Raw genomic sequence first — 72,089 nt, 5'->3', positions numbered from 1 at the left:
TGATTAACCGCCAAATTAGCAGAAGAAAACAGGGCAGCCAAATGAAAGAAAAAATGGAAACAAATAGAAAATGGTAGTATATCATAATTGCATTAAAGGTGCATGGACTAAGCAGTCCAAGCACAAGATAAATATGAAGAAAAAAAGGCAGAAACCAACTATATGCTGCCAAATTGAGCAGTGCTTTAAATACATAGACATATATAGACAAGATGGGGTTGAAAGTAAAAGAAATGAAAGAGCTGTATGTTTTACACGTAGTAGGTTGTCAATAAATGTTTTTTTGAAGAAGAAAAAAAATGAAAGAAAAAAGACTAAGAAAAAATATATACAGTAAATTATAAGGAGCTGGTCCTGAAATTATGTGTAGAGTATAAAGCATGTATCTATCAAAAATAAAATTAGAAGCAAAGAGAACTGTGAAAGGAAACTTGAAAGCGGGAATATACATATAAGTAGCAGTAATGATAGAGGAAAATAAATGTGGAGTGAGGATGACCATGTCCCAGGTCTCTGTTGAGTCCCTGGGATGTGCCCTGCCCAGTGTGGGTCCTTGACTCCGCACGGGAAAGAATTCAAGAGTGAATCACAGTTGAGTAAAGGTAGATTTATTTAGAGAGAGACATACTCAATAGAGTGTAGGCTGTTTCAGAAGGCAAGAGAAAGGCCATAACGTGTGAGGGTTGGGTGCTCAGTAGATATGCGCTCCATAGACAGAGTGCAGTCTGTCTCCCTCAGAAGGGAGAATGCCATAAGGTTTGTTAGTTCTTATGGACTCAGTAGCTTCTTATGCTAACAAGTGGGAGGATTATTCCAATTACTTTTGGGGAAGGGGCTGGGATTCCAGGAACTGGGCCACTGCTCACTTTTAGACCTTCAATGGTTAGCCTTAGAACTGTCATGGTGCCTGTAGGCATATCATTTAGCATGCTAATATATTACAATGAGCGAATAATGAAGCTCAAGGTCTACTAGAAGTCAAATCTCTCGCCATCTTGAGCCTCAAGGCACTGGGAGTTGAATCTTCCACCATTTTGGTGTTAATTGCAGAGTCATTCCTTGAATGGCTGTGCCCTGCCCCCTTCCTTCCTGTCTCAGTATGGGACTGGAGATGTTAGACTCATGCTTGAAGTGTTCTCCCCATGAAATGCACAGAAGAGGGTTGAAACTGAGAAATGTTAAATTACTAAATGTTGCAATGAGAAAGAGGAGTTTTTAGTTAGAAAAAAGTTTTATTGATAATAGTTGTTCTTAATTCTTGTTTACAGGGTTTATTAATAAGATGAGTGAGTCTATTCAGGGATTCACATAGTGTCTGAGAAAATCATAATTTGAATAAAGTAATCTTAGTTTCTATAATACAGAATTGCCTTTGTGTTCACAAATTTTAACCAACAAATGTCTGCCTCTTAAAATTATTACCCCTTAAAGGTAAGTAAACAAGTAAAACATGGCCAGATGATGTTAACACAGCATGATTTGCTGTAAGTTCTATTCAGAGGAATTATAGAAAATAAAATAACACAAGTAAGAAATCAATTGATAAAGAATATGAACAGTTTCCTGCAGGTAATATTGAACCATTAAGAGTGCTTGTTCTTCTAGGACATCCATGTCTTCTGACAGTATTTAACAAATGGAGAGTGCATGAAATTGTATTCTGTGGAGAGCCTGCAGGGAAGTCTGGCCTACCATGAAAGATTTGTTTGCAGAGACACCAAATTAATTGCAAACAAGAGCGTTTAACTAGCAATTTAGATGTAAAGAGGGAAAAGGGGCATTCCCTGGGGGAGGAAGGGACTATTTCCTCTGTAAGGAGCCTTGCTCTTTAAAAGCAAGTTACGTTCTTGTTTAAACATCTATGGATTGTAAACAATGTAACATTTTAAAATATAGACATTTATCAATGAGAAGGAAGCAACTTCAGCAAAACTGAAAAAGGTAAATATGTTGATATGCTATTTTAATTCAAGATAATGTTACCAATTTCATGATCAAGAGTCAATAAATAATATCAAACAACTAAAATCATGAGTGTATGTGGGTAGAAATGATATTTATTATTTAGGATAGCATTATGTAAGGTAGGCTTCTGACTTTCTGAAGTTATAAGTTAAATTATGTGCGTGAAGCATTTGAAGTATACAAATTTCTAATTTGTCTCTTAACTATATAATATTGTAAAATCTATTCATTTTAAGAAATAATCTATTAAGAAAACTATAGTCAAAAAGTGATAATTTCATTCAAATTAATTAAACATATTTTGCTATACTGTTAATAAACTAAATGTTGCCATTATAGGTAAAATAATTTCTATGACAAGGAATCACCTTGTTAGAGCAGGTAGATAGCTAGATATGAGCAGAGAAAGGGGATGCAGACCAAATTTCAGGAATTAGGCAAAAAGGGCGTGGGCCAAATACAAGAAACCATACATCATGTAAACAACAGGGGTGCCTGGGCAGACAAAGAAAAGCGGGAACCTCTGGGTTAATAAGCAGTCACACATTTTGGGGTGACACGTGTCCTGGAGGCTGACAAAGAAAGGTGGGAAAAGGCAGGAATCTCCAGTGTCCCCATGTAACCTTTTGCTCATTATGTCCTCGTTTCAATAAAATTAGCCTTGCAGTTTAGAAGTAGCCATCACGCACCAACACCATGACACTTCCAAACCAGACTAAATAAGGACAAAAATTTCTCCTTCCTGTAGGAAAGTGGAGTTGGGATGAAAATCAGGGACTACAACCACAAGTCCTTCCCTCCCCGATGAATATTCTGCCCATTCATTTTTACACTCAATGTAACCAACTTGCCAAAGAAACTAAGGCAGCTGCCCACCTGAGCCTGCCCCGCTCTCCCCTTGAGAATGTACTATCCAGCCCCTAATAAATCCTCTGTTTTCTTTCTTAACCGCCACGTCCTGTCTCTGAATTCTTCCTGCAAGGAGACAAGAACCTAATTACCTGCAACAACTTGTATTAGTGAATATTCTTCTGTTGGGGGATATATTAAGCATTTATTTTTATACAAAATACAATTTCCTGCAAAAGAATATTTGTTTCAACTTTGGGGGCCCGTGTTCTATTATTGTTTATGTTGTCTAACAGACCGCAAACAGGGAAGGAGTTGGCACAAGATCACTACATTTGCTAATGTTTTAAAATTGATTTTATTTTTCTCTAGGAACATTTTGTTTGGGTTTAAATTTTTTTAAATATCTAATATTTGGGGGATTAAAAATAGCTGAATACCAAAAACTTGTGTCTCTTAAGCAATAAGATCTATTGTAATTCAAAAAATTAGGATGAGTATTGCTGGCACATTATGATGTTTAAAATAAAAGATTTGGCATTTATATTTTTGTAGTTTTAATCATCCTTTCTCACTTCTTGGAAAATAACCAATTTAACAGTAATTTCTATTTTTAATTTAATTCAGAAGCATCTATGTAGTAACATATTAGGGCAGAGCCTTGCGCTCTGTTCTTTATAGAATGAATTATTGGATATAATAGCAAAGGTAGAAAAGACATGTAAATAGTTGGAGGAACATGTTGCTAAATGTTATAGATCAGATATTATATACAAACTGGACTGACTGGAAAAAAAATTTATGGTTGTTAGACAACTAATAATTAAGCTGAGGTTTTGACTCGAAAAAAATAGCTAATCTGCATCCTCCCTTTTCACACCATAATTAAAAAAAAAACATGTCTAAGCATAGGATTCTTATTGGTATAATTAGAATGCAGATCTACAATTATAAACCTTTTTTTTTTCCCCTACAGATGCATTTATAACTCCTGGTTTCACATCAAATCTGCCAGAATCACAGAACACAAGTGTCAGAAAGTAACTAAGAACATGTTAAGACCAAAGCCCATGTCCCAATCCAATTATAAAAGAGGAGAATGTAGCAAAGAAATGTAAATCCACACAGAGAAAATAATTGGAAAATGACGGAAACAAATCTCACTGTAAGGATGGACTTCGTCCTCCTGGGCTTCTCTGACATTCCCAGGTTCCACTGGCTGCTTTTTGGGGTATTCTCAGTCATCTACTTGGCTATCATGCTGGGGAACGGCATCATAGTTCTGGTAACAAGAGCAGATGTCGCTCTTCAGACGCCCATGTATTTTTTCCTCAGCAATCTTTCCTTCCTAGAGATCTGTTATGTGTCTGTCACTCTTCCTAGGATGCTCATGGACCTTTGGACCCAGAAAGGAAGTATTTCTTTTTTCAGCTGTGCCACACAAATGTGCTTCTTCCTTATGCTGGGAGCCACGGAGTGTTTCCTGCTGGCTGTGATGGCCTATGACCGCTACGTGGCCATTTGTAACCCTCTGCACTATCCCCTCGTCATGAACCACAGGGTCTGTGTCCAGCTGGTGGTGGCCTCCTGGATCAGTGGAGCTCCAGTCCAGATAGGACAAACATGGCAGATATTCTCTGTGTCCTTTTGTGGTTCTAATCAAATCAGTCACTTCTTCTGTGACATCCCCCCATTACTGAAGCTGGCCTGTGGGGACATCTTTGTGAATGAGATGGTGGTCTATCTATTTGCTGTGTTGCTTGTCACTGTTCCCTTTTTGTTGATACTTAGTTTCTATATGAGAATTATCTCCACCATCATGAAGCTGCCATCAAACACAGGGCGGACCAAAGCCTTTTCCACGTGCTCTTCCCACATCACGGTGGTAGTTTTGTTCTATGGATCAGGCACTGTCACCTATTTAAAACCTAAATCCGATCAGTATGTAGGAATAGACAAACTGCTCTCTCTTTTCTACACCGTTTTGACTCCATTGTTCAATCCTATGATATATAGTCTGCGGAACAAAGATGTCAGAAAGGCAATGAGGAAATTTCTTCCCAAATTATCAGCATTACGAGGCATTTGAAATAACATAGAAATTATTATTTTATGGATTCAATTTGTATGTAGACTTAATTGAAATCTACCTTTCATTTTTTTCTTTATTTTTAATAATGTAATGGTGTAATTTCCTTTTAATATACCATTCTGTTCCCAGATTTATGGTAATTATGTTCTATTTCTAACAGTGTTGTACTTTTAAAGATAGGTTTCCTTCTCACCGTGAAGTAGTAAATAGAGATGTGTAACTAAACAACGTGATGTAATATGTAGTTTGCACTATAATTAAAATTATTCTGTTCTCTTTTTTTGGGTGCCTTTCTAGACACTACTTTAACATTCTCTATTGAAGAAACAAAATATCCTTAGATGCTACAGAAACATTACTAAGTGATTCCCTCACAGAAATAAAAGCTTAAATGTATATAGATATAAGTTTAAAAGGGACTAACATAAATAATTAATATGTAATATAATGCATATTGCAGCACTATTTTTCTAAGCAAAAAAAGGAAAAATGAATGCTCATATTGAGAAATATTTTAATGAACATTGTGCATAGTTATAACAAATTTATGGAGTCATTAAAAAGCCCATGTTTCACCTAAACGGTAATGATCCCCGATAATTCATTTCTCCTTGTATACGTGCTTTTTGATCTTCCCTTCCCACCCTGACTTGATTTAGCTCTATTATTACTTCTGGCGAATGGAACATTAGTCAACATGAACAGTACTTAGACATTAAGACTTGTCCTCTCTAACAGTGTGAATCTTTTTATCACTATGTCAAAAAGCCCAGACTAGACTCCTGGACAATGAGAGAGCTCAAAGAAAGAAGCCACAGATGATACACAAATCACATAATGTGAAACCAAATTTAAACATACTTACAATATGCTAATTTAAGAGTTTGGAAACTATTATTCAATATGCTCTACTAATTCTTTAAAGCATGTGTTATTCATAGACTTTTTAAAATCTGTCAATCCCCTTCCATATTTGAATGCACTTTTCATTTGTCATTTTGGAATGCCCACACCTGGTAGGTTTGTTAATTCCTTGCATATCTAAAAATTTCTTTCACAAAGTGAAATTCTCTGTTTTGAAATAAAAGTCTGTGTTGAGTCCTGCAGATCAAAATTTAAAAGATCACTGGTAATAACCCAAAGGGAAAAGCACAAAAGTATCAGATATTGAAACTGTGGCTGAAAATGCATGGCCTAAGTGTTTTTATCTGCAATATCCCACACAATAGCATACGCATTTTTTAAAGGAATATATTCGCCAAGATAGATCAAAAGTTGTACTACTTAAAAATCAAGTCCCAGTACTTGAAGCAAATGCAGAATATATTCTGACCACAAAGGGATTAATTTTCAATTTGGTTTGTGTCTGTGTGTTACTGGAATGAAAAAAGGGAGCATGAGAAAATTCAAGGTGCGATAGATAAATCCCTTATCTTGATTGTGGATGTAGCCACAGCAAAATGTAGCAAATTATAAACTGCTGATATGGGCTTTTGGTTATGCTTCAATTAAACTTTAAAAAAGCTATTTAAATACTTTAAAAAATGATTGAAATTGAAACATGAAATTTCAGTGGAAGAAAATAAAGAGAATCTATTACTATCAGACTTGATTTACCAGAAATGCCAATCAAATCCTTTAACCAGTAGTAACATGATATCAGAGGAAAATGCAGTTCTCAGAAAGAAAGAAAAGGCACGGAACATGATAAATATACAGGCAAAGATTAAATAGTACACTTCTATTTTCATTTCATTTAAATACATCTGTGTCTTTAAAGCAAACATTTTACCATTTTCATCATATAGCACCTGATTCGTAATGGTAACTTGCTGGCTTACAGTTAAGAGTTTGGTTTCTATTAAGATCCAGTGGCAGGCAAAGAGTTCTCACCCAAAAAAATCTATCTGCAGAGGATGACAGGGCCTTGATCCAAAATCCTACAGGCTTGATCTATATATCACCTTTAGGGTTTGCCAGAGGCTTCTAACAGCATCTCTCTCTGTCACAGACACTTTGGGCACTGCTGGGTCCACTAGAATGTATGGACCAAGTGGAGGGCAGCTTCCTCAGCAGCCTGGATCTGATGCAGGGCCTTCTCTTGCTCTGGGCTCCACTCAAACCCAGAAGCTTTTGGGGTCCTTTGGTAAATGGGTCATAGGAACACACTCAGATAAGGAATCTGCTGCCTCCAAAATTCAAAAAGGCCTTTTAGGCATCATGCTTCTTTCTTTGTTGTAAGAGACACCAGATGCAGCAACTCATCCTTCACTTTAAAAACTTTTTTTTTTAATTGAAGTATAGTCAGTTTACAATGTGTCAATTTCTGGTGTACAGCATAATCATTCCGTCACACATATACATACATATAGTTGTTTTCATTCTTCACTTTTAAAGAAATATCTTGACATTTCCCCCATCACTGGATGACTAGAAATTTCCCAGAGATAGAAAGTCCCTGAAATTTAGTCAGATTTGTGGATTTATTTCCTACTCTGTGCTAGGAAAATCTTTACTGATAAACTAGAGTAGTTGCTACTTCTTGGTCACTGGGCCAATCAGCATAATGCCGTTAGTGTAATGGACCAGCGGTACCTTTTTAGGAAGGGAAACTGATGGAGAGCTCTGCAAACTACATTACGACATAGAGCTTGGGAGTTTATACAGCCCTGAGGGGAGAGAGTGAAGGTGTGCTGCTGGTCTTGCGGAAGGAAAGGAAACTGTTTCTGGGGGACCTTATGGACAAGCATGAAGAAAAAAAAAATCAGTAGTTCCACACCAGGTTCCAGGGTATGTGGTCATCTGGTTCACCAGCTGCAGCTGACGTCGCCACTTGGTTAAGCTGACAGTAATCACTGGTGCTCTTCCACATCCTTCTGCACAAGTCAAATAGGAGAGCTGAACGGGAATGTGGTGAGTTACCACTCCGGCGTATTCTAAATTCTTGCAGGTGGCACTCACCTCTGTAACCCCTCCAGGAATGTGGTACGGCTTATGATACACCATTTTCCTAGGGATGGTCAGTTCCCGTGGCTTCTATTTGGACTTTCCCACCATGAAACTCCTCACTGCACAGCTCAGGGAATCAATGCCAACTGATAAATAAATCTACTGCAATTTTGCATTCTGGAGCTGGGAAAATAAACACAGGATGCTTTCAAGGACTACACTGGACTCACTCTGAGATGGATCTGGGCTAAAACACTATTCATCACTTGATATCAGCAAGGCTCCACTCTGACCAGATGGCCACAGTGATGTTTTGGGTCTCAGTGTCCAGCAATTCTGGAAAATTCTGATTCTTTTCTTTTCTCCACTGTAGTTATACTGGTAAAAGTCCATAAGTCCCTTTGGGGAGGGCTGGGAGAAAGATTAAAATGACACATTTTGGGTATTATACTGACCTTCCTTAAAGGGACCCAACCTACCGCTCACTGAAAGGGTCCTGGATCTGTAAATTGGCTCAAGTCTGGGAACTGAGTCATCACTTTCTACTTTAATGATTTTAGTTAGACTTTGTTTCCCTTGATCTGAATCTTTTCTGCTTATACATATCAAGTGAAAATTTGATGAGCTTTCTTTTTCACATCTAGGAAAACCCTGATTAACTAGCCAATTCCGTACGTCTGTGTGAATCAGACTATTCTGACTCTACCGCCCATTACAGTAACTATGATCACCTTAATTTTGAAAGGTGAGTTCTGCCAGTTGGACAATTCATATTATTGCTTGTGAATTTCTGAATTCAATGTCTACAGTTCCCATGGTAAGACTTGGCCTAGAGAGAAGACCAATCCTGGATATCTTCAAGAATTTTGGACTCACTTCGTGAATGCATTTCTTGCCATGCTGGTAAAAGGTGTGTCTTTTGCACACTCCCAGTGTGAGCGAATAGATCTTAAATGACAAATCCACTCTAGCATTCCAATCTCCCTAAGACTTTACCTCACTTTCCCTACATTAAACCAAGGCAGGTTGGCCATTACCAATTTGTTCACCATTGGCCACCATTTGCTCTATGTTTCAGCCAAGTTAACCAATCAAAATGTTAGAGTCTTTTTTTAACTCCCTGATCCTCAACATGGAATGAGAATCTCTGCTTAGTAGGCCCTCAGCAATGAGTTCAGCGTGATCTATCATCATATTCCTTCCACCATTATCCCCCACCTTTAAGATCCACACATGTTCTCCATATTACTAACTGTGTAGAGTACTCAGTTCTTTCTTTTGGAGTGTAGTCTTCCTCCACATGGGTCACACTTCATGAGCCACTCCATGTGGATCTCACCTCTAAGGGCCTGTGGCTGGGGTGGGAGCGGATAAGAGTCAGCACGGAGCTGCACAGTGCCTGCCTCAGAAGAGACCATAACACTTCCCTCAGGCAGTGCAGCATTACTTGCATCATTTGCAGCTTCTCTCCAAGGACACCAGAGTGGTAGCACTGCTTCTCTTGGCCTTGTTGTCTTCTCAGAATTTACAGGACGATGTCCCTAGCCTCATCAGGGACTTCTCAGATGGACTTCAGGATCCTTTCTTTTTCCCCATCAGTGCCCTCACTCTGACAGCAGATACCCCGACATGGCCAGGAGATGCTGGGTTGTGCTTCCAGCCATCTCACCTCTGCAGCTACAGGAGATGAAGGCAAGCGCAGAAGCTCTGAAGTCATGTATGTGGCACTTGAGTTTGGAATTTGAATCCCTGAGCTTCTCCTTTTCTTTCCTTAATTTGCCCAAAGACATTAGGAACAAGTCAACCTCCTTAGACTTGTTAGCTAGATAAAAATGTGTGAAGGCTTCATCCACATAGCCACCCAGACCCTTGCTCCTGTCAGCACTTTAGTAGAGTGTCCATGGTGCTATTTGTGTGTCTTGATTGTCGGACCACACCACAGACTATCACTGTTTTCTTTACTACTGGAAATAGTTATCAGTGTTTTAAAATGACACTAATGCTCAATCATCTCTGACCATTAATTGCAGAAATGCCAGAGCCCGTTTAGAAAATGCATCTTTACAATTCTGATTCCCTAGGGCTATTCTCAGTAGTAAAGTCCTCACTAGTCAGCTTCTCCAGAAAGATAGAACCAATAAGATATGTACATACATATGGATAGATTTATTAAAATAATTGTCCCACAGGATTACAGAGGCTGGCAAATCTGACATTTATAGGGTGAGCTTGAAGATGTGAGACCCAGGGGAGCCAATGTTCCAGTTAGGGTCTAAAGCACTTTGCTGCCAAAGTTGCAGTGGTATCTGAAGGCAGTACCCCCAGGAGTTCTCTCCAGCACAGGAGAGGCTGTTTCTTCTGTTCTATTCAGGCCTTAAGCTTATTGCAAATGGCTCACCCACATTATAGAGGGAAACCTGTTTCATACAAAGTTTCCTAATATGAATGTTATTCTCATCAAAACCATCATCCCAGAATCACACAGAATCAGGACTGACCATATCTGGGATCTCCAAGGCCCATGCAAGTTGACTTACGAAATTAACCATCACAGATAAATGCAAACATGCAACCTGCCAACCATCAAAATGACCCTAGATTCATCAGAGTCAGTGAAAGAAGACAAAACATAAGTATTAAAATATCAAGGTATTTAGGAAGTCCTATTATGTCATATCCTGAATTAAAAGCATAAATATTATAGCAGACACCAGAAGAAAAGATGTATACCAAAAGATAATGAAGAGATATATTTAAAGTAGTAAAAGATAGTGTCAAACGAAAACTTCATAGCGACAGAAATATTTGTAATATCTTTCCAGTATATAGACAAAATACAGATTTTTGTGAGGAAAATGAAAATTCAGGAATGGACACACCGTTATACTGTTGAGGAGTTACTCAACAGTAACTCCTGTTGAGTAACTGGAGTTACTGTTGAGTAACACCAGTTTAGAGAACTTTTAATATAAGTTTTCACTCTACTATTGTATTTTCTAAGGCGATTTTGCAGTTGGACTTTTCATGCAATAATAATAATAGTCGTGGGAAGAAAGGAAAATTTATACTTCTTATAGTTAACTTTGAAGGAGACCCATCTTTGCAATGCACACGAGTCTGCTGAAAGCAAGCCTATCACGTGCATGGTAGACCCTCTTCTGCACCTTGGTTCCTGGGCCTGAACATGAGGAGTGGTGTCTTCTGCAAAGTCATCACAGGGCCATAGGGTGTCAAAGTGTGACAGCCCAAGCTAAGCTGAGGCCAGGGCTGTAAAGAAACCCACAAAGATGGGCTGGGCTTAGCTGTGGGAGAGGCAGTAGTTGCTAGGCACTTGTACCTTATTCTCTGAAGCATGCTTGCCCTTGGGCATTCTTTAATTTACGTATGATCTTCATAATGCAAAAGGTTAATCTCTGTATTCTGTGAAGTAATGAAGTCATTGCTCTGGATGAAATAATATAAGCACCCTCACAAACAGCATGGCAGTGACACCAGGGATTTGAACACATCATCTGTGGACCTGAATTAATGGCTGGGATTAGTTTGCTGCCAACGCTATCAATCTAAGAAGAACAAAGTTGGAAGTATCACCATTGCCAACTTGAGAGTATACTACAAAGCTACATTAATAAAGCAGTATGGTACTAGAGTGCGTGCGCGCGCGCACACACCCACACACACACCCCAGACACACAGATCAAAGGAACAGAATAGAGAGCACAGAAATAAATCTACAGTTTTATGGGCAGTTAATCCATGATGAAGAAGGCAAAAAGGCACAATGGGGAAAAGACAGCCTCTTCAATAAGTGGTGTTGGCAAGGCTAGACAGCTACTTGCAAAAGAATCAAGCTGAGTTAATTTATCATGTGCAGAAACAAATTTCAAATGGATTAAAGGCTTATATGTAAGATATGAAGCCATAACATCTCTAGAAGAAAATGCGCAGTACCCTCCTTGACATTGGTCTTGGCATCTTTCATCAGATGCAGAACTGCTCTCCCTCTTCTGACAAGTGGAAGATTGCATTTACTAGAAGAAACACACAAACACACACACACAAATATGTGTTAGTATATATATATGCACATTGATAATCTAAGTCACTAAGATAAAATGGAACTTGGCAAGAAAATTAGGCAGCTCAGTATTCTTTCAAGTATTGTTTTCAAGTTGTAATAAATCAAAAAACAGAAATCTCAATTAAATAGAGCTGGAAGACCAGAAGGGGGCCCTCATGGCCTGTGACTATAGCAGAGCCCAACAGGAAGAAGAAAGACCCGCCATTCCTGGCAAGGACTCCCCCAATGAAAAGCCACAGACCATTTACTACAGCCCTCCCAAATTCCTTTTCCTCCCTGTAAAAGAGTTCTCCTTCCCTTGCCTAGTGAGAGTTTCCACATGGCTCACCATGGTTACAGATCCTGAATTGCAATTCTCTGTAGATCCCAAATAAACTCACCTTTGCTGGAGAACTGTTTGACAGTCTCTTAATTTCAGTTCAACAAAGTCTGTTCTATCATTTCTTAACTATTTTTTTAATTGGAGACTCACTTAATAGCTTTAAGTTTTGCTTTTCTCACTTGAAAAATATGTAAAATAATAATGTCAACCTCAAAGACTGGTATGGAAGATTAACTGAGAATTTAAATGGGAAAGTATAATATACTGCTTGACGCATTATGAGTTCTCTATGCAAGTAGATTCTCTATGCATATGGACACTCCATGGGATTTATTCCACCTCGTTTACTTATGTATTTAGTTCTGCGAAATCTGTAGTTTTATCCCCTTCTAAAATCAGAATCTTAGACAATTGCAACAAGCCAATGCAATTCTGAAACCATAAAAAAAAAAAGATATATATTGTCCTATTTGCTCAGGGTACAGTATTTCTTTAAACAAGGCAAGTAATCAGTGTCCCTTTCTCATTAATTACAGTCAAGAACAGACCTGGAGTGGAGATTAAAGTTACCAAGACAAGGGAGGAGTACACACGCACAAAAACACAAAGGGAAGAAGAATAATTTGGTAGTGGGCTACACACCCACTTGAAATAAGTTAAAACTACAAACAAAGAAGCAGTTAAACAACCAATTGAAATAACTTTTTTTTTTTAAGTTGGCAAAAAGCTTTAACTAGCACAGAGAACAGGAAACACTTCATGACGCTAGTCCCATGTGATGATTAATCCCATTTTTCTGCATGGGATCATGTGTTATTTCCTTTTGAGACTGTAGTTTCTGCCTTCAGAGGATTGACTCCATAATTAAAACCGATTTTCTAGTCCCCATGGTTACCTGGTCCTCTTTAAGGAAAACAAAATGAAAGGGCAGCAACATGTACATACTCAGAAGATGTCTCACATTTTTACAAAGAGGTAATGCAAATATTCACTGCTTTTCACTACATTTTAAAAAATGAAATTTCTTTTCTTTTTAAGCCTCAACTGAACAAATAAGGGACTCCAATAAAAAAGAAAATAATGGACAAGACAATTAAGATGCTGTGATGGAAGCTATAAGTATTTGGTGCTTTCATTCACAGCCATGGACAGGTACCGTGTCTGCTCCTACAGGGCACTGATTTGACAGTGTACTTTGTAATGAGAACTGTTGTTGGTTCATTTTTAAAACATTACAGAAGCATTCTTAAGAATATCGTATTCTTCTATATATACTCTATATATGCCATACTGCTATATCATTCTGTAAGAATATTATCTTCATCCATTTATATTATAGATGTCAAAATATTGGTTATTTGAAATGGCCATTTTTGTTGCTTGAACACATGAGAGAATTTGGGTGGTGATGCATGAGTTTTGGAGTTGAACAATGCACAGACTGATCTTGATGAGGGAAAAAAGTGCATTTGAGTTAAACTCATGTACCTGTTCAGAGAATGAGAAAGACTTCTGCAAGACTGAGTTCTTGCATTTTGGATGCGGGCTAGGAGAAAAAAAATAGAACATATATGTTGCGTTTGCAGAAACTGAAGTGGAATATATGGACCTAGACCAGTGATTTGAGAGCCCTTAAGCCCAGATTCAACACAGACAACTGCTGAATAAATTCCGGTGCTTATTCATCTGTCCAATAGTTTTCTTCTCACTTCATTCTATTTACTATGATCTATTATTCTAGGTATTTTTTTTCTGTATGTGATTAACCTCATTAACATTTTTACTATTTCCTGTCAACTTTATAAAGTGAAATATTTATACTTAAGGCAAGTTTAGGCACACTGTATCTGTAATAATGGCCAGAAAAAATTACACTTTGCTGACTGAGTTCCTCCTGTTGGGATTAGCAGACACGCCGGAGCTACAGATCCTCCTCTTTCTGCTTTTTGCTGTGATTTACACACTTACAGTTCTGGGGAATGTTGGGATGATCTTATTAATCAGGATGGAGTCCCGACTTCACACTCCCATGTATTTCCTCCTGGCTCACCTGTCTTTTATGGACGTTTGTTATTCATCCACCATCACTCCAAAGATGCTGGCAGATTTATTGTCGGAGAAGAAAACCATCTCCTTTGCTGGCTGCTTCCTGCAGATGTACTTCTTCATAGCCTTTGCCACAACTGAATGCATCACTTTTGGATTAATGGCCTATGACCGGTATGTGGCCATCTGCAACCCTCTGCGTTACTCCTTGATCATGTCCACCACAGTCTGCCTAAAAATGGCAGCTGGGTCTTTCACAGCAGGGCTGTTGAACTCCATGGTTCACACAGGTTATGTAAGCAGCTTGCCATTCTGCAGGTCCAGGGTCATCCATCACTTCTTCTGTGACAGCCCACCGCTGTTTAAGCTCTCGTGTTCTGACACTCACCTGTATGAAGTCATTTTGTCCACTTTTGCTGGTGTGAATATGGTCGGGACTCTGCTGGTGATCCTCGCCTCCTACGGCTGCATTCTCTTCTCCATCTTTCGGATGCATTCCGGGGAGGGCAGGTGCAAAGCCTTCTCCACGTGTGCCTCTCACCTGACAGCCATCATTCTGTTCTATTCCACCTCCACCTACACTTACCTGAGACCTAGTTCCAGCTACTCCCTGAGTCAAGACAAAGTGGCTTCCGTGTTCTACACGGTGGTCATCCCCATGTTGAACCCTCTGATCTACAGCCTCAGGAATAAGGAAGTGAAGAAGGCTCTATGGAATGCAGTTCCTAGGACAAGGATCCCTTCACGTCTGCGATTGTTGTGTTAATGTTCTGAACCCAATAGTATACTTACTGACTTTTCAAAGGCTAGATCAAGTTCACAGTTTTCTTTAGAATATTTTCTGTGTAATCATGATCTATGAACACTCAAGAACATCTGTCCGATTAGGTATAATTTTCCTCTGTAAGACCGTGGAAACTTCACCCAATCATTGCAATTTCCACTGGGGCCCTATAAATAGGTTTTTTTTTTTTTTAAAGAAATGTCGGTTAGGGAAATCAATGGGTTAAGTATTTAGAGGCAGAAGTCAGAAAAATCACATGAATCTGGCCATGTAGAATACTTGTACTTGTCAGTTTATTTTTTTCTGATGCATTTTTCATCATTTGTGGTTTGGAAGGATTGTTATGTATCACGTATGTCAAAATGCTTTAAATTTAAAATAGATTCTCAGTTTATTTTATTTGATTATTTCCTGGATCGGATGCTTATATCAAAATTCAAGAATAGAGTTTTAATTGCAGTATTAAATTCCTCAGTTTTTATTTTGTTTATCTCCCCCAAACACAGTCAGTAAAGAATAAATATGGATCTGTGTAAATGTTTACTATTTAGAAAATTGCTATCTGATCTGAATGCACCAGTCACAATAGTTCTCCTTCAATTCCCTCTTTTACTTTTCAAAAATGTCCTATTCTTTTCTCACTTCTTTATCCCAGACTGATACGTACGCTCAAAGTCACATGCACACATGTTCAGCTACTGCAGCGTTGAATCGGTGCGTAGTTCCAAACAGGTAGATTCATGCTTAATGGATAAATCTGACACATATTCTTTACAACAGACTCAAGGGTTTCCTGCTTATAGAAATAGTCTATCAATGAGCAATAAAAATCAATTAAAGTTAACCTTAAGACCAAAGCCAAGCACTAATATGGAGGTAGATGGGGAGTCGGCTTAGTAGAACCCTGGAGGAAGCTGAGTGCGGGCCAGGGCTTGCTGAGGAGACAGCCCACACTTACATTTTTGGAGAGCAGTTCTCCACAGTCCTTCCCTCGCACTTGACCTTGAAGTTGCTCTTGACAGCAGCTGTGATGTTCAGGTCATCCGGGATGTGGCAAAGCAGATGACTTGTCACAGAAGATCATCCGGTTTTACTATCCAGTGCCATCTATGGTCCAAGAGATTGGCCTTGAACGGATGGATGTTCATGAAGGCATCGTGTTGTCTGTGCACCCCTGGGCCATGCTTCCACCTCACAGGCCCAACTGGTTATCTGGCCTTGAGGCCTTGCAGCAGGCTTACTGGGCTGTTCTCAGAGAAGGTCCGCTCTGTCAATGGGTGGCTCACCTGCATTCTTCTCGATCAGCTGGCCGCATGTTGGATGAACTTCTTCTACTTTCCCTGTCCTATGTGTTTAGTGGAACCATTTATGGGACCCAGATATTTCACTAGTAAATATTAATATTCTATTCCTCCCATTAAACAGTTCAATTTCTAGTAAACCTTAGGAATAGAAACATTTTGTGTGGGATGATATCCAATTATTCTGAGATTCAGGTTTTTAGACAAAATTTGAGCCATGTTTTCTCCTCTCTAAGTTAGCTTTCTTTACTTAATTGATCTCAATTACAAAGTCTGCAAATATTTCCAACTTTGGGAGCTATTAGCTCTTAATGATACCGGCTACTTTTTACTTAATTGAATACATGCTTCTTATGTAAATTTAGATTGTTTTTAACCTGTAATGGCTTGGAAAAAGTATTTTCAAAATTATCTTAGTTTTTTGCTTATTTTTCAAAGCACTTATGTAAAACATGTTCATAACATTTTTGATTTCTTTAACTCAAAAGAAATTTAAATTACAAATCATTAAGAGACTTCTAATTGTGTGTAATTTCTTTCTTTCGCAATCTGACAATATTTATTAAGCCCTCCCTTATGAACATAGTATCTTTGATTCTTTGCTGTACTATCTCCATTGCTTCCTGTTTCTCTAATTTTCCTAGTCTTTTATTTCGTTTAAATGTCTGTTACCACCTTCCCCAAGTATACAGTTATCAATCCATGTTTTGCCTTATTCAATGGTTTTTGACTAATTCACTTGCTAAAATTAAAAAAGGAAGTTTGAAATGTATGCCTTAGGCTTTGTTTTGCTTGGTATAAATAATGATTAGTTCAGATAAAAGCAGACTTACTTACAAAACCTGGGAATTTCAGATTTTGGAAATGTTGGAAAAGTAAGTAAACAAGTTGGAAGGAACAAAGTAATCAATATTCAAGAAATATATGGGTCTAAATAAATAATCAAAAAGATGAGATTACTAAGAGATAGAGTCCTGCATTTATGCAAAAATATATGCAGAAATAGCTTGATATTAGTATATAAAAATAATTTTTGACTTAGTTTGTTAAACTAACAAACACAACATGATTTTCATGAGTCTATTAAAAAAATGAGAAGTTACACATTGTGTAAACAATAATTAGGTAAAGGCTAATACTGAGATTAAGTGAAGCAATAATCTCATTTTACTTCACACTGCTCAAGTAAAATCCAAACATAGTATATTAATTCAATCACATTTCAAAGGACACAGAGATAAATAATATTATGTCCAAAGGCAAAACCCAAATGGTCAGTTGTATGGGGAAAAAAGTCAAATATAAAGTAGTTGAACTGATATAAGAATGTGTAATTTGTAGAAAGGAAATATACAAGGAACTTTATTGAAAATACATAGCTTTACTGTAATATTTAGTTATATAGAAACAATTTTAAAACAAGTAGTTTTATTGAAGCTATATGGAACATATGTCAAATAGAATGTGTGGCATCAGACAGCTGGGGTGTAGTCATTTGTTGTTAAACTTAAATATAATTTACTGCTTTAGGTGGGAAAAAGGTATGTAATATCATTAGCATTCTCTTTAAATTTTGTGATCTTAATCCTACTGTGAAAACATTGCATGTAACCATGGACCATAAGAACAGTTTTGGGGATATTTCAATCACTTAAAAATTATTATCCTTCCGTTTGTTACTCAAGGGATTTCAAGGTTTTACAAATGGGAGATCAGTCTGGTAAGAGCTGTGTCAAAACCTCTGAGTTTGTGAATTAGGCTTGAAATGTTGAACTTCGTGACACCGTATGATCATTTTCACCTTGTGTGGGGAAACAATACCATTTAAGCATATAATTTATGAGCCATGTTTGTGTTGAGTGTGTGTCGGGTTCATTAACACACTGGTAAGAGAAAGCAGAAAGATGAAAAGAATGCAGAGACTTGTTCATACGTCTGCTTGATTCTCCTCTCTGTCCCTGATGTTGGAGTTCAAACTTTTCTCCAATCAATACGGAGAGAGGTACAGCCAACAACTGCCAAGTTTAAAAAATTACAACTACAGACACACAGAGAGGAAGACTTTCTCTTGGCTCTTATTCCAACAGTTGCAGGAAATGGTTCTGGTTGAACCATGTTTGGTGTAGCATGTACTGTTGAACGAATGAACTGTGACCAGGGCAGTGCAGTCATGTGGTATATATTGACCAAGAGAAATGTGGGGGATGAAACTGAAGAACACTTTTAGATAATTTATATAGGGAGTGAGTAGAAAAAAAATGCATCTCTACTAATTTGGTTAAACCAAGCTGAAGATAGGAAACTCCTAAAATTCTAAGATCTGAGGGCTCTAAAGCAGAATAATCGAGGACCAGATCCCAGGAGTAAGGTAAGTATTATCTCTACACAGTCGTTCAGGGGCAGGTGGCCTTGATATTTTCCACTGATGACTCCCATGGCTTCTGGGGCCCTTCCTTGGCTTTCCAGCCAAAATTGGGAGAAGTGGAATTCTGGGAGACCTCCTCTTAAGTAAGTCAGTCCCCACATACTGTTTTCTCTCCTATTTCTTTGCCAAAAACCGAGTCACTTGGTCACACAGGCTGCAAGGGAGACTGGAAACACATATCAGCTACTATGGAAAGAATAAAAAAATGAAGGGGAATTGAATTTGCTAGTCACATTTCAGTCCCTAGCATAATGCAGAACACAACTGTGAGGACCAAGGAGAGCCAGTGAAGGGAATTAAGGAGGAAAATGACATGATTTGACTTACTTCATGGAAAAAAATATCCATGGATTAAGACAGAGAAGACTGATGAAGGTGAGAAAGTAGTAAAAATAAAGAAAAATTTTAAGAGTATTTCAATATAAAAGGAGTACAAAGATATAAACTGAAAAAGTGCTATGAAAACAGAGGGAAATGAGTGACATTAATCAATCTTTAGAGGAGACAGTTGGCATAATTTGATGACTGACTAAATATTATGGGTAGAAGAGATGGAGAAGATTTTCAAATGTGGTTGATGCTGTGTACGGTAGAACCAGGAATCAAAACAGAAGAATAGGTTTGGAAATATAACCTGTACGTAAAGCCTGCGACCACTTATCACAGTATGTACCCTATTCAAGCCCTGATCCTGGTCACTATCACTTGTTACATTTGTTGTTGCAACCACATCCTAACTGGTCTCCCTGCTTCCACTCTCTGCCCTGCACTAAAGTATATCATGTTCTTGTTTCATACCATCTCTCAGAGATTTTACTCACTATCAACAATAGAAGAGAACACTGATATGAGTACTGATTTGGAAAGATTCAATGATACAGCTGTAAATTATGGAGTCCCTAAAAAGCCCCAGAGTGTTCTATGTAGATGGCACCATACTTGGAGCTGAACATGCCTCAGTAAACAAGACAAACACCCTAGAATCAAGGAATTATGACAGGAGAGAAAGTCAAATTAGGGAATAAGCATTAAAACATAATTGAATAAAGGTCAAAGTAGAAGTTATATATGAAAGCATTACACTAGAACTATTTGACTTTGCCTGCAGGAATAATGCTTTGCTTTTCGTAGAACATGACATGCCAGCTCCACCTAAGAGATGAACAGGTGTGTGGAAGTCAGACATTGTAACTGATTTATAAAACACAAAGTCTTCTGAGCTTCCTGAAGAGCTTAAAGCAGCACTTCATGTGCCTAGATATTTATTGACTGCTTCAATACGTAAAGGCTGAATGCATGAATTGGGTATTTTACATAGCTTACCAAAGATTCATAGCAACAATAAAAATTTACACTACATTCTTTCTCCTATTAAATTTAAAGCCCCTATAATGTCATTTTCCCATTCTGACCTGTGTGATATGGAAACTTAGTGTACTATATCCTCTTGCTCAAATTCATCTTATTTTTTCTTATGTGTGTACCTCTAACTAATTCAATTCTTTGCAGTTGTTAGACTGAAGGGTTCATTTCTTGCTATATATAAGCTAGAAGCAAATATCACCTCCTAGAAGTTGTGCTCGGTTCCTTGCCACATGGGCATCAACATAAGCAGCCAACAGTATGAAAGTTTGCTTCTTTAAGCAAACATTGGCATTAAGAGCCACCTACCAAGACGGGTGTTACAGGATTATTAACGGATTCATGTACACACAAACACATGCATCCTATCACACTTGCTATGCACTTAGACTATTAGCAACTCACATGACAACCTACAGTCAATTGGATGGCACTGAACAAAGCTGTAACTATCAGGAGGCAGGGACCATGGGGCCCATTTTATAAGCCTGTACACCATAGAAGGGAAATTGACAATGTTAGTCCCCTGACCATGCTGGCTTTATGCCTGGAGACAATTTCCTGATCAAGGTACAGATAACTGGAACAAATGAAGAGCAGAGATGCCCACTGAGCTGAGGAGGCAGAGATCAGCATTTAAGACACCTAAAGAGGCTAGGATTTGTTCCAGGGCAGAGAAGATGAGGGAGCTATATAATGACTAAGGGACAGATAGACCTGAATGAAATTTTTTTGAGAGTCTCTGGAAAAATGATGGGATATGCATACGCTAGAGGAGGCTATAGAATGCTTCTAAGAAAATGACTGATATGTAATTGAGGAAAGAATAAAGATACTAGGAATAAAGCACAGCTCAGAGACATTGGGGATGCATCCCAGCCAGCACTCTCCACACTGGAATAATATCTTAAGCAGCATCTGAGACACAGGAAGTGCTGGGGCTGTAGAGTAAGACTTATTTCCTAAAGTCAGGTCATTAGCTCTCTCAAGATTCACTCTAGAAAAAGTTCCAACCTAAGTCTCAGTGATATCTGTAGGGAAGATAGAATTTGGATGTTGAATTCCCCAAGTTATTTCGATGTGGGAAACACCTTGATCTCTGGACAACTTTTCACTAACAAAACATAAAACCCAGATTTTACAAGTCAAAATGGCCATCCCATAATAATGGTTTGTTAGAATAAAAATTAGCACTCTTCATAGGAAGATATGAGATTCCAAAGACTCTACTACATATCATAAGCTATTTAAAATATGAAGGAAAAAATACAGGATATGAAAAACTTAGGAAAACTAAACCATAGTCTAGAAAAAAGTAATCAGTTAAAAATGACTGCAAGATGTCTCAGATGACAGATTTAACAGAGACTTTTAATAATCTCTTAAAATTATCGCCAAACACTTGAAATAAAATGTAACTACATACAATTTGAGTAGGTTGTTCCCATAGATATATAACAACTCTCAAAAAAAAATTAATTAAAATTCTACAGTGAAGCGTACAATGAAAGGAAGTGAAATGTAAGTGAAGGGCAAGTGAAATGAAAGGCTGATGGGATTTGATGTCGTTTGGACATGTGCAAAGAAATGTCAGTGAATTTAAATTCAAATTACTATAAATAATACAACCTAGAAAGAGTATTTTTTTAAAATTATTTTAAAAAATTAGAGCCTCAATAACAGGTGGATTTATATCACATTGTCTAAAATAGGCATAACTGAAGGACAAGTGTAGGAAAATAATTACAGTAGCTGACAATTTTTCAAATTTTTTTTACAGTTTTTCAAATTGGATGGAAGACATGGGTATACATACCATAATGAGCCCCATTAGAATGAACCAAATAAACTCTGTTACATCACAGTGAGACAACTGACTATTTAAAGCTAAAATAATGGCATTGCAAATTGGGGTTCATAATATAGATACAAGCAAAATGTATGACATCAGTAACACAGAGCACATCATCTGAGGAAAAGGAGTTATTCTAGGATTATGACATTTGTGGAGTGAGATGTGACGTGGGTGGTGTGAGACATGAAGGATGAAGGGGGACGTGGAAAAGTGGAAGCATCCGTGGTAAAGGATGAAGATTAAAATGGAACAATTTTAACCGTAGGTAAACTTTGATACATTAAAGATGCACATTTTTAATTGTTAACCCTGAAGCAATCCCTGAAATGATAATTTTAAAAAAGTGGTATATACAAAAAGACAGCGCAAATAATTTAATTAACCCTTAAATTGGCAGAAGGAAACTGAACAGCCAAAAGAAAGAAAGAAGGAAAAAATGCAAACAAATAAAAAATGGTAACGTAGTAACACTAAATACACGTGGACTAAACAGCCCAAGTGAAAGGCAGACATTAAAGCAAAAGGCAGAACCCAGCTACCACATCAAGCTACACCTTAAATACGCAGACGCGCATTGACAAAATGGGACGGAAAGTAAAAGAAATGAAGAGCTGCATATTTTACACAAGGCAGGTTGTTAATGATATTTTTGAATGTACAAAAATGGAAAGAAGAAAACATGAAATACGAAGGAATAAGAAAACTGAATACAAGAGATACTGAGGTCTTCATGAAGGTTTGTGTAGCATATAAAGCAAATACTCAGCAACAATCAAATCAGAAGCACAGGCAACTCTCAAAGGAAACTTGAAAGTAGGAATCGATGTGTAAACAGCAGCAAGTTGAGAGAAGAAAGTATCAGGCAGTTGCATGAATATGTATAGTTTATCTTGTTTCCCTGCCTCAGCCATAAACAAACATGGCTTCAGTTGATGATTAGAACATTTTCCAGCTTCAGCAAGAAGTCTTGTAAGAATTTCTCCTACTGATGGAGTGTTACGTGGAGGAAATAAAATGAAAAAAAGAAAATGAATCTTCTCATTTCTGGCTATAAGGATCTTGTGTCAACTCCTAGTCCTCAAATTCCCACTATGTGTAAACTGGGCATTTAAGGGTCCTTTCCACAGGAAGAACACGTGATTTAATTCCCAGACTTACTGGCTAAAACTCGGGTTCCTGCTGGTGCCTGCTCTGCGACAAGTGTTAGCTCTGAAACCAGTGGGGACACCAGGGGCACATTATTTAGAGTCGGAAAACACAGTCTTTATTCTTTTATGTAGAGTTTAATTCTACTTCCTTGGCAGTGGGCCTTGGGATCCAGTTGTGGTCTTGGGGTCCAGTGGACTTGGGGTCTAGCTGGTAGAGGGCAGACATTTGAAAGTGCCGAACATCTCCAAATACAAGTGCAATGAAAGATGTGACAGGGAGTATAACCTCCCGATAAAGGAAAAACGCTGAGGAACAAGTTGAAAGAAATATTCTCCCGACGTGAAGATGAACAGAAGCCCGGGGGTGGAAAATGACGCTGTTGCAGGAACAACAGCAAAACACAGTCAAATGTGAAGCTGGGCTGGGCTGGAGATGCCAGGTCAGGCTTAATGTGGTTTTCCCCACGAAATGCATGGATGGTTGAAACTGAGAAATGCTAAATCATTAAATGTTGCAATAAGAATGAAGGATATTTAATTTTCAAACTTTTATAGATAATAATTATTCTTGATCCTTGTTTACAGGGTTTATTAATGAGCTGGGTGTGTCTATTCAGGGATTCCCACAGAGTCTGAGAGAAAATCATAATTTGCATAAAGTAATTTTAGTTTCAGTAGTACAGAATTGCCTTTGTCTTCACAAACTTAACCCACAACCACAAAAGTCTACCTCTTAAACCTAGTACCCCTTAAAAATAAGTGGAACATGTCCAGATAATGTTAACAATACATGATTTGCTGAAAAGGTCTATTCAAAGGAATTATGGAAAATAAAATAACACAGATAAGATATCATTGGATAAAGAATTTGAACATTTTTTGCTGGTAATGTGGGACTATTAAGAGTGTTTTGTTCTTCTAAGACATTCAAGCCCACCAACTGTATTTAAGAAATGGAGAATGCATGAAATTATACTCTGTAGAGAGCCTGCAGGAAACTCTGGTCCACCATGGAAAAGCTGTTTGCAAAAACACTCCAAATTAATTGCAACCAAGAGCATTAACTAGCAATTTAGACATAGAGGGAAAAGAGATATTCCCATGGGGGAGAAGTGATCACTTCCTCTGTAAAAAGCCAAGCTCTTTAAAAGCAGGTTAAGTTCTTGATCAAAAACCTTATAGATCCTTAGCAATTTAACATTTTAAAATATAAAAATTTTATCAATGAAAAAGAATCATCTTCAGAAAAATTGAGAAAGGTAAATATAAACTATCAATATGTTGATATTCTCATTCAAGTTTTTTTTAAAAAAATTCAGGATCAAGATTTAATAATTTCGAACAACTAAAATCATAAATAACTATGGGTTGAAATGATACTTATTATTTAAGATAGCATTATTTCAGCTAGATTTCTGATGTTCTGAATTAAAAAGTTAATGTGTTTGAAGCATTTGAAATATATAAATTTCTAATTTGCCCCATGTTAACAATAATAATAATAATGTTAAAACATTTTTCATTTTAAGAAATAACCTATTAAGAAATCTATGATGAAAGAATGGTTTATTACATTCAAATTAATTAAACATATTTTGCTATACTGATAATAAAGTAAATGTTGCCATTTTAAATAAAAGTATTTCTGTGAGAAGGAATCACCTTTTATTAGGGAAACTTCTTCTACTGGGGAATATGTGAAGCATTTATTTATTCCAAATTATATTTTACTGCAGAACAATATTTGGTTCAACTTTTTTGGCCCAAATGGACCACAAACAGGGAAGGATTTGGACACAGTATCTGACTACATTTGCTAAACTTTTTTTTTTTAAATTGATTTTATTTTCCCTAGGAACATTTGCTTTTGGCTTAAAATAATGAAACATGCCCAAATATTTTTAGAATTAAAAATAGTTAAATATCAAAAATGTGTGTTTTTTAAAGCAATAAGATTTATTTTAATTCAATAATTAGAATGGGTATTGATAGAACATTATGACATTGAAAATAAAAGATTTGGCTTTTATATTCTTGTAGGTTTCATTATCTTTCTCACTTCCGTTCCACTTTTTCAAAAACATCTATGGAGTAACATACTAGGGCAGAGCCTTGTGCTCTATACTTTACAGCATGAATAATGAATCATTAAAGACAAGGGCAGAAAAGACAAGTATATAGTCAGTGGAACATTATGTGTGATGTTAGAGGTCAGATATTATATTATAGCTTGATTAGACAAAAAATTCACAGAAGTGGTCAACTAGTAGCTGAGTTGAGGTTTTGAATGGCAGAAATCGCTTATCTGCGTTCTTTTTTCTCACACCATAATTTAAACAAAATATGTAGGCATACAGATCTTACTGGTATAATTAAAAGATCTAGCATAAATCATTTAAGCATTTTATTTACTGAGTTGCTTTTTTTTTTTCCTGCAGATGAGTTTATAGCTCCTGGTTTCACAACAGATCTGCCAGAATCACAGAACACAAGTGTCAGAAAGTAACTAAGAACATGTTAAGACCAAAGCCCATGTCCCAATCCAATTATAAAAGAGGAGAATGTAGCAAAGAAATGTAAATCCACACAGAGAAAATAATTGGAAAATGACGGAAACAAATCTCACTGTAAGGATGGACTTCGTCCTCCTGGGCTTCTCTGACATTCCCAGGTTCCACTGGCTGCTTTTTGGGGTATTCTCAGTCATCTACTTGGCTATCCTGCTGGGGAACGGCATCATAGTTCTGGTAACAAGAGCAGATGTCGCTCTTCAGACGCCCATGTATTTTTTCCTCAGCAATCTTTCCTTCCTAGAGATCTGTTATGTGTCTGTCACTCTTCCTAGGATGCTCATGGACCTTTGGACCCAGAAAGGAAGTATTTCTTTTTTCAGCTGTGCCACACAAATGTGCTTCTTCCTTATGCTGGGAGCCACGGAGTGTTTCCTGCTGGCTGTGATGGCCTATGACCGCTACGTGGCCATTTGTAACCCTCTGCACTATCCCCTCGTCATGAACCACAGGGTCTGTGTCCAGCTGGTGGTGGCCTCCTGGATCAGTGGAGCTCCAGTCCAGATAGGACAAACATGGCAGATATTCTCTGTGTCCTTTTGTGGTTCTAATCAAATCAGTCACTTCTTCTGTGACATCCCCCCATTACTGAAGCTGGCCTGTGGCGACATCTTTGTGAATGAGATCGTGGTCTATCTATTTGCTGTGTTGCTTGTCACTGTTCCCTTTTTGTTGATACTTAGTTTCTATATGAGAATTATCTCCACCATCATGAAGCTGCCATCAAACACAGGGCGGACCAAAGCCTTTTCCACGTGCTCTTCCCACATCACGGTGGTAGTTTTGTTCTATGGATCAGCCACTGTCACCTATTTAAAACCTAAATCCGATCAGTATGTAGGAATAGACAAACTGCTCTCTCTTTTCTACACCGTTTTGACTCCATTGTTCAATCCTATGATATATAGTCTGCGGAACAAAGATGTCAGAAAGGCAATGAGGAAATTTCTTCCCAAATTATCAGCATTATGAGGCATTTGAAATAACATAGAAATTATTCTTTTATGAATTTAATTTGTATGTAGACTTAATTGAAATCTGCTTTTCTGTATTGTCCTCAATTTTTAAATAAGCTAATGATGTGATTTCCTTTTTAGCAGAGCCTCATGTCCTCACATTTATGTCAATTGTGTTCATTTATTTAGCAATGTTTTGCTTTTAAAGATCAGTTTCCACCTCACTGTAAACTAGTAAATTGAGATGTATAACTAACAAGATGATGTTTTATACAGTATGTGCTATAATTGAAATTATTCCATTTTTCTCTTTTTTTGGATGCCTTTCTAGACACTACCTGAACACCTGCTATTACAAAAACCAAAATATTCTTTGATGCTGCAGAGTCATTTTTTGATTTCTTTATAGAAATAAAAGCCTAAATGCCTAAGGAAATAAGTATAGGAAGGACAAATATAAATGACTAATGTGTAATATAATGTATATTGCAGCACTATTTTTCTAAGCAAAAAAATGAAAAAATGAATGGACATATTGAGAAATATTTTAATAAAAATTGTACATAAATACAATAGAAAATTATGGAATCATTAAAAAAAATCATGCTGCACCTATATGATAATGGCCCCCAATACACTATTTCTTCTTTTACCCATGATTTTTTGTTATTCCTTCCCACAGGGACTCTTTTTTGAGGGGGGTAATTAGTTTAATTAATTAATCAATGGCAGTACTGGGGATTGAACCTAGGACTTTGCACATGATAAGCACGCACTCTACCACTGAGCTCTACCCTCCCTCCTTTCCACCCTGATTCTTGGCTGAGCCAACCTTTGGCCGATGGAACATGAGTGGTCCTTAGATGTAATCTTGATAAATGCTAATACTTAGGCTCTGTTTTCTGAGGCAATAAATAATGGATTTAAAGTCCATGCTCTGGATAAAATAAAAAATTGGAAGGTCCAGGAGAAATTCACCCTCTCAAATGGCATGGTAATGACGCCAGGAATTTGGACACAGATCTGTGGTCACTGAGCCAAAGACAGATTAATTTGCTGCAAATGTATTGATCCAGGGATGAAGCAGAGTTCTTTGATCTGAAGTCAGGTAACTACATGGAGTGTGGATTGAGGTTATGCAAGCTATGGTTTAGCTATGGATGAGGTGTGTTTGTTCAAGCCAGTAAAATATAATTATAATGCTACTTACAATTGTTAAGTATGGGAGCCTATCCAGTTTTAGTTATATGGGGATGAAAAATAACACTGTACATTTTAATATAAAAAGTTACATGGCTATATGCCCATGTGTTTGCGTTTAAATAAATCCAATATTTGTATATTGGAGTCCTAATCCCCTTACCTGAGAATGTAACTATTTGGAGAGAGGGTTTTTGAGGAGGTAATTAAATAAAAATTATATCTTTAAGCAACTATTAAATACTATATATAAAAATAGATTAAAAAAACAAATGTCTTCTGTTTAGTATCTGGAACTATATTCAATATCTTGTAATAACCTTTACTGAAAAAATATGAAAATGAATATATGTATGTATATGCATGACTGGGACATTGTGCTGCACACCAGAGATTGACACATTGTAACTGATGGCATGTCAATTAAATTATTTTTTTTAATTTTATCTTTAGGGTGGGTCTTAATTCAATTTGGCTGTCAATCTTATAAGAAGAGGAGATTAGGATACAGATGCCCAGAGAGAAAAGATCACGGGGAAACAGAAAAAGAAGACGACCATTTGCAAGCTGAGGAGAGAGGGCCCAGAAGAAATCAAGCCGGGACACACCTTGATTTCAAATGCTTAGCATCCAGAACAGTGAAAAAAATAGATTTCTGTTGTTTAGCAATACAGTCTTATGTACTCGGTTGTGGTAATCCAGACAAAATAATATAAGCAGTATCAGCAGGCACGTAGGTGCATGTGTGTGTGTGAACTTAGTAAGAAGCGGATGGATGATTATTTTCTGCATGTGTACACACTGCATAGGTGGTGTGTTGACTATGATCTTTATTTATGAAACGTCTGAGAAGAAACAAAAGGCACTAATATACCAAAAAAAATCTTGTATTATAATTTTTAATATGAAGACAATAATATCAGTCTTAATTTCTTTCAGTTTAGCGTTTGGTGTGAAAATATACCTTAGTGACAAACGATTTTTCCTCCAAACACTCTCTTCATCACCTCTTTGACATCTTTGTTCCTTAAACTATAAATGATGGGATTCAGCATGGGAATTACAATGGTATAAAAAGTCGATGCTATCATGTCATGGTCCAAGGAGTAGCTGGAATTCGGTCTCACGTACATGAAGAGGATGGTTCCATGGTAAATGGACACTCCAGTTAGGTGAGAGCCACACGTAGAAAAGGCTTTCCTTCTCCCTTCGGCAGAATGCATCCTCAGGATGGCCAGCAGAATGAAGCCATAGGAGATCAGGACAATCAGGATAGTGACTGTCTCAATAGAGCCCATGAAGTAGAAGAGTAGAAGCTGGTTTGAGTGAGTGTCAGAGCAAGAAAGAGCGAGGAGAGGAGGGATGTCACAAAAGACGTGTGTAATTTGATTGGACGCACAGAAGGACAGGCTAAATGTGGCCACTGTGTGCACAGAAGCATGCAAGATGCCACCAACATAGGAAGCAGTGATGAGTGGCACATAGACTCTGGGTGCCATGCGCACTGAATACAGGAGGGGGTTGTAGATTGCTACGTAGCGATCATATGCCATTGCGGCCAAGAGGAAGCATTCTGTGGTCCCAAAAGTAACAAAGAGAAACATCTGGGCTGCACATCCAAGATACGAAATGGTTTTATCCTCTGACAAGAAACTGACTAACATTTTTGGGGTGACAACTGAGGAATAGCAGGCATCCAAGAACGATAACACACTCAGAAAATAGTACATAGGGTTGTGGAGCCGAGAATCCACAATAACCAATATAACCAGTCCCAAATTTCCTATCAGAGTGAAAAGGTAGATTGCTAGAAATAGTAAAAATAGGAAAACCTGCAGCTCACAATCATCTGTGAAGCCCACCAGTATAAACATGGAGACTTCAGTCATATTTTTTATCGGAATCCTAAATAAATCTAAATCTGATGGCAACCCTGGCATATTAGTTTTCATTTTTAAGTTCTAAAGTCAATCTGTGGTGAAAATAGGGTCGTCACACTAACATCCCCTTAGATGTAATTCTTAGAAAGACACAGTGAAATCCTTTGCAGTGAGGGAATAGACGGTGATGAGGAAGTTTTGAGTCCACACGGATTCATTACCCTGTAAAAAAAATTAAAGAAATTATTTCATTCCATTGTTGGTTAGATTTGTCATGTTAACAATAACACTAATTTATATGGTTAAAATTCCAGTTTATTTTCTGTTAAATTTATGGCCTCCTGTTTTCCTATTATATCATTTCAAAAATCACAAAGGGAAATGAATATAGGAATTTTTTAATCAGAAAATAGTGGGTTAGAAATTATACATCTGAGTGCTAATCCTAGATTTTCTATAGTTTATGCCTTAATGTTCACAAATGGTAAAATGGACACAAACACACTTACATCACAAGATGGTGTTGAATTTAAATGGTAAGTGTCAGTGTGGAAATTCGTAAATTTTAAAGTACTTCCAGATGACTAAATGGGATAAGTTAGACTCACTTTTCAACTTGTCATACAAGGCAGACTTTTCCAACCAAACCATCTGATATCCTCTCTTCTGACTATTTTCCCATCTCGTTAGTATTTCTAAAACAGTGGTGAACAGAACAGCAGTTACTTTGCAGGTAAATGCAGCTTGTTCGCCAAGAAAAACAGAATTTTGTTGTTGCGGTGGGTTTGTGGTTTGTTTTTCTGCTTCATTTCTTTGAAAGACATACCATTAAGTTTGTCCATTTTGTCTTCCACAATTCATTATACTGATCATGTTTGTCAGATTTTAACTACATGCCAATGTAAAACCTTTTTCAATGCACACAGTCTTTATCCCTGCAAAGTCCTTGGGTGTATTTTTGAGACATATTTCTGTCAAAAATAAATTATGGCCATTCATTTCATATATTAGAGTTGCATCTCGAGTCTCTATAATTACTGTAAAATAAATATCACCTGATAATATATAATACGCTTTCAGAACATATTGCTAAAAGAATTACAGCTTTATGAAGCCACACAGTGGTGTTTTATTACTGCTGTATTTCCCTACATTGTCAGAGTGCTGCTTATTCCCTGGAGTCTGAAGAAAGGAAAGTGCATAACAAATACACAGCTTGTTCAAGAGTCACCAGTATCTGGACTTAAGCCCCCCTCTTTGAAACATAATTTAATATTGCACCTATCATATTTAGGGGCATAATTTCAGCCTGGTGACTCGTTTTTCCTCTGAGTGTCACAGACCAAAATGCAATAAAGGAGTGAAAACCTGCCCTGCTTAGGACAGAGTTGAATTCAGTGACCTACAAATGATTTAGATTCCTAACATGAAACTATATTTTGCTTTATTGAGGCTCCCATATATCAAGAAGAGAAGAAGCAAACAACTATTAGAGTAAAAATAAAATTGTATGTCTTTATTTTCACAGAAACATCTTTCCAGATTTACACAGAAAATTTTCCTAGCGCAATAATAATTAGCTTTATAAGTGTGGGGTTCTAATAAAAACGAACACAGAACATGACTTAATCCTCACAGATTTCTAGAGTAAAATAACATCATTAACTTAAATAGTGATTTCTGTGTTAATTGAGACAACTCACACATTACTTACGAGAAATCACATACATGAAATTTTAGTTTAGTTTGAATGATTATGTTAATAAAATAACTTATAAAACCATCAATTAATAACATGCAAATGTGTGAATGTATAGTTTAGGTATCATGAATAATACATTTATGTTTTAAAATTTTCTTGTTTTCTCTCTTTCACCTCTGTCTGTCTATCTATCTATCTTTGTTTTTCTCTCTCTTTCTCTTTTGCTCTTTTTCAAGAATGCATGTATAGTATACAAAACTATTTACTAAAGAAAGTCAGAGGCAAAACAGGAATTAGGCAGATACCTAAAAGCACAGTGGAAAGAAAGATATTACGCAAGCACATTTTGAAAACTGCACCAATAGTTGGTCTGCAAAAATTACCCATTAAAAAATACAGTAGATCATTGACCAACACAGGTTTGAACTACATGGACACACTTATGTGTGGATTTTTTTTTAACAAATATGTTGGAAAATTTTTTGAAGATTTGGAACAATTTGAAGAAAAAAGCTTGCAGGAAAATTGTGCAGCCTAGAAATATTGAAAAATTAAGGATTAGTTAGGTATGTCATGAATGCATAAAATATACATAGATACCAGGCTATCTTTACATAGGCCTAAGGTGAGTGATCTTAACAATAAAATTAACAATGTGTTACTGTTTTATAACTTGCTTTCGAAGAATTACATTGCCTTACAGGATGCCTCTCCTTTTGTAAATGAAGATATTGCACACACCGTATCATCACAGGTGTGTTTTTTAATGTAACAATGTTTTCAATACTTTATGATAAATATGACTGTAATATTCTATGCCATAAATATTTTATCATGATTCATATCTTACTGTATAGACTAGGCTACCAGGAAGCAATCATATCGATGCCAGGAGGCTACCACAAAGCAATCGTATTGCTGGTTCTTCATTATCAATACATGAGTCATTTTGCCTGTAAATAAATATTAATTTATTTTTCATATTATCTTAAATTTTTGACGTCTAATGTTATTAATAGATATAACATCTAGTTTTGTATCATATAAGGCACTATTGATGTAGGTATTGACAAATGAGTCTTATTGTAAACAGACAATGTAAACTTACAGTATTGATAAATGCAGTACAGTTCAGTAAATGAGTTTTCTCTACCTTATGACTTTCTTAACATTTTCTTTTCTCTAGCTTACTTTATTGTAGGAATACAGTATACAATACATATAACTTATAAAAGATATGTGTTAATCCAATTTTTATGTTATCATCTGGTCAACAGTGGGCTATTAGTCATTAAGTATTGGGGGAGTCAAAAATTATATGTGGATTTTTGACTGCATGGGAGTCAGCACCTCCAACTTCAGCATCGCTTAAAGGTTGACCGTACATATTAATTGACATACACAGGAAAAATTTCAGCTGGATTACACATTTAACCTTTATTTAAATTATGTGTCCAAGATCCAACAATTGTGGAAGATTAAGAACATTATAGTTGAAATCTAAAATAATATTAAAATCTCAGATTTAGTACATAGTGACAATGTGACCTTGAAAAAGTAAACTTATCCTTTCAAACTAAGACTAAATAAGATGGTGCAAATTTCCAGACATATCTTTTACAACTACATAAACATGGCATAGTCACAGAGGGCTTACTTATGAGATGTATTGAATATATTTTATTAAATCAAAGCATTAATTATGTGTGAAGAATGCATATATATGAAATATGGCTTCCAAATTTGACTTAACTACAACAGATAAACAGGGAGCCATAAAAATCAAATTTTCATCAAAGCATTGGACAAAGAATGGGCCCAAACCAGAAGCTAAGTATTACTTCTTTCAGTCACACATGTCTGCTACACAACACTTAATATATATTAAAATGCCATTTTAATGAGATTAAGCCCATAAATACCAGTATTTAGTGGTATCAGACATCTTAAAAATGCATCTATCTCAACGCATTCTGACTTTAGGCATGTCAGTAAAATATCAGTATATTTACTTAAATCTCACTGATAATTTTGCCCAAAATAACTTTCTTATAACCCTCAGTATCTCCCCATTTGAGCAATTATCAACTTCATTGCAGGGAGCTGGAGGAATGATAAACAAGATGTGTGGAGTTTATCTCCTGCATCCAAGATGCTCCATTACAGACATTTCTGTCAACTAATATTTAAGGTAATTAGAACTGATTGTGTTTTTACCTAGCTGGTACCATTCTGAGAGTTAGAGTCTACCAAAACAAAGATATGGATCCCATATTTCTAACAAAATACCATTCTGGAAAACCAAAATCAAATAAGTTTCTCCCTTCTCAAACAATCGGAAAACATACAGTCTAAACATCCATGCGAACAGTATTGCAAACGCTAATCTTGAGAAGAGTGAAAGCTGGTGTAGCAGCTACTGTGTGTTACTAAGTGGATACTAGATGTTAGAAATGCTGGGAACTTTATCTTGCATAATCTACATAGCAACCTGCAAAATAACTAATTCAGCATCCTTTCATAGACAAGAAAACAAAGGACAGGTTAGACATGTAAGCTAATCAAGTTCACATAAAAAGTTACTAGCAGAACCAAGATGCAGATTCAAGATCTGCTGTTGCCACACATTAAGCTCTTTCCATTTGACCATATTGCAGACTCACTGGGACATGCCATAATTTGGAAATGTTATCCCCTAGAAATAAGGCCAAATAACATCTTCTAGTATTTGATATCATGGATAAAGCCACCAAGGTTAAGGACCAGGATATTAAAACCAACCAAATCAAACAAAAACCAGAATTGACTTCTAGATCAGTCAGCTTTCTAATAAAATAAATTTAAAACATATTTGTTTTCTTCTAGGAGAAAAAAAAATCATGATTCCAAAATGGCATATATCCAATGGCTGGTTGATAGTTAATTTTCTCTCCATTTAATAATTTTCCTAATTTAAATTAGACTTTTATTTCTACCACCCTCATTCTAACTATTATCTTCCATCAAGGAAAATTAAACCAATTTTCTAATTTATATCTTTATTTATCTAAATATATTGAGAGCGTCTCTTATTTGCTCTGCTATGTTCCATGGTGTTTCTGATTCAACCTTTAATTCAATTTGAGTTAACTAGAAATTTCTACTCAGATATAAATATTAAAGAATAGAATCTAGTTTGGAAAAGATTATGGTTTCTAGATTATTTTATAAGTGATGAAAAACCTTTCCTCTTACCTGTGGAAATAAACTACACACTCAGTGAAAGTGTGCTCTGAATATTAGGCATTTGGACCCTTATACTAGGTTCCTGAGATCTTCTTGAGGTCTCCAGGGATGTCTCCAGGAGAAAACACACTAAGTCTCCTCTGGGACAGAAAAGTACCGAGCTGTTTTTACTTTTTTCCCATACTAAATGAGCAAATGGCTCTGGAACAATAAACTCTTGTATCAAAATCATTACATAAATACACCAAGACCTCTGGTATAAAATAATCCTTCAGTGGAAAATGAATATGTACAGAGCTGGAAAATAAACCTGTGATAGAGGACAGGACATAATCCCGGCTCTGACCCTAAATAGCTAGGTGCCATGAAACATAACCTGTCACTTCCTGGTAATACAACCTGTTACTTCTCTCAAAATCCTTTATACATGTGCACAATGAAATTACATGAAAGCATGAGCTATGACAGAATTCATTATCATTTGATAAAGATTACTATAGTTACTTAAATTTTAAAGGGCTACATTTCTAAGTGGTTTGAGAAATAAACTGCTTAACTATGCCATCTAAATATATGAAACTGCAGTGGGAAGTTTAAAAGAAGAGACGAACATACACAAGATCTTACGGTAGCTCACAGAGAAAAGAATGTGACAATGAATGTATATATGTTCATGTATAACTGAAAAATTGTGCTCTACACAGGAATTTGACACAACATTGTAAAATGATTATAAATCAATAAAAATGTTAAAAAAATAAAAGAAGAGACGAGATATAAATGCATGACTTGGAAGTTGACAGGAGAGACTGTATGGTACACAGGTGACTTTATATTCTATGTAACAGAACACCTGACATTAGAGATTTGGTAGAGACAGATGCCAAACTTTTTGAGTTGCCCAGAACTTTATCTTTTCTTAGGGTTCCATATATACTCTATAGATTAGTACCTGGCAAAGTGCTTAAGACATTTTCAGAAGATTGTGAAAAAGGCATAGATGCCTCCAGTCTACATCCAGAGATTCTGAATTAGTAATTAGGAAATGTTGGTCATAGACTCTGAGTGTTAAAGAAAAGAAAGGATTCAAGGTGGGAAGGAAAGGAAAGGAAAGGAGAGGAGAGGAAAGGAGGGGAGAGGAAGGAGAGGAGAGAAAGAAAGGAAGAAAGAAAGAAGAAAAGAAAAAGATAAAGAAGAAAAGAAAGAAAGAAAAAAGAAAGAGAGAGAGAAAGAAAGAGAGAAAAAAGACAGAAAGAAAGAAAGAAAGAAAGAAAGAAAGAAAGAAAGAAAGAAAGAAAGAAAGAAAGAAAAGATTTCTGTAGCCTGCCCAATTGTAAACAAAGGCTCTACTAATTAAATGCAGTCCCAAATGTAGCCCCAATTAAACGTAAACAAGCAGTTTTACGGAAACAGAAAATGTAACTATATTTCTTTTTTTTTTTGAAAATGCAAAAGAACTAAGGAACTCAAAACAATTTTGAAAGTAAAGAATAGTATTGGAGGACTCCCATAATTGAACTTCAAGATTTAACACATAGCTAAGAAATCAAGATATTACATCATTCTAAGTGAAGTCGGGAAAAATTGTAGCTTGCGCTTTTCATACCAAAATCTGCTATTACCTCTTTAGCATTCTAGATTTGTAATGATTATTACATTTTACTTATTAATTATTCACTTATAAAGCACTTCAAAAAGATACTATGACACTGGTGAGAAGATAGACATTTAAATCAATGAAACCAAATATTTGTAGTCTTCATATATATAATCACAGATATATACACATATCCACATTATGTGGAGATAGACACACAGATAGTCACAGTTTCCTGCTTGTGTAAAAGGCACATAGGTGGTGGGTTGAATATAATCTTCATTTTAAAATATCCAAGAATGACAGAAAGGCAATAATAAACTAAAACAGTTTAAATATAACTTTTTTGATATAACAACAATAAACATTAGGCTTAAATTCTTTCCATTTAATATTTAGTGTGAAAAATATACTTTATTAACAAGTCAATTTTTCCCAAACACTCTTTTCATGGCCTCTTTGACATCTTTGTTCCTCAGACTGCAGATGATGGGATTCAGCACGGGAATCATGATGCTGTAAAACACAGACACTATCACGTCATGGTCCAAGGTGTAGTTGGAACTCAGTCTCATGTACATGAAGAGAACTGTACTGTGAAAAATGGGCACTGCAGTTAGGTGAGAGGCACACATAGAAGAGGCTTTCCTTCTCCCTTCGGCAGAATGCATCCTCAGGATGGCCAGCAGAATGAAGCCACAGGAGATCAGGACAATCAGGATAGTGACTGTCTCAATAGAGCCCATGAAGTAGAAGAGTAGAAGCTGGTTTGTGCGAGTGTCAGAGCAAGAAAGAGCGAGGAGAGGAGGGATGTCACAAAAGACGTGTGTAATTTGATTGGACGCACAGAAGGACAGGCTAAATGTGGCCACTGTGTGCACAGAAGCATGCAAGATGCCACCAACATAGGAAGCAGTGATGAGTGGCACATAGACTCTGTGCGCCATGCTCACTGAATACAGGAAGGGATTGTAGATTGCTATGTAGCGATCATATGCCATTGCGGCCAAGAGGACGCATTCTGTGGTCCCAAAAGTAACAAAGAGAAAATTCCGTGCTGTGCATCCAAGATATGAAATGATTTTATTCTCTGACAGGAAATTGACCAAAATTTTGGGGGTGATAACTGAAGAATAGCAGGCATCCAAGAATGATAACACACTCAGAAAACAGTACATAGGGTTGTGGAGCCGAGAATCCACAATAACCAACATAACCAGTCCCAAATTTCCTATCAGAGTAAAAAGATAGATTGCTAGAAATAGTAAAAATAGGAAAGCTTGCAGCTCACAATCATCTGTGAAGCCCACCGATATAAACATGGTGTCTTCACTCACATTTTTCAACTGAATCCTGTGAAAATCTAAATCTGACAGTGACCCTGACAGTTTAGTTGTTATTTTTAAGTTCTAAAGGCAATGGATAATGAAAATTAAGTTCCCCCCCATCATATCCTTTTAGGTATAATTCTTAGAAGAACATAGTGAAATCCTTTGCAGTGAGGGAATAGGCAGTGATGAAGAAGTTGAATCCAAGTGGATGCATTACCCTGTACAGGTAAATTAAAGAATTTAATTCATTCAGTTGTTGGTTAAATTTGTCACGTTAAAAATAGTGCTGATTTCTGTGGTTTGATTTCCAGTTTATTCTCTTTTAAGTTTACTACCTCCTGTTTTCATATCACATCATCTTAACATTCATAAAGACAGGTGAATATAGGAATTTATAATCCGAAAATATTGTGGTAGAAAGTACACACTTGAGTGCTAATTCTAGATTTTTCTACAGCATGCCTGAAGTCCACAACCAGTAAAATGGAAACAAATACACTCACCTCACAAGACTGTGCTGAATTTAAATGATAAAAATCAATGTGAAAATTATTCAACTGTAAAATATCCACAGATTACTAAGAAATAGGGTAAATTAGACTTACTTTTCAACTGTCATTTGAGGCAGCCTTTTCCAACCAACCATTTTATGTTCTCTTTATGGTTATGACCTCATTTTTTGGTACTTCTGGGTGTGGTAAACAGATTTTATTCTGGAAATAAATGCACTTAGTTTGCAAACAAATTCATAGCATTGCTCTCTTGTTTCTTTCTTTTTTTGTATTACAGTTCTGTTTCTTGAAACACATAAAAATAAGTTATCAATGTTTGGCCACTGTAGTTTATTTCATTGTTACTGATTTTCAAATTTTAACTTAACACCATTCAAGTTTTTGCCCTATACATATACTCATTATTTCTGCAAAATCCTTCAGTATATTTTGAGACATATTTCTGTCAAAAATATTTAATGGCTATTTATTTAATATATTATAGTTGCTTATGAAGTTACTTTAATTACTATAAAAAATAGCTGTCCCTTTGTGTGGGGGGGCATATAACCAATGGCTGGTTGATAAATTCTCCATTTAATAATTTTTCTAAAAATTTAATAAAGACATTTATTTATACTACCCTTATTCTGATTGTTATATTCCACCAAGGTAATGAAAACAATTTCTAATTTGTAGCTCTACTGAGCTAAGTATGCAGTGAGTCTTTCCTACTTCCTCTACTATGTTCCATTAAAATTCCGCATCCAATCCTTAATTCAATTCTGAATTAACTAGAAATTTCTATCTCAGGGTTAAATGTTAAAGAATAGAATCTAGTTTGAGATTCAAGATTATACGTTCTAAAATATTTTCTAAGTAATGAAAAACCTTCCCACTTACCTGTGAAAATAATCTGCTCACTCAATTAAAGGATGCTATGAGTATTAAGCATTTGGACTCATACCAGGTCCTCTGCCTCTTCTTGAAGTCCATAGGGATGCATCAAGGACAAAACACACTAATTCTCTTATGGGATAGAAAAGTAACAAGACAATATCTTTTTCCTTTTTATTTTTCTTTTATTTGATGAGAAAATGCATGATTCTGGAGCAATGCCCTTTAGCCTCTGGTATAAAATGATCTCTCAGTGGAAGAAGAATATGCATAGGACTGGAAAAGATATCCAATTAATGATAGAAAACATAGACCCAGCTCTGATACCTACATGCCATAGGGCTGATGGTTTTATTTCTCTGAAATCCAGTTCCCCTCCTTGGGAATATAACTTGCTTACTTCTCTCAAAATTTTGTAAACATTTAAATAATGAAATAATATGAAAACATGAATTTTGACAGACTTCATTATCATTAAATAAAGATTACTGTAGATACTCAAATTTTAAAGTGCTACACTTCTAATATTCATTGAGATCTTCATAGAGGAGATACATAAACACATTAATAAGAAGTATTGACAGGAGAGATGGTACAGTATGCAAATATCTGTACTATTTTATGTAGTAAACTTTAGACTATTAGAGATCTGGCAGAGATAAAGATCAAATTTCTGTTGTGTGGGGTCTTGTGTTTTCTTGGGAATTCCACATACTAATTTATGGATCAGTACCTGGTTATGTAAGAATTCTGAAACGTACATAGACGTTGAAGTTCTTTATCCAGATAGTCTAAATTAGTAGTTAAGGAATGTTGACCTTCTAGTCTGAGTGAGGGAAGGAAGAAAGAGAGAGAGAGAGAGAAAAGGAAGGGAAGAAGGAAGGAAGGGAGGGAGAAAAAAAGAAAGAAAAAGACAAAAAAAGGAAAAGAAAAAAGATACTGGGCTGAAAATAATCCGGTGTCCAGCAGCTACTGAGCAGATTAACTGAGTACGTCCATCACCTTCACTCACTCCCCACCATGCTGTTCTATGCTGGGCTTCCCTACATGTCCTCAGTGGTTGTGGCACCAACAAGAAGCTAATTTTTCATCAGATCTCATGCTCAGCAGATAGTCTACCATCCCCAACAAATTCGCTGGTGATTAGGACTTGTTTTACTGAAAAATAAGTATATCTTATTTAATAATTGATGTCACAGTGAGTATCTTGTTTCTTTCCCTCTATACTTAGCTATTATGTACTTTTTCTTCTTTTCAAAAAGATATCAGCTAAAAAAAATCACTGTCTGGTACGCCTTTTGAGAGTCATTTCTGAATGACCTTGGCTAATATTTGTAGAAGTATTAACCATTCAACGCCCAATGATGTTACCTTTTCTGATTCAAAAACTAACATAATTAACCTAAGGGCAAATTAACAATAGAACTTTTACAAAGAGATATTGTAGATGCTTTTGGATGTGGTAATGAATAATGTAAGTGTTTCCTCCCTTCAAATTCTAAAGTAGCAGAGATGAATATGGCCCTTAGGAGGATTGGAGTCTGAAAAAGTTAGGGTTATTTTTGGGTTTTTTTTGTTTTTTTGTGCATCTCTCTGTTCTGTTTCTCTTCCTTTCAGCCCAATTCTCTGTTTGTAGAAAAGCCTTAACTATATGGTAGAATCATACTAGTGACACCCTTATAGTTTTATATCTTATTCTTTACTATTGCAAAGCATCTGAATGCATTTTTGCTTTTTCAAAGACATAATATGATCTGGATTTAACTATTTTGCCCCAATATAGAATCAGCTCTTTTCCAAGATTTCTAGACTTAACCATTCATTCTTTTGGTGAAGAATAGAGACTAAGACCAATGTATGAGGTAAATTTGTTGCATTTTTCTGAGTCCTCCTGGTTGAGAAAGATGACATTTGAAACAAGAGAAACATTTCAGTCCTAAGCAAATAAATAGCAAGAAGTTACTGTTAAGAAAGCCAAGCTTTTTTTTTTTTTCCTTCAGATGTTTTCCATTAAAATACTGTCAACTCATTTGGATTCATTTTCAATCAAGCTGGACTGGTAAATGATGAGTGGGGCTCTTTTTTTTTTTTAATCTATTTCTCCTTTAATATTATACTTGCAAAAAGAATTTATTTTTGACATAACCTAAGTTTATTCAGCTAGTTCTTTTTTTGTCTAGGCGGATATCAAGGCATCAGCAATGTGATCTAAAAATACAAAGATACAAACACATTAATGCAATAATTTCTGAGGAAAGAATATTAAATGAGAGTGACTAATGATCAGATGGCTATACATGGTGCCCATGGAGAGGAATGACAGAAGAAAACTTACAAAGAAAGTTGGCATTGTAACAGTTATGGAAGGTCTCTGTTTCAGTTTTCTGTTGCATAAAAAATTAGCTTGGAATAATATCATTTTACTCTATCTCATAAATGTGTGGGTCAAGAATCTAGGCGCAGCATAGCTGAAGGATTATTTTGTTTCATGTGGCGTTGACTGTGGTCACTCAAGGGTATTCAGATGGTGACTGGTCTAACCTGGAACATATAAAATGACTTCACATTTCTAAATGATATGGTTACAGTGGTGTGTTAGAGACAAAACTTCAGTTTTGTGTCAAGTTTTATCTTATTGGGAAAAATATAAAAATGTATTATTAGGTAATTTAATTTAAGCTAATAAAATAAATCAAGTCCAAACATGCGAATGACATTGTATTTGCAATATTTGGGTGGTGATTAATTAGTTTGGACCGTCAGTGATTAAAGGATATTTTCCCACCATGACTGGAAATAAATGCACCTCATTTATCCCACCAATGACTCTCATCTAGAAAACAGATTTTATTTACCATTAAGTTAACAAAATAAAGAAAAAGAAAAGAACAGAAGAAAAAATTAAAAATATATATTATATAATAAATAATTGCAGATCAAGAAGCGGGGAATTAAGAGAGAGTAAAAATTTCTATACTTCCTATTATTGTCAGATGATACAATGTATTTATATATAAAGAGAAAGTGTATCACAGAATCTAAAAGTCTACTAAGTAGAATTATTTTTGTGTGCATTTTTTCAACTTTTGTTGAAAACTTCTGCATTCTGATGTTGATCCAAAGCTAGATCGTCTTTCTTTGCTTCAAAGTTATAAAAATGTGTATTCTGAACTCTTTCGTTATTTCACTTTCTGAAATATGTCAATGTGTGTATCATTAGAAGATGTTCCTATTGTAATATGAGGTGTGAATACAAATCTGTATTTCTTTCTCAGAGTTTTCCCAGCTGTCCCAATTACACGTTTTCAAAATGCCCATATTTTGCCAATTTGGTATGTACTTTCTATTATATGCTAAATTTTCAATTCTATTAGAGTTTTCTTCTCAACATTTCTCTATTCTCAGATTTCTCTATTCATGCGTGATGCTGCGCCTGTTAATTACACGGCTGCAGAACTCCTCCTCAGCGTGGCTACTTCTTGGATAAGCACCTGCTGGCCTCCCACTCCCGTGCTGTGCTCTGTCACGTCTGTGACGCCTCTCTCACCACCCACTCCTCATGCACCTCCCACGATCTCCACCACACGGTTCCTGATGTTTTGCGATTACGTTCACAGTCACTCTCTGTTATCACAATACTATAGGAGTTCCATTGGCTGGAAATAGTTTCTCTTTGTAATCATAAAACCTTAGAAATCATTATTTACTGAAGAACAGGAAGCGAATCCTATTTTTGCCATGAGAAACTGACACCAAGCCAAGATGCTTAAATAATCTAAACATTGGAAATAATGTTTTTCCCCCAGAGTTGAAGCACAGAAGGCACAGATGATTTTTATAGCATCTTTCCCACTATCTCAGTTGGGAAATTCAAATATTTTATTTCATCCTATATGGAATTTGGTGTTATTTCCACTTCAAAGTGTTTTCACACTGGAAATGAAATTGAGGAAGGATGACAAAATGCTGCATTAAAAAGAAGAATCTCCCCCCTATTAACATTAACAGGGGCTCCAAAGTTAAGTTTTAAACTGGATATAATAACCCAACAGCTATCTCTCGGGTTTCCCTGGTGCACATGTAGAAATCAATAAAATATAAGATTTATAGACCAAAATATTATTTGTCATCAGGGCATTTACAGCTATTACACAGACATAGTCTTGAATTTTGATTAAGGAATCAACTACAGAAGAGAATATTAAAAAAAAAGTTCAGGAAAGTGAGACACGGGCTTAGTTTAATAGAACAGAGGATCGATAAGGAGTGTTCACAACAGAGTATGAATTGGACGTGTGTCAGTTTTGGATGGACTCCCATTACACTGCTCAGCAACCTGCTCACGTCCAAGAAGTAAAATGTGCTGAGCTCTCTGTTCCATGGAGAGGCTGACGATGAAGTACTCTGGGTGGAGCGAGTGCTATCTGGGAGAGATAAAATAAGCCAAATCACAGAGAGCCAAATGATGATTTTAATTGGAGACATAATGCGTCTGGTCAAAGAGATCCCATGGGGTAGATGTAACTATTTATTAAGAAGCCCTTTATTTTTGGAAAGAACAGAATATTTTAATGGTAAGCTGGATGTCTGATTAAATAAGTAATTTCTCCTAAAGTTATATAAATGTTTAAACCTTCTACAGTGATTAAATAAATCAGCATTATCTCAAATAAGAATGGTAAATATGAACTACTTTATACTTTTACTAGTTTTAGTTCATGATTTTTTAAAACATTTACTATTTAATGGATACAGCAAATGTGTCATATTAGAGGAGCTTCTATATATTTTTGATTCAATTAAGTATAATTTATATTTAAAACAAAAATATTAAATAATGATATTAAATTATTTTAAAATACTAAGAACTGGAATAACATATATTTTTTGTAAGCATGATAAATAATGGAGAAAAACTTGATTTTGAGCTGAGATACAGTAACAAGCATTTTTTAATTAATTTTAATCTTGATGATGTTTTAATGTGATTTAATATAAAATAATCCAGTTACTATAATTACATCTTTTGGGACTACCAGGAACATTTAGTTTAAAGAAAACAAAAATAAATGTTTTAAATGAAAAATGTATAGCATAATGAAAGAATTTTCAGTTCAATACTGCTTTTTAAATTAATTTTCAGAGTTTAACTTGCTAATTAATATTCAATGACAAATGTAAGTGAAGTAGGTAGAGTAGAGATACTGATATGACCAACATAAAAGTAACTTTTTATTGTCACATCTCCCCTTAATCATTTGGATTTTTCCAGGGAACAGAGATTGGAGTTTAAAAATAGCAGTCTTAGAACATTCAGATTTATCTTCCATGATTAATAAGGATTAAGAAACATTTACAAGATAGAGGTATAATATAGATAATTTTGTGAGGGCACACAGAATAAATATTTACTTTTTCTACTTTGCTCACTATTGAGAATAAGATATGCATATCTTACGTGTTTCAGAGTATATGTGAATAATTTAACTATCAGAAAGTCGGACTTGTACAGAAAGAAATTATGTTTCCAAGTCGGTATATGCATGTAATAAGAGAGAAATTATGTAAATTAAATCCTGTTGTTCTTAAAAGTGATAAATATGACTGGATTAATTCTCATGTATTCTCTTCTCCTTTTTAAAAGGGGTGATTTCATTTAAATAGTGCCTACTTCTTCAGTTCATTGCTGGATCGAATACTGTTTAGCTATGCTGTAATTTTAATAGACCTATACTGATCCATAGTGGAAAGCAGTCACAGCCCTTACCATGACATTATACCTGTGCTAAACTGGTGGACAATGTTCAGTCCCACCAAGATGGAGAGATAAAGACAGACTGGGGCAAACGTGAGCCAAAAGATTTGTAGGGGATCCAAGAGATGCCTTGGTGAAATAAGGAAGGGGACACTCACACTAAGATCTCTGAAAGTGCAGGGTCAGCCCTGAGCATGACTAGGGGCCTCTTAAATTTTGATGTTCTAGGAACCTCACTCCCCTCACTCTAGACCTGGCCCTGTTGAAAGGGAAGAATGGAAAAAAGTGATTACCAACAGGAGACTCAATGGTCCTTTAAATACAATTGTATTAGTTAATGTGCTTTAACACTGATGACTACAAAGAATATATTATAACCGTAATTTTACTATACAACTCTAAATAATGTATAATTAGTTTTATTTGATAGGTGATGATTTTATCAATATTACCCCATGCAATTCTCACAAAAGAGGAAGCAACATTTGGAAAGTCTATGTAACTGCTTAATGTCACATGTATAATAAATCAAAGAAATCGGGCACCTGTTGTTTCTAAAACAAGAAAAGGCACTGACTTCCCATCACAAACCTGTGCGCAATTGGTCAGATTATCCAACTTTAGCAATTTTCAGTATCCTTATCTTTAAAGAACAGTGAGGTTAGAAAAGGTTACTAGACACTAATGAACTCACCTACAAAGCAGAAACAGACTCACAGGCATAGTAAACAATCTTATGGTTTCCAGGGGAAAAGGGATGGGAAGGTATAAATTTGGGAGTTTGAAATTTACAGATGTTGATCACTTTATATAAAAATAGACAAAAAACAAATTTCTTCTGTATAGCACAGGGAACTATATTCAATATCTTGCAATAACCTTTAATGAAAAAGAATGTCAAAATGAATATATGTAAGTGTATGCAAACTGGGACATTATGCTCTGCACCAGAGATTGACACATTGCAACTGACTATACTTTAATTAAAGAAAAATGTTACTAAGGAATTGTTTTTTGAGGATCAACAAAGATAGTGGTGGTGCACAGAGCACAAAGGGTAAAACTAAAAGCTGGCATCTTTTGTCCCTCTGCACCGCCACCCCCCATACACACAGAGGAAATGAACACCCTCCAGTCTGTCCCTATTTTCCCAGGGTTGACCCAGTTTAATTTTTCTATCTTCGTTAATGTTCTCAAGTTTATTTTTCTGAATAAAACCCTCTTATGCTTTCCACTTAGTGTCCTACCAAAAGATATTTAATTCTCATGGACAATAACCTTTCTAAAAAATATTTTAACTATCTAATAGTATGAACTGAAAAATAGATACATTTGTGTTTAAGATCAACTGATGAGAGAGGAATGAGGATTGAAAAAGGAAGCTGAATATGAGTGAGAAAAGACATTTTCTGATACAGGGCTGCTGAATGGGAAATGCACAGAGAAGCACAACAGGATTGCCAAGAAGTTCACTAAATGCAAGATCATAGGGCAAAGCTCTGGGTCTTCTTCACAGCTGCCGATGACGTTCCAGTGGCTGTGCTGAGTAGAGTATACTTTATCATGAACTTTATTCAAAAAGTATGTGGGATGGCTCTAAAGGAACCTAAAATGGAGCTTTTACACTGATAATCAGTAGGGTCTAAACTGGGAAAGTGAGAAATACATAAATGGAATCATTCTTAAACTAGAAACAATTGCAGTGGTCATGAAAGCCAGTCTGGACATCTGTGACAATCCGAAGAATGAGCAATGTCGGGAAGGAACAGTGAAAAGCGCATGGTGCATTTCATCTTTCCACAGATGCAACACCAGGGAAAAGCACCAGCAGAAAATCTAACACATGGACTGAACTTCTTTTCTTGGAGTTTTGCTGACGCTCCTCATCTCCAGTGTTTTCTATTGGGGTTGTTCTTAGTCATCTGTATCATTACCCTAACAAGCAATAGCACCATAATTCTAATGACAAAGTGGGTCCTGATGGCCAGATCCCCATGGAGTCTTTCCTTGGCAGTTTTCCTTCTTTAAAATGGCTATGGATTCCATTACACTTGTCACAATGCTCGTGAATCTTAGGGGTCAAAGGGATCTTTTTTTTTTTTTTTTTTTTTTTTTTTTTTTTAGTTTAGTCATGTAAAGCTCTGAGCCATGGTGTCTTCATCTGTGACATAAAATAAGGACATTAACAGAATTCAAGAATATGTTATTGCAAACACTTTACTAACAAAATGGTAGCTCAGTTAAAATCATTTTTCTTTTCCATTTTCCCAGATACTATTTAAAGCCATAATATGCTAGTCACCTTTTAAAAAAAAAATCCTGTATTGTCTAAGTATATCTCAATATAGGAGAAAGTTGGGTCTCTGTAGTTTTCAGTAATTAATCACCTAAAATATATTTGCTCACATACACTCTAGTTAAAATAATATATCCTCTGCTTTTGATATGTTTGACAATTGTCTATTTCCCACCTTTTAAATAAGTTATAGTTTTCAACTTTGATTTTCATGTATTTTAGCTTAGATGTAATATTAAAATGATAATTTTGAAATAAAAATGATCAATGACACATAGCAAGAGATTTGAGAATAGATTTACCAAGCAGTATTTCAGAAATGATACCATCAATGTAATTCGTTCAATTGCGTCGTTGTTAATTAAACAGCCAACAGATCAAAAGCATTTTTCAAATCTCTGCTGCATGTTTGGATAAGACAAATAAAGATCTTGCATTATGATGATTCATGGTCACGATATTTACTTTGATGGGTAAATGCAACCAGAATGGTCTCAAATAAAGTGTATGCAGAAACAGTAAGAGCTGCAGCTGCACATGGGGAAGGGAGGGCGTGCCATATTCTTATTCCTTTTCCTTGGAAAGGATCTAGTTGAAGAGTGGGAAAATCCCTAAAAAATACAATACAAAATTTGGTGGTGTCCTACCCCTGAGAAAAATGGGATGCAAATCCTTCTGTCTCAGGATTCCGTTTGTTAATACGAGGAATAAAATGGACTAATTTTGTTCCACACACAAATACATGAAACATAAGAATACATAATTCTCAAACATATCATTTTCATTTAAAATCAAACCTAGAAGTAAATATTAACTATGTGGATATATTTAGATTTTAGCATAAGTTCTTTATTAGATTTCAGTTGTATACTTTGCGTCCAGAATATAAAATACTAAACATGAATGGGAAATAGAAATCTTATGTACTAATTCCCCTAAATCCCTTTAGTTTATAGAATTATAAAACAGGTTAAAAATATAAAAGACTAATTTTCTATTTTCACAGATGGAACACCTAAAAGACCCAGTGGAAGAAAATTTCACTTCAATGATGGAATTTGTTCTTTTGGGATTTTCTGATATTCCCAATCTGCAAGTATTTCTTTTTGGGATGTTTTTGCTTGTCTATGTGGTAACTCTGTTGGGAAATGGCATCATTATTCTCATAACCAAGTCTGACCAGGCTCTCCAGACTCCCATGTATTTTTTCCTCAGTAATTTTTCCTTCTTGGAAATCTGTTATGTATCAGTCACTCTTCCTAGAATGCTCCTAAACCTCTGGACTCAGAGAAGACACATTTCTTTGTTTGCCTGCGCAACACAAATGAGTTTTGTCCTTATGTTTGGAAACATAGAGTGCCTACTTCTTACCGTGATGGCCTATGACCGCTACGTGGCCATTTGTAACCCCCTGCACTATCCCCTTGTCATGAACCCCAGGGCCTGTGTCCAGCTGGTGGCGGCCTGCTGGATCACTGGGGTTCCGGTTGAGATAGGGCAGACATGCCAGATTTTCTCTCTGCCCTTTTGTGGATCCAACCAAATCAATCACTTCTTCTGTGACATCCCCCCAATACTCAGGCTGGCCTGTGGGGACACTTTTCTGAATGAGATATTGGTCTTCATAGTCGCGGTCCTGTTTGTTATGACCCCTTTCCTGTTGATACTTGGTTCCTACAGTAAAATCACCTCCACCATCCTGAGGTTGCCATCGGCAATGGGGAGAGCAAAGGCCTTCTCCACCTGCTCGTCTCATGTCACGGTTGTGACTTTATTCTTTGGATCTGCAGTCATTGCATATTTACGACCCAAATCCAGAAATTCTTCCAATACAGACAAGTTTCTCTCTCTTTTCTATACCATTGTGACCCCGATGTTTAACCCCCTGATATACACTCTGAGAAATAAGGATGTCTTGATGGCTTTGAGAAAATTGCTTCCTTAATGTTGAATGCATTAGCTGTCTGACTTGAACTCATTTTCTGGTTTCCTATTTAATTCTGCCATTTGTATAATCAGAAATTAAGGTCTAGTTTGCTTTTTCTACATTACTGTAGATTTCTTATTTTTATTCATTTCAGACCTTATTGTTTTATGCTGCACTTTCTGATATCGGGATTATATCCACAAGGTGTTTTGCTGATAAGAAAGTACGTATTTAGCCCATCTCATATTCAGTTCACAAATTTACTAGTGATTTGTGACTTTTTATGGGAAAATGTTGTATTTCATACCTAGGAGTTGATGTCATAAACCTTTTCTCCCCCAACACAATAATGAATATTTATGATACATTCCTCTCTATATTACTGTCTTTCTCTTTTTTATTTTTATAATGTTTTTAGATAATAGAGATTGTAAAACTTTAAGAACATTTGCTAAATATTTATATGCTTATAATTTTAGACATTTAAGCTTTCAGCAAATTCAATTTAATTCTTTATGATTTACAGAACACCTAAGTAAAGATTAAAAATAGGAAGTCCACATAGTGATAATTAAAAGTTTTGGATGCAGCAATCAATTTTTTACCCTGTGCTTCTCTCTGAATTCTTCTTTGTAGATATGCTTTGTCGATAGAGCTAAATCATGGTCCTTACATCTCAATAATTTTTACCTTAAAATTTATTAATGCAAAAAATGTGAATGTATATTTGCTTTTCAGAGATATAATGTGTATGAGATTGAACTGTTTTGTCCCCATATAGATTCATCCATTCCCTAAATTTTCTTCATTTATTTTTTATTCTTTTGATGGAGTATATAATTTGAATTAAAATAGAAATGCTTAAGATATACAGTGCATTATTTTCCCAAGTTTCCTAGTATTCATATTTATTTATTAATATAGTTATAATAAATATTTTAACACAGTATCTTTAAAAATTGATATCTGGTATAAAAGTAAGAGATTTTACACACAAACACACACACATCTGTGCTCCACACACCTGCACACATACATGAACACACGTATTGAAAATGATAAATACAAGTCTGATCAATGATATTATTATGGATATCCCAGAGTAAGTTTTTCTGTTATTTTTGTCTTTGTTTAACTGAAATTGTCTGTTCAGTACTATGAACCTGTGTTCTCCATGGTTCTCCCATTTATAGTGAATAAAGAACTCCTCCATTTTCAGCATCACATGCTTATCTAATAAATTCTTCTCATATGCAAGAAACGCATCTCTTAGGAACCGTCATATGTCACCAGGACTTATGGTTAAAAAAGAACACGGCAGAACAGTCACCTTTGGTAATTCATTAGATCAGAAGCAGAGGTAGCTCTGCTCACCTGCCTAAAGACACACCTTTTTCCAAGCTGGTAGGGAAGTGCATGGCCACTGTCTACCTGGAAAAGAGAGCAAGAATGTGTATTAACAACCCTGATGACAAACCTAAGTAGAAAAATCTATTCTGGTCAAGAGTACAGAAAAGAATAAATTAATCACCAAGATTTTTAGGTAATAAGCCATTGGACATTTCAAAAAATTAATGGATATGATTGGATACAGGGGAAGACTAGCAGAAGGAGAAAGATACCAACAGAAATAATTGCAGGAACATTTTCTGCAGAAAATATTGAACACAGACCAGCCAATGAGTGAAATGCAGAGGAAATCACAGTGGGACAGAATCATGAGCAGATAAATTGTGAATATTTTAAGCCAGTAATTTTGAGGATGGTTTTTAAGCACAGCACTGGATGACTGATGCAGAGGCTAGCTCTGAGAAGTGGGGTGCTGTCAAAATAAAAATCTAAAACTCGTGGCCTTGTGACCTGATTGCAGGAAGAGATGAGAAGAGCTGAAGGTAAACTGTTGGAGGCTAAATAAATCACGAACAAGCTGTTAAGTGATGGTGGAAAAGTGGAGACTTTTTCTGCTAAAAGAAGCTGCGTAAATGACTAAGCATTGCTTTATAGTAGCCAAAAGCATACAGACAAACAAAACATGCACATTGATGCCTGCAGGAACCTGGAAGAGATTACATGTTCCTAATGAATTTGTGAATCTGGCTAAGAAAAATTCCAGGAGAAATTTTTAAGTGTTAATTTAATTATTTTAGAGGGCTCTGACCAGGAATGAAAACAAAATAGATAAACTAAATAGAGGACAGTTTAACTGACCAGCAGAATTTAGAGAAAATATAGAAAAGCCCAGACTTGCTGGGTTATCAATAAAAATGTTGCATATCCCCACTCTTTAGGAAAAGGATTAAATCAAGTGTGATTCTGTGCTGACTCCTCTGAAATCCTTAAGGTAGTGCTATCTCAGATTTAAAAAAAAAAAAAAAAAAGGCTGTCTACCAATTTCCAATATATTGTCCTACAGCTGCCTCATATGTGCAAAGTAAAGAGAATTACATGTTGAAATGATGTATGGAAGTGGCTGTCAGATGTACTAAACCCAAATAAGAATCAGAGGAACCCACAAAGAAAGTTTAATTCATGGAAGCACCACCACGTGAACTGAAAGAGACTAAGACCATTCAAACCGAGAAGAGGTTTTTTTCAAAACCCCAAGTGTCTTCAAAACAATCTTAAAACAAAGAAAACAAAATCCATACACAAAACAGCATAATAACTGCAATGATCCATACCCATTAAAAAATGACTAGATATGCCACAAAGCAGGAAAACATGATCCACAGCAAGAAAAGAATTCAGTCAATAGAAACAAAACCACCAATAAAAAGGAATAATGGGATTAGTACCCAAGGGCATATATGAAATATTTGTAACTCTGAACAATTTCTTAAAGAGAAACATAAGCTCAATAAACAAAGAAATACAAGAAAAAAGAATTTTAATCTTTTGGCGATGATGTATCTAAAACTAAATCTCTAAGTTTATCTAATATATCTAAAATGTATCTAAAATACCTGAAATCAACATTTTACAGTGAGATTAATATTACAGTAAACACTGCAGGGGAAAGTTTTAGTACACTTGAAAATAGAAATGGAATCCATTTAAAATAAAGGGAAACATTTAATAACATAAACAGAACTCTGGAAACTTTCAGGACAGTATCATAAGAGTTGATGTACACATTATTGGTATCTCAGAAGAAAGGATATGGGGCAGGCTTGAAAAGTATTTGAATCATAACAACCAAACATTAAAAAAAATGATGAAATAAATCATTTGGGCAGCTAGAAATAAAGAAATGTGACTTACATGGAAAAGAAAAAAAAAGCTAATGAAACTATAAACCCCCAAATTCAATAAAGTCAACAATCTGCAAGAAACATAACCATGCAATAGTGTCAATAAAATATATTATAAACAAGTACTAAAAAACAGTGATAAAAAATAGAAATAGCCAGATGAAAAATATATTATGACAGTGGAATGTATTTGATTAATGCAGCTTTCAATTTAGAAACTGTTTAGGACAGAGAGAATGGATTACATCTTCAAAGAGCTGGACAAAATAACTATCAGTCTAGAATGATTTATCTAATGAGATGATTCTGCAAAACAGAAAGTGAAATTAAAAACTAGAAACTTTTTCACACAAACTGAAGGGAAAGAATATATCAGTAGCAGATTTACAAACAAGAAATATTAAAGGAGTTTTTCAAGTGGAAGAAAACACAGGTGAAAATCAACACAAAGAATGAATCAATCTCAAAATGAAAATAAGAGAGTTGACATGCACACCATTTTTCATATATTTAAATGTTCTTTAAACAATAAATAGCAATCGAAAGCAAAAAGCAGTGTATCATGGTATTTATAAATGAATAACAATAAATTGTAAGGCAATAATATAAAACAAAAGATAGGATTGTAGATATAGGAGTATTTCCTTTTCAGGATGTTACATTTTTCATAATATGGTATAATTTCTTTAATGATAGTCTGTGGTGGGCAGGGCTTTATATTGTAAACTTTATACCTTCAGCTAAGAAATTAACAAGGAATATTAGATAAAAACAAATGGCAGAGGTACAGAAAATGCTAAAAACATGCAAATCATAAAAAAGGCATAATAAGAAGGAAAAACAATGAACAAAAAATGTGTGAGGAAAAAAACACAAATAGCAAGGCATTAAATTTAAATCCAGCCATAGTTATAATACCACTATTGAAATATATAGCAACCCACTTAGTGTACAGCACGGTGACTATAGGTAATAATATAGTTAATAATACTGTACTGAATGTTTAAAAGCCCCTAACAGAGATCTTAAAAGTTCTCATTACAAGAAAAAATTATGTAAGTTTGGATGGTGATGGATGTTAACTAAACACCTAAAAGTAATACAATTCTCTATGTCAAATATATCTCAATTCAAAAAGACAGATATTGACAGTGTGAAAAATCGTCATTTTTTGATCTCCAATACCAAGCAACAAAAGAATATGCATCCTTTCAAAGGAAACATTTACCAAGATAGACCAACCGCTGGTCCACAGAGATCTCAGTACTTAGAAATAATATACAGGGTATGTTCTCTGGCTACAATTGAGTTAAATACCAATTTCACTTTCTGGTGTTATATGTGATGAGGATGGAAAGACAAATGTATTTCTGCTTGTGATGGACATGTTCTCAATCTTGATAGCGTGATGATTTCACTGCTGTGCAAATATGCAAAATTTACTGTAAATACATACTTTTATTATGTTTCAATACGTATCAATGAAGTTGTTTAAATTTGTATCAAATTATTGAAATTGAAATACAAAATCTTTTAGTAAATAAAACTAAGAGAATCTATTACTAGCAGACTTGCACTACAAGACATAAAAAAAATTCATTTTGAATTAACATGATATCAGAGGAAAATTCATATTTTCCACAAAGAATAAAAAGAAATGATGGTAAAAGTACCGTAAACATTAAATACTATGTTCGCCTTTCAATTTCTTTAAAATACATGTCAGTCCTTAAAGCAAGTTTTTTAGCTATGTTTTAAATTTGTAGCTATGGGTTCTTTGCTGGAAAGCAGTATGTAGGGTATAATGGTAGACAATCTTCCTTCTCCTTTTTCTTTTTTTTAAAGGTACATATATATTCATACTTATGTATGTATGTATATGCATCACATGTGTAATTGTTTCTTGGAATAGTGTTGTGCTCTATGTAACTTTTATGTTGATAAAATGTTTCTTTAGCTGTAACATTAAAACACTGAAGTTAAGCTTATTTCACTAAGTTATATAATTAGTACAGAGAACACATATGGAAATGGAATAATAGATTTAGAAGATAAAAGGAAGGTGAATGCATGGTCAAAGGATAAAGTAGAGTTGGGCAAAATATAAATTGTGAAACAAATAAACTTTTAGAAAGATGATGCAGAAAGTTCAAAGAGAAGGATTGTTGCATTTTGCCTTAAGAAATCTTACACACAAAAGGTACACATACTTGTGTGTATGTCTACATTTTGTGTGTAAGGTGTTTAGGTAGACGGTAACAGGTACATAGAGTTTGTGTGCTTGTGATGACACGTGAACTTTATTTCTAGATGGTTTCACTGAATTAATTATATAATTATTCACTGAACAGTTATACCTAGGAAGATTATGGTTGCCATATATGTTTATGATGTGCCTTTGAAGGTCATTTTATATATGTATATATATATATAAATATAATTTCACTATATATGTGTGTGTGTACATATATATGATATGCCTTTGAGGGTCATTATTCTGTGACAGCCAAGAGATTTGACAAAACAGTGAGTCAATTAATTACTAACTGCCTCATATGTTGCATTTCCATTCTGGAAGTGCACATAAACACTAGCAAACTGTTTCATATCCCAAATCAAGTAAAAAGAAATGTGCCTCGGGGAAATCTCTGTCCTGTTCTACGCGGGGTCACATTTACAATTGTAAGTAAAATCAGATGACTAACTTAATAAGCTACCTGCTTCCCTTCATTATGGTAAGGAATGATAGATAACAATGGAAACAATCTTAGGAAAAAAATAAAATCAGCTCACTAATTAGAAACTGTTTCTAGAGGTTAGAACATCAATTAATGAGAAACAAAAAGAGAAAAAAGATAGAAGGAAACAAGCGTTCTATGGAGATTCGGTGTAAAGCTAACCGTCCCGTGTCTGCAGTGGCAGCGGGCTCTGGAAGCCCAGGGCAGTAGCAGGTATTTATGAACGCTTATCTTGAGAAGCCAAGGCAGGGAAATAAGAACGTTGTTATAGAAACTTTTGCATTAATATTGTTTAAATAAAAATAATTTCAATATTAAAATGAGTAGCCTTCATTCTATGAGAACCTGGATTTAGCCAAATGTCCCCCTCTCCAACATTCTTAAATTTTTCAACAAGACTCCTTGGATCCAAGATCATGATTATATGTTTCTTATATTCCTGTGACATAATTAATGAAGGTAGGCATTATTACTACTTTATAGACAGAGAAATTGATACAAAAGAACAGCTGAGATACTCAAGAATGCACAGATTATAATAAATTAGAAGCAAAAACTAGTTATCTTAATTCCTCAACTAATTCTGTTTCATTACACTGTCATGTGCTTGCCCAAGAGTTAAGGGACAGGACAGCACTCCCACAACTATTGTATCTTCAACACTACTGTCATTGTCACCATGGGGAATGTATTTAACTCTTGATACACACAAAGTAATACAGAGGGTAGATTCAGATATTTACTATATATGCATAAAAACAAAGATGACACAGACATCATGCTAACCAGGTGTAATGTTAAAATATAAGCCCTTGGAAATAAAAATTCAAACTCATAAACAAAATGTTACAATTCAAATGTAACCTCTTAAAAAGAGACACTAATCTGAAGGGAAAAAATACCTACAAATATAGTTAAACCTATAAAGTGACATAATTGTTAGATAAATGATATTATCCACAGGTATTAATGAAAATTTTAAGAAATAGAGGCTGAGTATCAAACCAAAACAGAATAGTGAGTGTTTAGTGCAGTGTTGATAAATCCCCCAAGACATTTTTCCTATTAGGGTATTTATGATGAATTAGTTCTTGATTTTATCCATACTATCTGGTAAATTTTCTTATAAATAAGAGAAAGACAAAATCTGCAAGATTAGTTACATTTATACTGATCTGACTACAGCTTGTAGGCAGGCAGTAGTAGGTTTTCAATGTGTATGTATTACGATTCGGGATGTCAATAACTGAGTGTGAATCTTCGCTTTAGCTTTTCTTCTTTCCCCTTCTAAATTTCCAATGCATTTCTTTAAGTGTAAAAAAAAAAGTCATAGTCTTTTTCACTGCAACTTTGTTAATTCAGGTAAGCACTAGACTCTAGGTAGGACTTGCATTTTGGGAATCGGTATGAAGCACAGTAATGAACTTTATTTAAAGCAGGATGAGAGGGCTATGTCACATGTTTGATGTTCCATTTTCCTAGACTCTGGGAAGAAGTGGAAAGAAAAGATACAAAAGTTCAGCTTCCCTTGGATACACAGGGGAACATTTTCTTCATTCATACTGAGAAAGTGGGTGCAATCAAAGGTTTTCATTCTGTTTTTTAAGTTATTTTCACAATTAAACACATGATTTATAAGTTAGTCTTGGGTTCACTCCCTCAGCACATATCTAGTATAAATCTACCATTAAAAGTGAATATTTCACAAATACAAACGAAAATGCCAGTGTAATATTTGCAAATAATTTACCAGTTGTAAAGACAAACTATTTTCTATACATTTTAAAACAAAATTCTAGCAGTTAAAATTGTCTAAAAATTTTAAAGCTGGATAAATTTGCAATGTGCTGTGAAAAGGAGGATTTTTCATAAAGAATACAAAGTTAATTTTTTTCATTAAAGATGCAGCCACAAATGACTTCAGGCAAGGAACCTAAAATCATAATAATTGTGAATAATCACACTCTCAGTAAATATGGGTAGAGTGAAATTAAATTATATTTTGTGATAGCTTTGAGACAGATTTATTAAAAAGTGACATTTAAGATGCCCACACTGGCTTCTTAAGTAATAATTTTTTCAAAGCTGCAGTCACATCCTTGTTCCTAAGGCTGTATATCATGGGGTTCAACACTGGAGTCACAATAGTGTAGAAAACAGACAGCGTTTTGTTGCTTCCTGCAGAATGATTTGACTTGGGCCATAAGTAGGTGATGGTCACAGAGCCAAAGAATAAAAGCACAACTATGAGATGGGAGGAGCAGGTGGAGAAGGCTTTGGACCAACCCGTGGCTGAGGGCAACTTGAGGATGGTAGAAATTATTTTGACATAAGACCCAATAATCAGTAGAAAAGGAATCATGGCAAATAATACAGCAGCTACATAGACACACATCTCATTGAGTGACGTGTCCCCACAGGCCAGCGTGATCAGCGGGGGGATGTCACAGAAAAAGTGGTTGATTTGGTTTGAACCACAGAAAGGCAGTGAGAACACCTGGCATGTCTGCCCTATCTGGACCGGAACTCCACTGAGCCAGACACCCACAGCCAACTGGACGCACATCTTGTGGTTCATGACCAGAGGATAGTGCAGAGGGCTGCAAATGGACATGTAGCGGTCATAAGCCATCACAGCCAGAAGAAATGCCTCTGTGGCCCCCAGAACAAGGAAGAAGCACATTTGGGTGGCACAGCTCAGCAAAGAAATGCTTCTGTCTTGAGTCCAAAGGTTCACTAGAATCCTGGGAAGAGTGACAGACACATAGCAGATTTCTAGAGAGGAAAAATTGGCCAGAAAAAAATACATAGGTGTCTGGAGAACAGAGTCCACTCTCGTGATTATGATGATAAGACCATTTCCTGTTAAGATGAATATGTAGACGAGAAAGAAAAGACCAAATAGAAGCCCCTGGAGGTTTGGAAGGTCAGAAAATCCCAAGAAAACAAACACCATGACTGAAGAGAAATTGCCTTCTGCTGTTTGGTCTCTGGGCAGCATCTGTGAAAATAAAGAATTTAATATGTAAAGTCACTTTATCTGCCTGAGTTGCAGTTTGCTAAATGATGAAAAGTGTACCCTGTGCTTTTGAAAGTCGCAAAGTCACTAAGAATGAATCCTATAGAAACATCTAAACTTGATGTTAAGCTGTGTCTTAAAAAACTGTTCATTCTTTCTCTAAAAATTATCCCTCAGAAAGCATTCCTATCAGGAATTACGTCTGCTGAGAGATGGCTATGTTTTCTTGCTACTGATAATGAAATAAGTGATGTTAGGTTTTGTTATTCAGATTTGTGACAGGAATTTCAGAGTCTAACTGGAATGGTGTTAATGAAACTAAAGGGAAAATAAAAATCATGAAAATGTTAATTATAGCAATAAGTTTGACACTTTTGTTTGGAAGGACATTTTCCATCAATTATCCTTTTTATGTTATTTTAAAAAACCATTGCATTTATTGACATTTTGATTTAAGCTGTCTCAAATATTTTTTGAGGCATCATGTAATTACAATAAAAATAAGCTGGAAAAAGTGATTTTAGGGGGTGATCTTTGTGACTTTTTTGTGTTCTGATAGTTGTTATAGTGAGTTTATTTCAGTTGAAAGAAGTCATAAAGTAACTCAGTCATGAGGATAGTTATCAGATCTCAGATACTGGTTTTGCATTTGAGTGTTAATTCCTGTAATAAATAGACAAGTTTTTGATTCAAGACATAGTGTCAAAGGAAGAGAAATTGCAAAGAGTTTTGGAGTCCTCTTGATAGGATTATCCGTATGGTGCTGAATAAAGCACGTACACAAATTCCAGGATCTGAGGATTCCATTTAAACATGCAGCTTCTTGCAGGCAGCTTTATGTGGAGGAAAACAGGGAGACACTATTTGAAATCAGCTTGCAAACCATCAGTGCACGTGGTAAAAATGGGACACTGATGAGTGACTGCAGTGATTCATTGTATTAGGAGAATCCACAGACACTATTTTATTTAATCCTCAAGATGGTGCAGAAGCAATTCTGTCGCCCTTTTACTTAGACATAAACTTCAACTTAAAAATGTTACATAAATCAACCAAGATCACAGCATGTAAATGTGATTCAGATTATGTTTCGGGCTCAAAATCCAAGTTACTTTTATTCCAACGGGTAATATCAATAGACTGTAGAATGTAACATTTGCATATATTATATAAATCACTCAACAAGCATTTGATCTACGAATGGAGAGCAATTTCCATTATTAACCAGATGTATTGTCTACCCCAGTGATGACTGGCGTGCGAAATGCTATTCTCATTATTGTATTTTGTGTTCGCCTCTGTCTCTCCACTCACACCTTTAAAGTCCTGCTTTAATTTTTCTCCAATAGGTGAAGATTTTGGAAAAACACAACAGAACGAAGTAAAATTTGAAAGTAATTTAAAAATAAATTAGAAATTAATAATCTACAACTGACTGAGGCACTAATTCGCTCAAACAGGATTTAAGTCAAGTTTCAAATAAGAAGTAATGATTTTTTTTTAATTTCCACATGTATTGTGAATAATAAATAGTAATTGCATGGTAAAGTCTTTGAAATCTAAGAAGTAGAATCATTAAGTAATCTCTCTCCAGTTTCTATTTACCTCCTTAAATATTATAGTTGTATGAAATATTTCCTTAAAATAAAAATACTGAGAATTTTCTCTAGGAATTTGGAGTTTTTTTCATTGTACAAAGAAGTGATTCTTCCCCACTCTAAACTTGCTATTATTCACAGTCCTCTTTCTCAGAAGTCCTTCAGTGTAAACAGTAAGCAGAGACTTGATTCCCATGTCCTTTTAATGGAGGCTTGTTTTCTGCAGTTGGACGCTTTTCTCAGGGACACAGGACAGTTTCTCTCTTACTTAGCTAATGACTTCAGGGCTTTAAACCCCCTTGGCTGAGGACAAAGACAGTTAGTTATATTTGTAGTCTGATTTTGTTGTATTTCATTAGCCAGAGAAGAATAATGTCAAAGGATTTTTCAGTGCCCTAAACTTTTAGATTCCTTTTCAAGATAATGTCTCTTTAGGAATAATGATTTTATAGATGGTAGTGTGCAAACTCATTTTTTAAAATAGCTAATTACTGCTTTCTTCAGTAAATTTTCTTGTATTAAAATATTTTTCAAAACTGTCTCAATTATTTTAATAAATTTTGCTACATTATAATTAACAATACATCTTAAAATTGTTTTAATCATTTATTTCAGGGATTTTCTACAGGAAAATGTAGATGTTGCCTGAAATATAGTTTAACATACCCGGTTAATATATTTATTCCATTAATAGCCTGTAAATATTTGGACTCTTTGAACTTTGATGTTTAAAATATAATTAGCTAAGAAAACTAATCTAAAATGTAAATAATGACTAAAAAGTTCATGCTTACCTTCATGGACTGGAATGGAATGATCTCTTTCTTTGATACAGAGTCTTTTAAATGTTGTTCTTTTTTTATTCTTATTTGTTATTGAAGTATGGTTGATTTACAGTGTCAGTTTCATGTGTACAGCAAAGCGATTCAGCCATACACACACACACGTGCATGCACACACACACACATATATACACACACATATAATGCTGTTCTGTTGAAATTTAGTTTTAAACTAGTTGAATACCAGGAGTTGCAAATACCTTTCTAAACAATGTTCTCCTTCAAAGCAAATAGTGCTCTGTAAGTAAAAGTATATGTCTTTCTGTCTTGTGGGAATTAGTTCTCTCTGTTAATCACTTTTTAATTGGACCAAGTCATTATACTTGCCACGCAGATATTTTGGAAAGCGACCAAAATTGTCTCTGGCCATGGCATTCCTTTTCAGGGATGCCTTACTCTACCACTCACTCAGGCATTTCGTCTTTCATGTGCTTTGTTCTTTTCCCTTATAGGTGTCACCAGTAAATAATCAAACGTCTTCAGCTAGTTAGATATTCTGTAGAGCTTTTAATAATTTCTTTCACAACTAGAAATGAAGAAATGGAAATGGAAATTTTTAAGTAAGATTATTTATAACTCCAATAAAAATTAAAATTTTATGAATATATCCAACAAAACATTTTATTTTAATTTGTAGGCTGAAGACCACCTATAATGATAAAAGAATTTAAACAAGACCTAAATCATGGACATAAGTATTTTGTTCATAGACCAAAAGACTTAACACAGTAAAAATGTCAATACTCATGGAATTAGTATGTACATTTAATTCAATTTCAAATAAAGTCTTAGCAAAATTATTTATAGATACAGAAAGTCTGATTCAAAAGTGTACATATAATGACAATGTAACTAAAATAACCAAATAATGTTTTGTAATTTTGGAGGAATCACACAATTAAATTTTAAGATCATGCACAACTACAGCACCAAAGAGAGTGTGGTTTTGGTAAAGGTTGACAAATAAATTAATGTAACAGGAAGTTCCAGTAACAGACCCACACGAGTATCAATTGAATTCACTCATAGACTTATGAAGGTATAATTTACATAGCATAAAATTTACTTGTTTTTTCTGTAAAATTCAGTAACTGTTGTGTAAACATAGCAAGTTGTACACCCATCATTAAAATATAATTTAGAACATTTTCGTCACTCCAGAAGGAAGCCTAGAGTTGGCATAAAATCGATTCTCTTTTCTGTCCCCAGCACTGGGCAAGCACTAATCTCTTTCTATCTACATATTTGCATTTTGTGGACATTTCATGTAAAGTGAATTATACCATATTTATTGTTTTGCATCTGATTTCTTTCATTTGCATAGCATGTCTGAGGTTCCTTCATGTACAGTTAAGTGTCTGTAGTTTATTAGTTTTTTTGTTGTTGTTGTTTGTTTTTTAATTGAGGTATAGTCAGTTACAATGTATCAATTTCTGATGTACAGCATGATGTTTCAATCATACATATACATACATATATTTGTTTTCCTATTCTTTTTCATTATAGGTTACTACAAGATATTGAAATATAATTCCCTGTGCTATACAGAGGAAATTTGTTTTTTTATCTATTTTATATATAGTATTTAGTATTTGCAATTTTCAAACTCCCAGTTTATCCCTTCCCACCTCCTTTCCCGATAACCATTTTTTTTTACTATATCTGTGAGTCTGTTTCTGTTTTATAGATAAGTTCATTACTGTGTTCTTTTTTTTTTTTTTTTTTTGATTCTACATGTGAATGATATGATATTTTTCTTTCTCTTTCTGGCTTACTTCACTTAGAATGACAATCCCCAGATTCATTCCTATTGCTGCAAATGGCATTATTTTATTCTTTTTTATGGCAGAGTAGTATTCCATTGTAGTTCATTAGTTTTTACTGGTGAATGGTATTCTACAGTATGGATATAGGATATAGCAATGAATTTATTTATTTGTCACTTGAGGGACATTTGGATCATTTCCAGTTTGGGGCTATTATTAGCAATGTTTTTATGAGTTTTCATTTACAAATTTTTAGTGGATGTAGGTCCTCATTCCCATCAGTAATGCATAAGAGTTCCTATTTCTCCACAGCTTCTCAACTCTTGCTATTTTCTGTCTTTTTTATTATGGCCATGCTAGTGGGTGTGAAGATCATCGTGGTTTTAATTTGATTTTCCATAATGAGCTAACATTTTGATTATTTTTGTATATGCTTATGATATTTTGGTGTAATAGCTATACAAAATGCAAATAGCTATGTTTGCATATTTTGATGGGGTTATTTGTCCTTTACTATAGAGTTTAAAGGGTTCTTTACATGTGCATTCAAGACCTTTACCAAACATAATGATATGCAAATATATTCTCTGTCTGTGGCTTGTATTTCATTTTCTGAATGGTTTTGTTTAGAATGCAACAGTCTTAAGTTTTGATGAAGTCCAATTTAATGTTTATTTTATTTTATGGATTGTGCTTTTGGTGTATATCTGAAATTCTTTGCTTTAAACCATGACCAGAAAGTTTCTCTCAATGTTTTCTTTTAAAAGTTTTATAATTTTAACTATTACATTTAGGTCTGTGATTAATGTTGTATTAATTGTATTGTATTAATTTTCTGTATTTCATGAGACGTGGTTTAAAAAATTACATTTTGCATATATATTACTTATCACCCCAGCACTGCTTGCTTGTTGACAATTTTTTTCTGTGTTAAATTGCCTTGGTAACTTTGTTAAAAATAAATTCACTGATAACATTTGCATCTTTTTCAGAACATCTTCATTTTATATCTTAAATAATATATAATTATAAATTTTGGATTGTACATGCTTATATATCTTAATAATCACAAAATACAAAAAGAGATGGAGAGAATTTAGAGAAGGAGTGGTATGTCCATTGGGTTGTTGTACCAAACTCCCAGAGAGGCAGTCAGAAATGTTAGTTCAATTAGTGACCTGGGGAAGGAGCTGATCCCGAGGGTAAGGACTGTTCCTTATTGAAGAGCACTAACTGTTATGACAATAGAACATATTTTAGAGGGCAGTTACCCTCTGTTTCAAATAAAAGTGAATTCACTGTCAAAAAAAAAAATAGCCAACAACAACTTTCTCATTTTCTGTCTGTCTTTTAACTCAATCAGTAAAGGTAAGCATTATATTTAATTTCAATCCAAACAAGTAAGCATAACTTTTTTATCCAATACCAAATTTAGTTTCACATATGTCTGTATATATTTAGCACCAGCAAAAGGACACTCATTACAGAAAATTTTTAAAAGAATCCTTTGTTTTTATGATTGGTTAATTTCAAAACATGGTTCAGATAGTCTTTTTATTTTTCTGATTACTAGCATTATATTATCAAATGTGACATTTCAAAATACTTTGTAGTATAATGGACCAGTATACTAAAGATAACCAGCCTCTTCATCATCATCGTAATCATCTTAGGTGATTACTATGTGTTAAGCGTATATTTGAGTAGTTTGCGTGTATTAAATCTGGGGATATCCCATAAAAATTAATTGCATGTAACTAAGGAGTAAGATAGTGAATGGACTTTATTAAAAAGGATTTGCCTTCTCCTAATATCAAAGAGATCCTTTTTTAAAATAAAGTTCTATGGTAAATGAATCAGAATATATTAAAGAGATATTGATATATTTTCATTTTCATCTTTAGAGAATTCTCCTAAGGGAAAATGGCTTCTGGACTGCATTCACCAATTTTAGATTCCTCTTTATTATCTTCAACTTGATTTTATAAACTTGCTCTAAAGAGTATTAAACACATTGTGATGTAGATGCTATACTTGATATCATATCATAATCCCCACACCAAAGAAAATCATTATTTTCATCAAAAAATTCAGAAAAATAATCACAAATTATATGAGTAAAAACAAAAGTGGCTATGTTTAGCTAAATTATTTAGTGTTCTCCTTTCTGAGTTGTATACATAGAAGCTTCTGAATGATTCCAGAAGTCAGGGAGAGCAATGGATATGTTGCAAGATTTGAGGAAATTTTTGTAGGTGAGATTGAGTTTGGAAGATAAGTACAATTTGGATAGGATTTGAAAAGCTGTATTTATTACTTTGCACATGGTTTTACACTGATAATTCCATTTAATATTCATAAAACATTTTTCCATTTGACAAACAAAAAGGGGGAAAATCAAATTTTAGTAAATGTAGAACACTGCAGTCTTGATATCAGGTTCTCTTTTCTTACTTTTTCTGGCTGTTTTTTGGCACCTTGCTTTTAGTATGACTTTCAAATGTACTTCCCCATAGTAAGGAATATATAGAAAGAATCAAAGATTGAGAGAAAACTTTACCTGAAAAGCCTACACAATAAAGAGAATGAAGGAGATGGCAGTTTCTGAAGGTAATAGATCATCAGATGTAGGTGAATCACTCATGCCAGTCTAAAAAGATTGGAGATTCACTCAACAAACAATTTTAATCAGTGCCCAAGTACTACACTCTACATTGAATTAAACAGGTGACCAAAACATAGTTAATGTGTCAGGATGAGATGTTAAAAAAACAAGAAAAGAAGACATGATTGTGTATTCTACACATGATATCATGTCTTGGTAATGTCACCTATCAGCCAGTAGTTTCTGACCATTTTAAAGACTAAGTTATAGCATTTTTACATTTCTTACGATCCCATTTTCATTGAAAAAATTATATAATAAAAGGGACAAGGTTCAAATGCCTTTAGTACCTTAATACACAGTCAGGAATGCTGTAGATGGTAAAGGAAACTATTATTTAATTTATTTTTCTTAATCACAGAGAATCCTCAGGATGTCCAGGTTTTGCATGAACTGTTGATTGTGCCCCACATGTGTCTACATTTTTGTAGCTGAAACATTGACCATTGTCCTCACTTAACACCCCTAGAATATGGTGCTAGATGTGTCTCTTCCTTGCAGGGGCTAGTCTCTATTGACTTCCAAATTAGTTAACACATAACTTGAAAGTTATGTACATCACACTGCAAACAATGAAGTAGTTTGCTACTTCCAAAAGAATGAGTGAAAAGAGTATAAATTCTACACACACAAACACACACACACAACACAAAAGGCATGCTTGATACATATGACGAAGAAGCGGGAGAGGAGATTTAAATTTTGGTAGGAACCCTCTTTTACACCTTGGGGGCTATTTCAAAGAAGCAATCAAGTTGATTCACTTGTAATTTATTCAAGAAGTTAGTAAATCCCATTTTGTGAAACAAATATATTACACAGTGCGTAGAAAGATGGCTAGAGTCGCAAAAGAAGCATATAATTTATTTATAACAAAAAGTATATAGTGAAGATGGGCAATCTTACCCCAACACATTCACATGCCTGAACTCAAACACACATGTGCTAGAAAAAAGAATGAATGAATTAAATGGGTTTAGAAGAACAATAGCAATTACTGAGGATATTGGTAATTAAGAAAGTTCTCAGAGATGAGTTGCAATTGATGTGTTTCATACAATAAGTGGGTGAGGAGTGAACATGCTAGTTAGAATTGCTTTCTTGATCATAACTGCTTGATGAACATGCCTCTTACTTCTTGAGTGTTTCTGGACAGGAAGGCTACCTTAGAGTTTCTTTCTTCCTCCCCAGAAAAATCTGAGTAAAAATTCTGAGTGCAGATTTTATATGGAGAATGTCAAAGCTAAATAGGACTTTGGAAATACCACAGTTAAACCATAACTTTTAGAAATTAGCTTTATCTCCCCTAAAACTACTTTAGATGGCTTACAAAATATTTGCTTGTGAAGTCAAATTAATTAGTTTTGAATTAATCATTGTAAAAAGAGAATTGAGAGGTAAGGAGAAACACTTAGCTGAAAGAATGAAATGATTGTTATAATTTAACATAGACTCAGATACTGCAGTTGGAGCGTTCAAATGAATAGCACATTACAACCACATGTCTTCAGAAACAAAGAAATACTATAATCTGTAGCAGAAGTAAAAGATTAAAGGGATTGTTTTTCTTACAGATAGATTTAATAATAATGAAAAATACACTTCACCACACTTTCAGAGGACCTGGAAGTATAGATTTGGTTTTTAGAGGGAGTTGAAAAATCAGAAGGCATCCCATCCTGTTTACAGATAGAAAAAGAAGAGCCAATGAAAGTGAAATAATGGTGCCTCTGATTAAATCATCCCCACAGATGAGGTGTGAAGAAATGGAAGCAGAAGACATTTCCACAGTGACACAGTTTGTACTCGTGGGATTTTCTGACCTTCCCAACCTCCAAGGGCTACTGTTTGGGGTGTTCTCCATCATTTACACCATTGTCTTAGTTGGAAATGGCCTCATCGTAGTAATAACTAGGATTGACACTGCGCTACAGAAACCCATGTATTTTTTCCTGGCAAATTTTTCCTCCTTGGAAATCTGTTACGTGTCCGTCACTCTCCCTAGGATGCTGGTGAACCTTTGGACTCAGGATAGAGGCATTTCTGTGCTGGACTGTGCCACGCAAATGTGCTTCTTCCTTATACTGGGAACCACTGAGTGTCTCCTGCTGGCCGTGATGGCCTATGACCGCTACGTGGCTGTTTGTAACCCTCTGCACTATCCCCTGGTCATGAACCAGAAGGTGTGCATCCAGCTGGCTGTTGGCTCCTGGATCAGTGGAGTCCCGGTGCAGATAGGGCAAACATGTCAGATTTTCTCTCTGCGTTTCTGTCATTCTAACCGCATTGACCACTTCTTCTGTGACATACCCCCCGTTCTGAAGCTGGCCTGCGGAGACACTTCTGCTTACGAGCTATTCCTCTGTGTAGTGGTTCTGTTGGATGCTGCCGTCCCGTTTGTGTTGATACTTGGCTCTTACGGCAAAATCATTTCCACCCTTCTGAGGTTGCCAACAGCCAGAGGTCGGGCCAAAGCCTTCTCCACGTGTTCTTCCCACCTGCTGGTTGTGCTTTTATTTTTTGGATCTGCAACCATAACCTACTTCAGGCCAAAATCGAGTCATTCTCCAGGAACTGACAAACTGCTCTCTCTCTTCTACACCATAGTGACCCCGATGTTTAATCCCATGATTTACACCCTGAGGAACAAGGATGTGATTGCAGCACTGAGAAAACTGTTCCTTAAAAAATTCTGAGATGAGTTTAATTGTATATGTTTTAGCTCCTTGCCAAAAGGTTATCAGAGAAATGTTTTCAGTCTCTACCTTCCTCCAGTAAGTTAGCCTCTTCCAGTTTATAACGGACTTGTAGACGCTTTAAAATACTAACCCACAATTTACTGTGCTTAGATACATGTTAGGTACATGAATCTCTCTTCAGTGCTCCATTTCTAAAGAATAATCTTGCTCTATAAATAAAAGAGCAATGCACATCACTTGTTTTATATAAAAACTAAAACCACAATTCAGTCTGTTGAGATTTTGGGGACTTAAAGATACTGGTAAATACGTGGCATCATTCATCTAAATAATTGCTTAAATCTTCACACTTGTATTCGTCAACATTCTTTGATTCTACAGCATAGAACCTGGCCAATAAAAGTTGAAAAATAAATGTTTGAAGGAGGGATTGAATGAGAGAATGGACAGCTGAACACTGCTGTGCCCTACATCAGACTCCTGGAAAAATCCAGACACTTCAGAGGACCTGCAAACATTGGGAGCAGATTTATTTAACCCACTGTACACTCGTGTGGAATTGCTCCAGTCGTAACACCAGAGGGAAAGCGTCCACGCATTTAGTTCTCTTCCTAAGTGCATGATAGTAGGGGGCTTTCTTATTTTTCTCAACCTGTTTTGCACACATTTCTACTTTGCACACATTTCTACATTCTACTTAGTAATTTTGGCCCCAGAATAATTTGCTTTGAATTATTTCTCCTCTTTCATCATTGCACTCCAAACAGCTAATGTTATGCCAATTTATAATTTTTAAAAAAATATGTTAACGTAAAGCATAGAAACTTGTTAAAAGCTATTTTCTGAATTTTCCGAAGTCCACACAATTGCACTCCAGTAGTGTGCCTTCCCTAATCTATTCCTCGTGTTTTTAATCCTCTTTAAGGGGTTTGAAACTGTTAAACCTTTTAACTGATGTTATCAAGGACAGTGAACGTCTGTCAATATAATCATTAATGCCTGTCCTCTCAATTTCATTCTTAAATCAGCAACTGACATGTAGAGATTATTTGGTGCATCTTTTCCTGAGAACTTCTGCCGGCATTTCTTCTGACAGTTACGCCACTCGGTAGTTTTAGTTGTAATTGTACACACATGCATGTCGACGTTAGCTGTGTCATTTCGTCATAGGAAATGCTCCTGGTGCGTGCAAGTTTTCATACTTTTTATGAGTGTGGCATCACTGAACACTTTGGGAGTTCCCAGGGTGCTTTTCTTTGCCATGCATGTATACAACACACCTTCATTGGATGTATGAACTCTTGTGGGTATAAACAGCTGTGAAGACAGACACCTTTCATTAGGATTGTGCAGGAATTTAATATACTCTGAGTGGCAATGACAGAGTAATAAGCAATGTCTTAGGATGACCTGTTGATATTTCAAAAAAAAGAATTGCATATTTCTGAAGTTTTGGCTTTCAGATATTTGTCCTGCAGTCAGATATTTGAGAGCAGTTTTTGTACAAATCTATTATATTTTTTAAAAAAGCCATTTTGCTGCTCCTATGTGATTTTGACATCATAACGCACTGGTACATCTGCAGGCTCCGTAGGTTTTCTTTACAACTTGGCTCACAAAGCCTGTGATCCTGCAGCGTTGTTTGCAACAGCATCCCAAAGTGGGGAGAGCGACTTCAAGAGCTTGTGAGTAATGATACCCCTACGAGCACTGATCTGTGGTTACGTCCCAACCATCTTCCCTTGAAGATTCATGCAATTGTGATAACCAGTTCTTATAACTAAAATTTTATCGTTAAAATAAAGTCAGCTAAATATTTACAAATGGCCTCATCAGGAAGAATGAGCTGGCCCCTCGTCTTGACAGGTTTCAGTTTACTGTTTTTCAAATGTAGCCCAAGTTTAACAGTATTGTGCAAATATCATCATAACATTGGTGACATAAACTACATTTATTTTGTTTTAACATCATTTAGCATCATCGTCCACGTGTCCCTCTCTCTGATCTGTGTTAGCCACACACATGAAAGTGTCTGTACCCAGCAAGTGACTCTGGTGGGGCCACAAAGACCCCCTGACAATATTTAACTGAGATTATTTCCGAACATCCAGGCTGGCCTTGGAGGTAAAGTTGTCAAGGGAGCTTGGCTGGTGAATGAGGATAAAATGTATTCTTTAAACTGGGTCAGGAATAACATCACATTGATGCTTCCATTAATTGACAATACTTTAAATTTCTTTGTAAGTTACATATAGTAAATTTTAACTTTACATACCAATTAAAATGCACTTTTTTTGCAGCAACATGGATGGACCTGGAGACGGTCATTCTAAGTGAAGTAAGCCAGGAAGAGAAAGAAAAATACCATGAGATCACTTATATGTGGAATCTAAAAAATAGCAGACAAACAAACTTATTCACAAAACAGAAACAGACTCACAGACATAGAAAACAAACTTATGGTTACCAGGAGGGAAAGGGGATGGGAAGGGATAAACTGGGAGTTTGAAATTTACAGCTATAACTAATATATATGAAATAGATAAACAACAGGTTTATACTGTATGGCACAGGGAACTATGTTCAATATCTTGTAGTAACTTATGGTTAAAAAGAACATGAAAATGAATATATGTATGTTCCTATATGACTGAAGTATTGTGCTGTTTGCCAGAAATTGACACAATATTGTAAACTGACTATACTTCAATGAAAAAATTTAAAAAGATGTATCATCAAAACTACAATCAAGATACAGAACAGTTCAATCAGCCATCAAAATTCTCATTTTTTGTCTCTGTAGTTAACAAGTCCCACCAACTTTACCAGCAGAGGGCCTGCCCTCTGTCCATGTGGTTTTGCCTTTTCCAGAATGTCGTATAAATGGAATCACTTGGTAAAGGCTTCTAAGCCTGGATTTTCACTTGGGCACAAAGCATTCAGCATTTGCCGTGTTCACTCGGCACAGCACATGGCGGTAGAGTCTGTTTGTTTACATTGCTTAGTGATATCCCACTGCACCAGGTACCCCAGCTCATTTGCCCATTCCTCGGATGAAGGACATTTGAGCTGTTTCCAGAATTTCACTGTCATGAGCATAGATGCCCTGAATATTTGGTAATCAATTTTTGTGTAAATACAAGTTTTTCTGTCTCTATAAAGTAGACTTCTGGGTAAATGTGTATGTTAAGAGTGTAATTAACTTCATAATGAACTGCCAACTCATTTTCCAGAGGGGCTGCCCCTCCCAGACAGTTTGCATTCTTACCAGGAAGGCATGTGTGTTCCACCTGCTCTGAGTCCTCCCCAGCACTAAGCATTATCAGGGTGGGGTTGCTTCACTGTTCTGTTTTTGTTAGCTTTGTGTGTGTGTGTGTGTGTGTGTGTGTGTGTGTGTGTGTGTGTGTGTGTGTGTGTGTGTGTATGGGGGGGGTGGTTTGCCAATTCTGAAGTATCTAGTGACTTTTCATTTTCTTTCAATTTTCCTTTTCCTAATCAAATGTGACGTGACCATCTCTTCATGGCCTTATTTGTCATCTCTATATCTTCTTCGATGAAGTATTCAAATTGCTTGTCAACTTCTTACTTGGGTTGTTGGTTTCATTATTATTGAGTTTATATGTGTATAATATATATGTGTGTGTGTGTGTGTGTGTAAAAGACACAGTGCTCTGTTAGATATGACATGTGCAAATATTCTATCCCAGGCTACGCCTTGTCTTTTGATACCTTCATGTCTTTAACAGAGAATGGAGAGAAACTCCCAGACAACAGACTCAAAGAAATAAATTATCCCCAAAAAACTTGAGTGTACATGACAGCAGGTTTGTCCCCATCAGATATTCAGATGAGACCACAGCCCCTCTGATGCTTTGATTGATGTCTTGCAAAGCAGCCAGAATCCTAATCCACTGAAAATATAAAGAAATAAAGATGTGTTATCTTAGGTCACCGAGCTTGCTACAGGTGATTACGCAGGAATGTATCAATAACACAAATACTGTTACTTGTTAGGGAAACACTGCTGGGATAAAAACCTAAAAAGGCAGGGGTGTCTTTGTAAGTGGGATTTGGGGGAAGGCAAGTAGAATTTTGAGGAGCTGGATAGGGAAAGTCTAAATCACCTGGAATGGACAGTGAGGGCTCGAAAGAATGAGAGGAATTTGTTACTGGAAACTGGAGGGAGGGACAGTCTTGTTACACAGACGCAGCTTCATAAAATTCTCTCTTGCAGTTTTATGGAAAGCAGAACTTGTGATAAAGTTGATTATAGTGATAAGATTTCCCAGCAAAATGTTGAAAGGGTGCCTAGAATCTTCTTACTGCTTAAGGTAAAATGTAACAGGAGAAAAATTAAGGAAAGAACCAATAAACAAGGTTCCAGTGTTTGAAAAATTTGAAAATTTTCTGAAGCCATCAGAAGGTAAAAGCAAACAAAAAATCCTAAATTTTAAAAATGGCTTCTGAGCACAGGGCATGGAACTAAAGACTTGTACAATTTGTTG

General features: G+C 35.5%; 7 protein-coding genes across 7 annotated transcripts; 4 read left to right on the top strand and 3 right to left on the bottom strand.

Annotated features, from left to right (window-relative positions):
• The first annotated feature begins 3,958 nt into the window (after positions 1-3,958).
• On the top strand, positions 3,959-4,903 carry LOC102518461 (olfactory receptor 10AG1-like). The gene has a single exon (XM_014563440.2). It carries the CDS (start codon positions 3,959-3,961, stop codon positions 4,901-4,903), a length of 945 nt encoding a protein of 314 aa, XP_014418926.2.
• Positions 4,904-14,075: 9,172 nt separating this feature from the next.
• LOC102518696 (olfactory receptor 5F1) lies at positions 14,076-15,103 on the top strand. Its single transcript, XM_006189661.2, has one exon. It carries the CDS (start codon positions 14,114-14,116, stop codon positions 15,068-15,070), a length of 957 nt encoding a protein of 318 aa, XP_006189723.2. The 5' UTR covers positions 14,076-14,113; the 3' UTR covers positions 15,071-15,103.
• A 10,682-nt stretch (positions 15,104-25,785) lies between these two features.
• Positions 25,786-26,721, top strand: LOC102518954 (olfactory receptor 10AG1-like). Its single transcript, XM_014563441.2, has one exon. The coding sequence runs from the start codon at positions 25,786-25,788 to the stop codon at positions 26,719-26,721; it is 936 nt and encodes a 311-aa protein (XP_014418927.2).
• Positions 26,722-28,845: 2,124 nt separating this feature from the next.
• On the bottom strand, positions 28,846-29,907 carry LOC102519188 (olfactory receptor 1094-like). The gene is given in 2 exon segments (XM_014563444.2): positions 28,846-28,890; positions 28,892-29,907. Coding segments are annotated over 2 exon segments (1,011 nt in total). The 5' UTR covers positions 29,858-29,907.
• A 6,772-nt stretch (positions 29,908-36,679) lies between these two features.
• LOC106728425 (olfactory receptor 5T3) lies at positions 36,680-38,156 on the bottom strand. The gene has a single exon (XM_014563445.2). It carries the CDS (start codon positions 37,629-37,631, stop codon positions 36,735-36,737), a length of 897 nt encoding a protein of 298 aa, XP_014418931.1. The 5' UTR covers positions 37,632-38,156; the 3' UTR covers positions 36,680-36,734.
• An 18,846-nt stretch (positions 38,157-57,002) lies between these two features.
• LOC102519667 (olfactory receptor 10AG1) lies at positions 57,003-57,975 on the bottom strand. Its single transcript, XM_006189663.3, has one exon. The coding sequence runs from the start codon at positions 57,949-57,951 to the stop codon at positions 57,037-57,039; it is 915 nt and encodes a 304-aa protein (XP_006189725.2). The 5' UTR covers positions 57,952-57,975; the 3' UTR covers positions 57,003-57,036.
• An 8,661-nt stretch (positions 57,976-66,636) lies between these two features.
• On the top strand, positions 66,637-67,581 carry LOC102519905 (olfactory receptor 10AG1). Its single transcript, XM_006189664.1, has one exon. The coding sequence runs from the start codon at positions 66,637-66,639 to the stop codon at positions 67,579-67,581; it is 945 nt and encodes a 314-aa protein (XP_006189726.1).
• The last annotated feature ends 4,508 nt before the right edge of the window (positions 67,582-72,089 follow it).

The sequence above is a fragment of the Camelus ferus genome, chromosome 10, assembly GCF_009834535.1.
Source record: "Camelus ferus isolate YT-003-E chromosome 10, BCGSAC_Cfer_1.0, whole genome shotgun sequence".
Lineage (NCBI taxonomy): Eukaryota > Metazoa > Chordata > Mammalia > Artiodactyla > Camelidae > Camelus > Camelus ferus.
This window is presented reverse-complemented; position numbering and strand designations above follow the sequence as displayed.

What these genes read in the sequence shown, in the direction of transcription:
- LOC102518696 (XM_006189661.2), top strand. Translation starts at nt 14,114, where the DNA reads ATGGCCAGAAAAAATTACACTTTGCTGACTGAGTTCCTCCTGTTGGGA.
- LOC102518461 (XM_014563440.2), top strand. Translation starts at nt 3,959, where the DNA reads ATGACGGAAACAAATCTCACTGTAAGGATGGACTTCGTCCTCCTGGGC.
- LOC102519667 (XM_006189663.3), bottom strand. Translation starts at nt 57,951, where the DNA reads ATGGTGTTTGTTTTCTTGGGATTTTCTGACCTTCCAAACCTCCAGGGG.
- LOC102519905 (XM_006189664.1), top strand. Translation starts at nt 66,637, where the DNA reads ATGAGGTGTGAAGAAATGGAAGCAGAAGACATTTCCACAGTGACACAG.
- LOC106728425 (XM_014563445.2), bottom strand. Translation starts at nt 37,631, where the DNA reads ATGTTTATATCGGTGGGCTTCACAGATGATTGTGAGCTGCAAGCTTTC.
- LOC102518954 (XM_014563441.2), top strand. Translation starts at nt 25,786, where the DNA reads ATGACGGAAACAAATCTCACTGTAAGGATGGACTTCGTCCTCCTGGGC.